This window comes from Glandiceps talaboti, chromosome 11, assembly GCF_964340395.1.
Source record: "Glandiceps talaboti chromosome 11, keGlaTala1.1, whole genome shotgun sequence".
Classification (NCBI taxonomy): domain Eukaryota; kingdom Metazoa; phylum Hemichordata; class Enteropneusta; family Spengelidae; genus Glandiceps; species Glandiceps talaboti.
This window is the reverse complement of record NC_135559.1, coordinates 2,389,757-2,461,845: the sequence shown is the minus strand read 5'-3', so window position 1 is coordinate 2,461,845 and position 72,089 is coordinate 2,389,757. Positions and strand designations below refer to the sequence as shown.

The window sequence follows — 72,089 nt, the reverse complement described above, 5'->3', positions numbered from 1 at the left end:
GGTGGTGATCTATCAATGTTGAAGCCATAAGGTACCTTGTTGTTACACACTAGGCCTGTGAGATCTGGTGATAAAGAGTAAAGTGTGGAGAACAGATTTTAACCATAACTCCCTCAAGAAATATACAAGAAGATTAGCCTTGCATTATTGGTTTACATGCTTTGTTTTGTGTCAGTACTGGTTGCTATGTGCTCAATTCATAATGTGTCTATGCTGGTTGCTATGCTACACAAATTTACAGTATTGTAAGTGTCAGTCAACTAATTGACACTGTTACAGATCTGCAATGATTCTTGTCCACTCACAGGCATGTATGCGTCAATCAACCAATCAAAGTCACTATACTGTTTTCCACTGTCTTTCAGCCAATGAGTATCATTGTGAGAGATTTGTAATAAAGGTTATTATTTGCTTTGCTTGTGTGCATATACATCATGTTGACAGATTTGTTGCCTTCCTGTTGTCATTTATCCAATCACAACGTTTATATTTTGAATACGTCAGTTTAAAACAAACCATTCTTGAATGTTTGTTACCCAATCAGTCATCGCTATATGTTTACCCAACCAATCACAGATGAGCAGGGGTGTAACCATTCAACCAATCATGTACATTTACACAAAACTAGCCTGATCAAGCAATATGGTTTAAGAAACCAGTGTTCATGAATACACATCGGACAGTCACTATCCCATTGTGTATTCCTTAACCCAAAAGTTACTGAAAATTGATGAAGCAAACCTTTTTGTAATCAGATAGTGTACAAATGTACTTGGAAAAGCATGGGATTCTGTTGTCAGCAAAAGATTAGATTATCTAGCGTTGACATTTTCACTCTGCTTCAAATCTGGGCCGGCCATGATGTCCAAAAAGGCCTCCCTCCTGCCCACCACCACTTCATTTGTGTATGTATACAAGTTTCATAGCGCCATCAATGTTATGAACAAGTTCATGCTATATGCCCACTAACATGCGGTGTCACATGACAGTTTTTGTTACCATGGAAACCATTTTGTGCAGCCATTTTGTTGCGAGTTTTCAAGAGACCAGGTAATTCCCGTACTTTCATGACTGCTTGAATCAGTTGTATGTTGGCCAGAATCAATATCATTTGAACATTATACATACTTATTAAGGTATTTGAATAATTTCAAAATGTGTAACTTTATTTGATATAAATTCTGGTATACAACTGTTTCAACAAATAACTTAAAAAATGAGCATATACATTGTTTGAGTGCACACATATATATTCACTTTTAAATAATGGATAAATTGTTTTAATATGCAACCATTTCATGAAAAGTGTGAACATGTTTATTATTTTAATTTACACATAAATGGACCAGGACTGAATAAAGACTTGTACCATCGCATAGAAAGATGGAATTTTGAATTTTACAACAAAATATATTTGAAAAGATGGACTAAAACAAAGACAAACTAGTTATTGTACAAATTTTGTCATAGACTGTAAGATTACAGATATGTCATGTCGTTCCAACCTCACTGGCCTCCTCGTGGGAGGGGTTGACCGATGTGTGAGGGCGCCCCATCACGGCGTATCTTAGAAACTAGACTAGTCTGTGTGTAAAATAACAAATTTTGACAAATATTAAAATAATGACTATGTTTGATTGACGCATGTAAATGAAATGGTTGTATAATTCTTCACACTTCTTGTTTTACATATTGTTTGTATACATTAATTTGTGCATGTACTCACCTGTCTTGCTTTATCATTGGATAATTTACTAATTTGCATACTGCATAATCTACATAATCACATTTGCATACATTATGTCATTTGCATATATCATGACATTGCAAAATTTATGCATGCTCACTTTATGCAAATTTGGCTGTCCTTAGAATGAAATGAAACTTTGCTCTAACTAACTTTGTAAGCATAGTGAATTTAGAAATGAAAAAAGTCTTTCCTAGAGAAAATATTGACAAATTACTGGTAGCTCGCTTTATTGTACATTTTGTAAATCTGGATGAATCTCAAGTCTGATGACATTTTTATAGGATTATTTGGTCCAAGCCTTCATGAATTTATTTTTAGTATTCTCCTTGAACAAAGAAATAGGAATACAGAATCTCAGAAATTGTGAACACCCTCTTGATAAAATGAAAAGAATAAATTCTAATCATTGTACTTCATGACATTTTGGTACTCTTACCTACCACTAGTCAAAGAGGCTGTTACTTTAACTCAAGGGTAGATATCCGAATCATACATATGTACCTTGGGGTCCCCAAAAACCAAGCCAGTAACTGGGGACGTTCAAACAAATTTATAATTCTGAGGAGCAATTTACATGATTTACAAAAGATTTTTCCTCGTAAGTGAACTTTGACATCGAGCCAAATTTGAGATGGGTAAGGTGATCATGATGCAACATTATATTTGTCAACAAACAAACAAACAAAAATACTTCACCCAGACATGTGTATCAGTGGACCACAGAACTTTCTTAATTATCAACTACTCAACACATCATTCTGGAAGTTCAACTTTGCCAAACTACCATTACTCCTTCTGTGAAATTCAAAGCCAGTGATACCATCCAGATTTACTGTGCATTTTCACTTTTTGAAAAATGTGCATGTTTTATTCAACATCTTAATACTAAAATGATGTTTGTTAGTTAATACTAACAGAATAGTCAAGTGTTCATCATTGAAGTAATGTAGAATGCAACAACCAGCTGTTGATGTAATTAATATTGTCAATAGAAGGTGTAATGCTGTGTTTCCTGTACTGCAAGTCACAGAAAAATTTAACTATGCCAATCCAGCGGCCAAAAATGCTCACCAAATTTCTATACATTTTAACAAAATCATCAGCTGAAAAAATAGCATTCATTGCAATAACAAATGCAGAAATTATTGACTGAAAGTACTTTGATTCATTTGTTCAAGTTTCTTCTAATTCTAGTGCCAGTTTTTGACCAAAGAGGGCGCTGTATCAAGACTTTCTTCTGTGATGAGCACTTGACCTTGTACAACTGTAAAACACCTTGGTGATTTCTATTACTATTCATGTAACTTGCACATTCAAGAAGGTGAATGGCTATTGGTCCGTTTGAAATAAAAGTAGCAGTTGATTGGGTAGACTGTAAAATGTCCTGGATTGTGTTCACTATCAGATAAACACTCTACATCACGTACTGATATTTTACAGTTTACTTATTGGTATTTAAAAAGAAAATCTTAAATTGTGACCAATAAGAATCCTCCTTCTAGAATGATGCAGGTTAACCCTGTGTTCTGTCTCCACATTAAGAGGAGCACTGTAGTAAAATTATCATCAGTGTTATTTTGTTTGTTTATATTGTAAACAAACAAACAAAGAAACACACAGACACACAAATGACAGCTATGTTTAAAATACAAGGGAGGTCAGTAGGTCTAGAAATCTTGTAAACTTAGATTTTAGAAAAACTATACTGTTTGAACCTGTCAATTACATCATGCTCTTCCAACATGAATGATATTTATAACATACAGAACAATACTTGCATGGTTTCAGATTTACTATCTGTTAAATTGAACACAATCGAGACTGATTTAATTATAGTCACATTCTTATGTTTAAGAACCACAGAAACGTTATATCTACTGACCCAGTATTGTTTGGCTTTTCTAAATCAAAGCTATGAAAATTGCCAAGTCTGCCTACAGAGAAACGTGCTGTACACTAGAGCTAGGTGTCATGGGATGTAAACAAAGTTAGGAGCTTCCTGAATCTTTGCCCAATCAATGCAGAGGTAGTTGTAATAACTATTATAGAGAGGATAGCGGGATTGGAGAAAGTGACTTTACTTGGTCATTTAAAGCAAACAAAATGCAATGAATATAAAACTCCTCTTTACCGTAGTAGTACCTGCTGTTAAAGTTGTATGATTCAGTCATAGACAGTGATATGATTCATTAAAGAAAATTTGTGATTGTAGATATTTAAGAAAATTAATTTAAAACGTACTTTGTAACTTTCAGGTAGGCATTCAGATATGAAATAGAAATGGAAAAGTGTACAGGATAAAATAATAAAAACAAACTAATCTTCCTAAATAAAATATGGTTTCAGTGTTTAATAATTTTCACCATAGACAAATTTTCAATTTTATCAAATATATAGATATATATATATATATTTCTGAATAATATTTTTTGGATCATGGTTTCCCTTGTAGATAACATAGCTGTTAACTAGCTATGATGTGTTTGCTACAAGAATACAGGGACACTATATCAGACTGATGGCTGCATGTTTGTTTCTATTTTGCAGAGGGAAATAACAGGAGATGTTCCAAGCGGAAAGGTAAAGAAATGTGATCCCAATTGTTTGTGTAGCATTTGCGTTTCTCCCAACAGGCGAAACAAACAAGGTCTGGAGAAGGGTTTACGTATACCCCACCAGGAGGAAATAGTTCTCCAGAGCTATCATTCAAGTACCGACAGCTCTGGGGGCCTAGGCGGAGTTCCCCTGTCTGAGACAAAGCTTACCAGTGCTGTTAATGGAAGTTGTCACAGTTTGGAGAAACAAGGGTTTGATTATGCTGATGGTAGCATGTCAAGTCTTGAGAAGCCAACAGAAACCAAACCCAGTGGAAACAATCCGGATGTGAAGTGTAAAAAGTTGGAGGCCGTTCAAGTGTAGAATTAGGGTCTTCCTATGGTAGTGTTCAAAAAGTCGGTGTTACTGTATAGTATGCAGAATAGTTTGTTTGAAGAACTCATATCAAAATCAGGTAACATTATATCAGGATGTAGATTTTGAAGTCGTGGTAACTATTTCAAGGACTGTAAGATTGAAAGTGTTGTAATTTTGTGCCTTCTGTGTGAAATGTTGGGTAACAGTGGGATATATGAGCAGTGCATGATATTTAAGACTTCCTACGGAGCTGCTTTGGATGCAAGCAAGTAAGGGCTATCTTGCTTAGGATGTCGTCTGTGTACCATAGCTGTTTTCTACACACAGGCTCTGTCAACAGTTATCACTAGTCATCTAAAAATGGCTTGATTTCATTCATTTCAGCTTTGACAGAAGTAGAAATCAAATTGTTGCAAGAAATAGAGAGAGTTGTAGTCATAGTTATCATTACAACTATTCTTAACATTACAAAAACTGAAATATTTGAGAATGGCTAAACACAGAAATTTTGATAATCACATGCAGGGTGAGAATGTCTCTAAAAGATTCAATTTGATCCAAAAAAGTTTGTAGACTGTGGTCAGTTCCTATCAGTATTGGTGTTTGTTAAATACACATAATCAGCAAAGTGGCAGCCATATTTCAAAAATCACATTTTTCCTGTTGTCTCCAAAAGTTTGATAGATATGGACACCATTTTACTGTCTACCCCACATTGTTAATGCTAAGCTTTCTAATGAGACTCTGACCTTCGACCTTACATTTTCATGTAGAAGTGACCCCAAAAAATTATCCTACATTGAGTACACCAGAATCTAAGTGTCTCCACCTATAGTTATAGAGATTATCTCTCAAGATCGATATTAAAGTTTTGACCTTGACCTTCATTGTCAATGTCAAATGGTATATCCCAAGATACACCATTCAAATGTATACCCCACTTTGTTAGAGTTATACAACAAACCAGTTGGTGAGCTATATCTTTTATGAAGGCTTGGTGTAACAAAATGTTGAACATTTCTTTCACTCCTGACAAATTTAAATGGATGAATCTTATAAATGTATAATTTCCACAACATTCCATGGACTTTACTGTAAGTCTGACCTTTCCCATCACCTTCAAAAAAGGAAACGAGAAACGAAAAAAGAAAAACTTCCCTAAAAAGAAAAGAACCTGATCTGAAAAAAGGGGAATTTTTATAAAGTAAGTTTATGAGAGCAATTACTTATTTTCCATATACCTCCTCCTATATATAACTACCTTCAGTGTGTTGATATGGTTCCAAAAAAATAAATCTGCCAAATGAGGTGGTGGGTATTTTATTTCAATATTTTATGCAAACAAGAAAAGAAGATAAACATGTGTGTGATGTCATTCATTTGTGTTTCTAAACTATCATCATTTAAAAATGGATGAATTGATGTATCCTAATAATCATATAATACAGATGGTAGTGAATTGAATTATCCATATACCTATTTTCGAGTTGTTTTGTGTTACGAAATATATCTTTTTTGATATGCATCTTGTAGGAGTGCTATACTCATGTATTATTTGGAATAGCCAATTTTGTCTATAATTCAGGATGGACAAATATATTTCTGTTCCATATAATCAAGATAAACTAATCTTTAATTATTCAACTGTACCAAAAAAGGCATTAGAAACCAAAGTTGCAACAGAATAAGAAAAATATATTCCAGATAAGATGTTTATATTCATATGATAAAAACAATCTATTTTGTAGAAAAGTATTTAAATGAATACCGGTACATTCCTATCAGTCAGCCTTTATCTTGAAAATTTTCCTAACAGATTTATTTTTTTTATAGACATTGTTAAAAATGATGTTTTCAATCTATTAAATCATTTCACAATCGATGTGTGTGTGGTGTTTTGATTTCAACAGTTTGAACAAATGTCGAGTTTAGTTTTTTTGGAAATAAAGGCAGTGTCCAGCTGATTTCAAATTTCAAAGAAATTTTTGTTATATATTTTTTGTTTGTAAAACAAACTAAGTTAATTTTGTCAGAAAAAAAGTTCTAGTCAGCATGCACATCACTTAAATACTGTCTTGTTGGTCTTTTTGTTTGTGTTTGTCCAGCCCAGGCAGTCTGTAGATCCAAGGGGAAACACAAAAATAAGCCTGTGAAGACAATTAGAGCCAAGAACAAGCAAATGACATCTGCCCCACATATACACTTGTCACACCATTTTAGACAAACCGTCCTGACCAGAAACAATTATTTTTTTTTTTGGCTTAATACCAAAAGTTATATATCATAGACATTTGTTTTCCTTTTATCAGTTCCCATTGTGAGTTACCCTTTGACTGAAAAGACAACTCCTAGTTGGTAAACAAGGGATATTTCAATGTCATTGACACTTGCAATTGGTCAGGATATTTATAAAACTCTTGTACACCCACCTACCCTAGTAATTACATAAAGTAATCAATGTCGACATGTACAGAATTGTCAGTCAAAGATAACATCAATATGACAACTTTCTGTATGTTTGTCTTTTTTTATCTGTGAGGAAGGATTTGTTATTTCCATAGCAACCAGCAAAGACACATTTTGAGATGAGGGATATGATGTGGATTAAATTTTCACTTGTCATCATCCGAACATTGTCAGTGATGTTTGTTGTATCTTCTCAGTACTGATATTTTTATATTTTTGTACTTGACATCATGAATGTAATAATTGACTGTGTGTTGCATTAATTCATCCACACACAAACTTGTTATCTGAAATTTTTTGGACTGTGTACACAAGTCTTTGGCAACAGTTTGACACATTATTCAGAACATGTGACCTTATGGACAGGCATACTTAAACATGTGAGCATATAATGCAACACATTGAATTACCAACACAGATTAATTTTCAGTTGAAGATAATAATTTACTTTTCACTTTTAATGTTATTTATACTGATAGTTCATATTACAGGTCAATGGTATACTAATAATGTTAACAACCTTTCAACAAAGCACATCCACTTGCTGTACATGAATGGACAAAGGGTGCTAATCAAGGAATGATAATGTACTCATGATCAGAATCAAAAAATTTGAAATGGATAACAAGTTTAAAACATTTGAAGATTATGAGATAAAAAGATCTCCCAAGGGACTAAGAACATGTCAAAATTGCAGTTTTTGTGTCAAATATTGAATTCTGTCCATGACAGATGTCTGACTCATTGAACTTCTTTCTGGTCCAATCCACCGAAGTAGAATCTGCCAGTAAGATGACTTCAAATGAATACATGGGTTATAACCTGTGTAAATCATATGATCTACCAAGCTGATGAATGGGGCTTTAGATATTTGACACACACACTACAAAAATGGAATGTTCTCATCTCTAGTTATAATTTTAAAAGACACTGTCACTCAAGTGAAGAGCATCTCATTTAAACAAATGATAAACTATACTACATGTTTATTGATTATAAACTTTTGTCTATTCATGGCCGGCATAGCACTTTAATATTACACAAGGTTGAATTGCAATTTATTGACATTTTGACTGAACACAATGCTTAAACTTGCATATGGTGATAATTAGGTGGTAATTACGTTTACTAGGCTATTGATCCTTCTACCTGGTCACCCCTACTACTGTTCCTCTACACATTGGTTCATTCCTTTATTTTGCTGTTTTTGAAAGGGCTTTAACAGGCTGCTGCGCCTATTAAAGTCACATGCAAGTTAATATACATGTAACATGTTCATTTGATGTGAGAAGATAAACTTATTTTTGTGTGGTGTTCATGGGACTCATAGCATCACCACAGACAGTGCATGTGACTCTGTTCCCAATGTGTTATCTCTCTCACATTGCCAGTCTTTTTTTCAAATGTGCTTTTCAACATGCATATTTTTGTTAAATGCACATAATTAGCATTTTATTCAATAACAGATTCTGTGAATATATATATATATACCATTATGAATGATACTATTATTATTATTATTATTATTATTATTATTATTATTATTATTATTATTATTATTATTATTTCATAATAATAATAATAATAATAATACTTTGGGTTTTTGTGTCTGTTACAAATAGTGAGAACGAATTAAGTCAATACCACAGGGGGAATTTTTATAAACTGTTATGGCACATAATTTATGATGTTACACCATTCTTGTTCTGGTTTAATAAATCCTTACATTGGACGTGTAACATCTTGGATTTCTTTCGTACATGCAAAAGTCACTGAAACAATAAAATGCAGATACTTTGCAATTTGGAACTCTGAATAAAACAATGATGACAGATAGCCCTCTTAGCTTTGACATTGCTTTGAACTATGGGAGAAATCCAATATGGCCGTGCTAAAATATCCTCTCAACTTTGACATTGCTTTGACTTATGGGAGATATCCAATATGGCCGTGCTAAAATACCCTCTCAATTTTGAGATTGCTTTGACTCATGGGAGAAATCCAATATGTCTGAACTTGTCAATGTCAAAATGTCAATGTCAAAATAATGTTGGTAGGTATAAACATCCTAAATGACATAATATTTAGAAAATAAATGCACAGCTTACTGCATTAATTTAATTTTCAACGCCTTCTATGTAATGCTGCTTGATATTTCTTTAAATCTTTTATAATTTATGTAATTTCTTTACTTTGTTTGTTAAATTAGTATGATTTATGTTTGCTATATTTCTTCGTTTTTTTTACCCCATTTTATTCAACTCATCTCATAGTACCAGGGACTGGTTCATGGTCCTAAGCAAGTTGATACTGAACTAGTGCCAGTACAACATGATACTGAGCTTATGCCAGTACACGAATTCAAGCCAGGTGAGAGGTCAAGGGTGAGAGGTCAAGGGTGAAAGGTTAAGCCTCTACAAATATAATCATACCAAATAGGGGGGAAAGTTGAAATCTTTTCCAAGCAACATGGGGAGTTTTAGAAATCTCACATATTGCTCTTTCTGGTGGAATTTCTTTTCTAGAGAAACAGTTTTGTACAACATGGATATGGTGACTTGGACGTATGACATGCAAAATTTAGGATGTAAAGGTGACTCTTCCTTCATACTAGTAATCATAGATCAATCCTTTTTTAAAAAGCAAAAGTTAGCATCTGTATTTATAGTAATGTTTCAAATATTTTGGTGCTGGAGGTGTAGATGGTCAAGATGTGTGTTGTGAGATTGTTTGCGAGCAATTGCCAGTGGCTGTAAACTGCATATCACCTTCTAAGGCCAAAAAAATATATATATCTGGTTCTGGTCAGCGCGCGCGTGCCCTAAATACCTTCGCGTCAATCCTTTTGTTTCCGATAATTTTTGCTTTCCCGTTCCTTATTTATTCCTGATATCAGGAGAACAAGCAGCTGAAATCTACCCTACATGCCAAGACTGCTTAAATACAATACCTAAACTGCTTCGAAAAAAGGAAGTTTTTCAAGAGATAAATATGATAGAACAGAGTATGTAAAGTGTCAAAAAAAATGTGTATTTACTAATTTGAAAAAAAAAAAAAATTAGGAAAAAAAAAATTCGCGTCGTCGCACCACTTTAGAAAGTTTACCCAGACCAGAACCAGATATATATATATTTTTTGGCCTAATACTTCATAATTATTTTGCCAACTAATTATTAAAGAAATGGGGATTATGAAGGTAGATATTTACAGTTGAGTGCATGTGCAATCAGCAACCAGAAGATCTGATAATCTACTTAATGCAACCTTATCGCAGAAGTATTTCGAAACATCAAATAGAGAGATATTTAATTATTTTGAAACTCTTCCTTTCTGCAAATTGATAATGCCAGATTATTCAATAATGTCTTTATAAATTAGCTTTAGAATGCAGCTTTTGTAAAGATTTTGCGTGTCATATAGTTACAGCATCATTTAATACAATATATTTGTGTTCATTTTTATGTGTTTCAAAAGCAGAAAGACATTCATTGTGAGATTGCTAACTTGCCATAGTTATACGGATAAAGTTTTCAACTTTTCCAAACAGTAAGTCATGGGATCGTCAAATGGAGATCACCATACAAATAATGCACACATTTTCATTTCACTTTCTATTCTTGATCTTTGCAGATCTGCAGTAGTCATGGGATAGTCATCTGGGGTTCATGTGACAATCATGTGATGATCATGTGGTTTGCATGTGATAAGCATGTGAATTTCAAATGTATAACATGTCCTAATCCATTCGTTTGCATCCTTTCACCTGTAGTACCAGAGAGTTACGCACAGCAACAGACATCCTAGTTCCGTCATTTTCTCTCTTTCTAAGAGATCGGGGCGATTTGACATATCACAATCACATACACAACTCATAGGTAAATGGGTGACTTTAGTCATTTGTAAGTTTGTCATTTCAAAGTGGATTTCAAATAGCATTGGTGTCAGTTTCCACACAAAAATTACCTCAAATTTCCATTGATACAAATTTATATTTATGTATGTTGTCCAAAGATATTTCCATTAGTTTGAAGTCCACTTGAAGTGAAAAGATTACCTGAATTCTCACTCAAGAGGTTATCGTTTTCAAAGCCATTGATTGCATTTCTTGCATGGATTGTGTGCATTTGCTTGTAACTTGTCAACTTTCTCTCTCTTTCTGCAATTCTTGGATTTCTTCTCCTGGTATTCCTAAGTCTCCAACTCTTTCCTATCTGTTAGTGTACTTTGGTTGCTAATGTTAATTTTAAGAATACAGTAAACTGTCAAGTACAGCGCTTTTGTAAGGATGGTCTCCTAATTTGAACACAACTTGATGCATTTATGCATACATTATAACATAATTTGCATAAATTGAGACTTTGAAAAGGGTCACACTCCATTGAACTGCAAGGAAATAATTTCAAATACATATATATGCTGAAAAACTATGTTGGCAAAATTACAAGAAAATGATACAGTAAAGAGACACTATAATTTGGTGGCCAAATAGAAATTATTTCAGATTTCAAAGTGCTGTACTTGTTTATACTGTGTATTAGTTTTAATGTTGTAATGTTGTAAAACTGTCATAACAATGTAACTGTATCCTTTATTCACTATATCTACAAACTTAAACTTTAGACAATAATGTTTTGGCTTTGATTTTCATCTAATCCATCAAACAAGGTAGAATTGCAAAGTCATGTATACATGACATTGATACTGTAAAAGTGCTATGAGAAGCTGCAACAAAAGTTGTAATAATTTTCCAAATTCACACTTTCAGTGTAATTTTTAATCCATTGCAATATGAATAGAAGGTACAGTTTTTGATAGAAATTGTCCCGGACCTACCTTGATACTTGAATTGTCAAGAACCATTTTACTTAATATGTAATTCAAGGCTTTGATTGGGAAGTTTGCAGTAATGGTAGATGTAGTATTTTGCATGTGATGTGAAATTTCTTAACAAAGCAAACATGTGTAAACTTAAAGGTATTTTTTTTATTGTTCCGCTTGCCTGCTGTAACAGATGCAAATCAGGTCAACCCATTGGGTGTGTAGCATGTCAATGTACGTATGAAACCAGCCACGCTTTGATTTTAATATTACTAGAACTTTCTGAATGATTTGTATCTAACATTATTTCACTGCTCTTTACTTCTACATGCAATTCTCAGGTTATCAAATGTAATAAAAAATACACACACACAAAAAAACTTTTATTCTGGACTTTATACCCAAATCTACATCAGAGCTCAAAATTAACAGTTGTCCAGAGCACATAGCATACTGAATATCTTGTCCAGACTACCAAATCTATAAGGTGTTAGACCAATTCAAATCATTTAAAATATAAAAGTTGCTGAGAAAAGTTCACTTCGCTATTAAAATCAACTACCAATTTTAGAAGTTAAATTCAAGGCCAATGAAAGCCCTGCACAAATTGTTATTCATATGTAACTGAGAATTGAAAACAGGCAGTCTTAATAAAGGAACGTTCAGCAAATATTTGATATTATTATATATGTACCAGAGATTTCTTGCACTGGTGGGTGCGCACACTAGTGGTATTTTCACTGCAGTGCAATACCAAAAACATTATTGCATACCTGCATGCAAATGATATGCAAATGAGGGTGTGATGGTTCGCTACACATAAAATCGTGTGATCGCACTGTATAATTTTTACGGTAATGTGCCATTTCAGATAAACATATGTAATAATAACAGAACCCCATGCCATGTGAGTTCCAGTGTGGGTACTCGGGGTATTTGCACTCGTGCTTGCAGTGTTTTATCTGCACTTTCACCAGCGTAGCAAGTAAAAGTATGGGCACAGAGAATACTAGAAACAGTTGTGCAAATATGCAGAGTATGCCACACTTGCACTCGCGTGTCACGGGGATCTGTCATATTATGTGTTTAATACATTCTCAATTCTCACATCTTAATCTTTACAGTAATACTACACCGTGACATTAATTTTTAAAAATTCAGAAGTTTCTTGTAAATAGTCATCAGTATAATAAATATAAATATGAATATAAAGAAACAAGGATTTAATTTTGTTTGTAGTAAATAAGTTTTATTTTAAAAAAAAGAACTTTCTTAAAAAGCATTAGGAAACTTTATAATTTGATTGTAATGTCACATGTAATCATGCATTGTATATTTGAAAGTTTGAAAACACCACATACTGTGAAGATTATACAATCTTATTCTATGCAGTATTTATAGTATGTGCCAAATTTACTGCTGTTGCTCAAAATGACTTGCTTGAAGAAAATGCGTTTGTGTTCTGTACACAAGCACTGCATCATTTGCATGCAAGAATTGTTACATTGTACCAAAACTTGAAGAAAAACAATAATGACCTGTTCAAACACCTTTAGGTTTACTTGAAGATGAGATGGTGCTGTATGAGACAGTGCTATAATGAATACTTTATTGTAAATATGTAAAAAAAGGAAGAAAGTAAGTAAGTTTATTTCATCAATGCTTTGTTTGAAAAAATGATACTATCTATGCTTGATGATTCCCAGTCCGTTGAAAAGCGCTTTCAACATCTTGACCTTGACTTTGTGTGATTATGGTATTCGACTCCACAAAGTAAATTATAATTAGATTTGTCTATTGAAAGCAAATGTAACATACAAATGATTGATATTCCATAGTTAATCGTGACGGCAAAAAATTTGGCACCGTGTTCTAATTACCGTTGGTAACCTGAGATAGATGTAGAAGCATAACTGCTGCGTTAATTTCAGAGTTCAATAACATATTTATCAAAACAGTATGTTTTTTGAACTCTCTCTGCTTGAAATTATGAATTTCTTCAAAAAAAAGTAATATCTTTGGATGTTAATGGCTGGCATGCTGTGTATATGACTGTACTTTAACTTACTAACAATCTTTGTAGATTTTAGTTTAGCATGTGATAATGTATTATCCTTGGTAATAGATACATTGTATATGACACACTTACCTGTAACTATGGTAACACTAACAAGCATTATATACATTGTATCAATTTATACAGCATGTGTACAATGTAACCTTGGTAATCTTAAGTTGTGTGTATGTTTGTATCACTATTGGATGTGCCACTCATACTTAACATTTTTGTAACACTTTCAGTAGATGTTATATTTTAACCCCCAAGCCTGACTTCTGACTTTGATTTCTGTCTTCTTTATACCTTCTCTTCTGCTTTTTGTGTTTTACTAACATTTAGTTTGCCTTGTATTCTGACAATTTTCCATATTCCTACTTTAATACTCAAACTTTGTAATTAAACTTTGGCTTTATTTTCTGCGAAATCAGATTTTACAATATTATTAGTTTAAATTATTAGTTCTGTCCCAAAGTAAATTATAAAAACTGATTTTTTTAAAAATTTGTTATTCTTGTGTATGAGGGTGTTTATGAGACCTAAAAAAAAAATAATTGTTTGGTTCCGGTTACCCAACCCCACCTAGTTTTCACTGTCGGCCCTAAACTTTTTTTTTATGTATTCGAGAAAAAAATAATAAAATCACAAAAAATGTTGAAGTCTCACGAGAAATAGTGAATGCAGAAACTGACATCCACTTAAAAAGACAAAATAAAACTGTTCTTCCAATCTGAAATGACTGTACATCTGATAGGAAGAAATGTATACTAGAGAGACCATTTGGAAAACAATGGGAAACTTGAACTAGACACTTCACAAATGAAAGAAGAATATGTTTGAATAAAGTAAAAAAATCTACCTACCCCACCTATTCTAAAATTGAGTGTAATCGGAACCACGCAACTTTTTTTTATTAGGCTTTAGCCTAGATTGCTCATGTCATTAGATTCATGAAAGTATACTACCTCTAAGGAGTATACATGTGATTAAAATTGATTATACTTGCGCTCAAAGAAACAAACACATGCAGTGTTTTTCACTGACCAAAATTATTGCAAATATGTGAAAATATTTAGAACTTTTAGAACTTTTAATATTAAAATATTGATGAATGAAAATTGTCTATTTCTGGCTGATGGATAGTCTAACTGTTTATTTATTAAGTGTTTTGAACATTAAAACCAAAGAAAATGTTTATTTTGAATGCAAATTTCAATTTTGGCTTTGATCAAGGTATTTGAGTATCTAAACCCATATATGATAAATGGCATGGACAATTCTGTGGCTTTTGGTTGTAAATGTCAAATCTGTCATCTTGGTTGTTTTGTTTTGCCATGCACATTGCATCCATATATTTCATCAGAATCTCTATCAGTTATTTCAAAACATCAAATGTCACTTTCAGTCTTAATCCAGTATGTGCCTTGGAAATAAAGTCTTAAATTTGTCCAAGAAAATTCAACCCCTTTTGCAGTGAAAAAAATTGAGTGTTTCTGCACAAATTTGAAGTTAAAATGATATCCAAGAATCCAATATGGCTGCCAACTACAGTGTTAAAACCCTATGGAAAGATAAAAAAAAATTGTTAATTTCATTGAAAACAAGATGATGAACATTAAATTTCTTTTGCTATATCAAAAGGACCAAGAACAAACTGTCTTAGGACAAAATCTGGAGAGATTTAAAAAAAAAATTGAGAAATTGGTCCCAAGGCGCCTTCCACCTCAATCATATATTATCATCTCATAGCATTGTGAAACTCTTATTGCTTCCGTCTGGTTGGTTTTCTTAAAAAATAATGTCAATGCATAATTTATTTTACTCAAGAGGAATTTGAATTCACTTTGCTCTACTACACGAAATGTAAACATGAAATCAAGGGTCAAACTTAAAAACAAATTAGCACTTTTGGTAAACAAAATTTGACAACCAAGAAGCCTGATTTAAAAACTGTGTACACATATAAACAGATCTGTGAAACATCTGCATAATCATAGACCCTCCATCAGGGTGGAGGGTCTGTGGTATAATACATATCTGTAGCACCTACAAAATACACCAGATCTAGTCTGTGAAGATGTTCAGTAAAGCACACATCTATATATTTCAAATCTATGTATGCTCTACAATCTTTATAACTTATGTATCATAGCCATTATTATTAGTTGTACATATTTACATGTCTGAACATTTGCATCTACATATGAAGAGAGCACATTTGTAAAGGTGTGTAATCAATCAATCAATCAATCAATCAATCAATCAATCAATCAATCAATCAATCAATCAAATCAGTCAATCAGTCATCAAATCATTTATAAAGCACCAGTATCCAATACTATAAAGTAAAGTAAAGTTCAGAGTTGCTGTAAAATTACGTATACAAGTTGAAAGCTCTATAGTGTATGTGTAAACACAATCCTGTATATATTCATAGATGGCAGATCTGTAGTATATGTGTAAACACAGTCCTGTATGTGTTCATAGATGGCAGATCTGTAATTTATGTATAGGCACACTCATGTATGTATTCATAGATGGCAGTGTAAACACAGCCCTGTATGTATTCATAGATGGCAGATCTGTAGTCTGTGTAAACACAGCCCTGTATGTATTCATAGATGGCAGATCTGTAGTCTGTGTAAACACATCCCTGTATGTATTCATAGATGGCAGCTCTGTAGTCTGTGTAAACACAGCCCTGTATGTAACCATAGATGGCAGATCTGTAATTTATGTGTAAACACAGCCCTGTATGTATTTATAGATGGCAGATCTGTAATTTATGTGTAAACACAGTCCTGTATGTATTCATAGATGGCAGCTCTGTAGTCTGTGTAAACACAGCCCTGTATGTATTCATAGATGGCAGATCTGTAGTCTGTGTAAACACAGCCCTGTATGTAACCATAGATGGCAGATCTGTAGTCTCTGTAAACACAGCCCTGTATGTATTCATAGATGGCAGATCTGTAATTTATGTGTAAACACAGCCCTGTATGTATTCATAGATGGCAGATCTGTAGTCTGTGTAGATACAGCCCTGTATGTATTCATAGAGGGCAGTTCTGTAGTTTGTGTGTAGGCACACTCTTGTATGTATTCATAGATGACAGATGTTTATATGTAGACACAGCCCTGTATGTATTCATAGATGTCAGATCTGTAGTCTATCTGTAGATTTAACTCTCAAATGGTAAGTTTTCAAAGCTATGCATTTGTTGCAACATGTCAAACTCTGCCAGTATACTGTACTAAAAGACTTATGTACACTTCATTAATTTTTCGACGTGTTAAACTTCTCCCAAAAAATTCACATTCACTGACAAACTAGTGATCAAATGTCCCCATTTATCATGGCATTGAACTGTGATGGCTTTTGATTTTAGTTTTGATTTTTGACAATCATAATCTTTGGTACAAAGAATAACCATTTTTAGAACCATCCTTTTTAGTATATACAGGTACCAAAAATCACACCTTTAGCGTAAAATACACAATTTGATGAACTACAGTGATGTTGCAATACAAATTATACCTATTTCCAGATCCAGGAATATTTGTTCATGCTACCATTTGAGTGATATTATTACTATCGTGATTATTATTATAGTCAAGTTACTGGCAGAGTTTTTTGAACTGTCAACTGTAACTATGTCGCAATGAAAACTTAACATTTCAAAGTTCTCTCTATTGTTATGTGTTTTAAACTCTTCCATTCAACAGCAGTCCAAGTCCAAATCAGTGCGACTCTCTGTGTTGTAAACAGTAGTAGTACACAGTGTATGCTATGTAGAAATTTGAAACTCGAAATCACTTCCCCTGGTCATCTCTGAAATGTCAAATTTGATATTTGTTCCAAACAAAGCCACAAAATATTTAATCTTGTATCATAATAATTTGAGAAAAGGAAAAAGTATCTGAAAAGGTATATGTTTATTTTACATGTAAAGAGTGAAAAAGATTGGTGAGCTAATGTTAACTTTAACTTGGAAGGCTATGCAGTGTGACAGTTTTTTTACCAAACGTTTTCATGCAAACAAAGAGGAAACAATTTCAAAACCTGTATAAAACGTCTGCAGTGTATTTACTTCTTAGCTGTGTCTCAAGAATGCACTGAAAAGATCAAAGTGTTATAAAGCAGTTGTTTCACATTTATAGATAAATTTAATTTTAAATATTGAAAAGTTTAACGACACAAGAAAATGACAACTCTAATCATACAGTGGCTTATGGTGGAATAAATTAGGAGACAACACTCGCAAGGAGAAAGAGATCTTTGTGTTTTGTGAAATGTCCCCAGTTTAAAGTACAAAGAAAACTTTTTAAGCATTGACCAAATCTACTGTGCAAGATCTAATGCTGAATCAAATATGACACTTTTTATTAAAATAAAACAGAATTTCTACTGTTCACAGTACTGATAGCCGTCATGGCTTTGATTCTTGCCTTATATTAGAATGTATTTGTGATTTGGAACCATTTCTTTGCTTCTACAGACCCAACAGCGTAGATATAACCCTGTCCAACAGTACAACTCACTTACCGAGAAGACCCCGCTGTCCAAGGCGTACCACTCAAGTCAGATCAATGGACGGGAAGAGATTGAGATGAATAGTTACCCTCTTAGACAGACATCATTTTCTAATCCAACATATCAACCAGAATTTGAAAAAGAATCTTTGAAGCAGAAAATATAAACCTATGTAAAGTAATGTATTTTTTTCATAATAATCATCAAACAATGTGAAATGTTTGTAACTCAGGCAACAAAAGGGTTAACAATGTCACATGAGTCTTTAATTTCATAAATATATGTATTACTATAGCGATTTAAGGAACAGATTAAGGAATTGAAATTTACAAAAAAATAGTATTGTACAGTAGTAGGCACAAAAAAGACACTCAACAATGTGAAACTTAAATTTCTCAATCACGATTTTTTCAACTTGAATGCAGGCATCATGCTAACACTGTGTATTAGATATAGGTGGATTACAGTCATGCATTGGAGTAGTGAACCTCTATATAACATTTAGTGCACTCACAACATGTAAAACCTACAGACACACTTGTGGCAATATGTGAAGCCCCATAAGTACATTTTGGTAACATGTAAGGCCATACACATGAATAAAATGTAAGCCGTACACATGCACTTGTGAGAACATGAAGTCCAGGAGGTATACTCTTTGAGATGCACATAGCCATGTGTGTTCAATACATGCAGTTGGTTCAATAGTTGGCCTCAGTAACTCAGGACTTTCATTTAGATGTTAGTGCATGATTACTTATTCACTCTGAGTCATTTCAAGTGTTTTATTCAGTGGAATTTCAACAACAACAACAACAACAACAACAACAACAACAACAACAACAACAGCAACAGTAGCTAGCTAGTATATCCATTTGAAGGTGTTAGTGTAAACTATTTCAAGACACTGAAAGTAGGTATTGTGCCTTGTGTGAATCTTGATCGTCATTCCATCTTGGTGATTTTGAAAGCAGGAATTAAACTTGCTATTTTTCAGATCTTGAAAATTACTTTTGGTGCCATAGGTACTTATAGAGTTTTCAGTTGCCAAATTACATCCAAGTTATTTACCAGAGAGAGAGAAGAGAGAGAGAGAGAGAGAGAGAGAGAGAGAGAGAGAGAGAGAGAGAGAGAGAGAGAGAGAGAGAGTGAGAGAGTGAGAGAGTGAGAGAGAGTGAGAGTGAGTGAGCGAACGAGTGAGAGTGAGAGTGAGTGAGCGAACGAGTGAGAGAGAGAGAGAACTTCACCTATACCTAAAACCAATACTAACCAGGTAGTATACAACTCACAAAACATACAAAAAACTTACAAAACTTGTAACAGAAATAGATAGAAATATCATTACATCCAAAAATAAACCATTTACTATGGAATAGTAAAATTATATAGGCTGTAGTAGTGAACCTTTCAGTATTGAATGAACAAACACAACAATATCTAAATAAGCAATCTAGAATAGTAACATCTTAACGTAGACAACTGACATTGGATAATTTGGGCATGTAGGGCTGGGACCAATCATTTCACCATTTTTATTGTGAAATTAGAAAGGTAATGATTCAAGTACATTCCAGGTTGTCTATCTGTATTTGTGTTTTCATTATTTTGTTTGACTTTAAAGATATGGTAAAAATCTCAAAACTTTTTTTAAATTTGATTAAATTTTTTTTTACATTTGGGTTAAGGCAGGACCCCAAATGACTGAAAAAGTTTGACTATCATAAAACCAATTGCTTTAGATAAATTACATCTAGTGGAACTCTAGTTTGTGTCCTTCCTTCTGTTGTACGGTTTTATAGATGGTCATAGATTTGAGACTGCCACACCAATCTAACAGTAGGCATTTCAAAGATTTGAGACTGACACACTAATCTAACAGTAGGCGTTTCATAGATTTGAGACTGCCAAGCTAATATAGCAGTTTGGATATCATAGATTGAAACAAAGATTATTTACATCACATAGGCCATGCATACCTCTGACTAGAGCCCAATAGTAGTTGTAATACATATATTCAAAAAGGACTAGAGTTGAGAGTTGAACTTGGGATGGGGGGGGGGGGGGTTATATTTAGTCACTTAGGGGACCAGTACTTAGGCTATCAAATCGGATACATTAGTACTAGTTTGATACAGAAGTAATAGTGTATATTGATTTTATATCTATTATTAATGAATCATTGTTGTCCTGTCTATCCCTAAAGATTTCTTGACAGAGCAAAAGTTTAGATGTATTTTCACATTGTAAAACTTGCTAGAAATCAAAGACAATCATAATGAAATCTGGGAACTCAAGAAATATGCATGTTTTGTTTGACATTGTAGTTAATTATGTTTTGTCTGAACAAATCAAATGAGCATATACGACAGCAGCAATTATGGTTTTCTGGCTTAAAAGGCTAACTTTCAATGCTGGGTTAGTGTCTCGACAATTCCAACTTGTATCAAGCCAACATTTTCTCAAATACAGTCCCCAAAACACACCTACTTTCAAATATACAGTGACAAATTTCTTTCCTGTATATTCATAATACTGCAGTCCAACAGTAGGAGATTAAAACAAATCTGTAATATTCTTTTTTAATAAAGGCAGTGTCGTGGCACTTTATGAGCTCTGGGAGCGTGTTACATGGTCGAAGTTATCTAGCATTATGAGTGTCATCGTATTTAGACCCCCTAGTTATATGCAGAGTAGGTCAGTCATCTCACATAATGAGTGTCATCTTATTTTGACCCCCTAGTTATATGCAGAGTAGGTCAAAGTCATCTCACATAATGAGTGTTTTGACCCCCTAGTTATATGCAGAATAGGTCAAAGTCAACTCGCATAATGAGTGTCATCTTATTTTATCCCATAGTTATATGCAAATTAGGCCTTTAATAAGATCGCCACAAACAGACTGTTTTAGTGACATGTTGATATAAGCTATTGAATGTGCTCTCAGTGGTAGAATAGAAATTGACACCTGACTCCATTTTATATAGTAGTACATGTAGTAGTAAAGTTGCCTTATTGGAATCTAGTTGTTGAAGTGACTACATAGCTTTTGTCTGAATCAATCAGACATCATCAGCGTAATGATGTTATGTCGTTTGGTCATGTGACCTCATAGAGGGATCACCTGACAGTAGTAAAGTTGCCTTATTGGAATCTAGTTTTTGAAGTGACTACATAGCTTTCATCTGAATCATTCGGACGTCATCAGTGTAATGATGTTATGTCATTGGTCAGGTGACCTCCTAGTGGAATCACCTGACAGTGGACTGTTGTAAATAGTCAGATGAAAGCTACATAATCACTTGAATAACTGGATTCCAATATTGAAGGTAACTTCTCTATTACTACACTCAGTAGGGTTGTGTTTCTAATAACTAGTTTTTCCCATGTGGTCACACACTGTCTTGATTTACATGATAATTATAATATCCACACAACAGAGGCATAGATATCCATACATCCATACATACATACATACATACATACATACATACATACATACATGCATACATACATACATACATACATACATACATACATACATACATGCATGCATGCATGCATGCATGCATGCATACATACATACATACATACATACATACATACATACATACATCCATGCATACATACATACATGCATGCATGCATACATACATACATACACACACACACACATACATACATACATACATACATACATACATACATACATACATACCTACATACATATATACATGCATACATACATACATACATACATACATACATACATACATACATACATACATACATACATACATACATACATGCATGCATACATACATTTGGAAATCTGAAATGAATTTGACATTTTCCATCTTCCACATTGAAGATCAAAACTTTTAGTTTGTGTCTATTTTAGTAAGTGAAAACCTCAGTTGTTGCTGTAGTACTTGCAAAAATAAATAAAAATGTACAATTTACACAGTTTGTTCCTTAAAGTTTACTTTGGTATTATTACAGTATATTTCTCATTATTTTCAGATGCTTGATTGTTTAATTAAATTTTTAGCAAAAACATTGCCCAGATGTGAATTCTCTGTCAATAATACTGAAATTCAAATTTAACAAGTATTATAAGTTAGATATGGTATACAAGTGACAACTATAAAAGGATTGATGGGAAGGGGAGGGGGGTTCAATCATGTGCAAATTCAGGGGTGGGGGTTGCAGCCAGGTTTGAATGGGATGAAGGGCAAAGAGAATGAATTGTATCAAAGTATATATTTAGTGTTTGATTTAGTATAAATATGAAAAAGAACCAAATACGTCTTTTACTCCTTTCACAAAAGAGAACACACTTTTATAAAATACACAAACCTTACAATGAGAAATATAAGTGATCAACTTGAACTTTAAAGGGTTTCAATTTCTAGTAGAAGACATGCCAAATTATAATGTGAAATAGTATACAAAACTAATTTATTTTGTACCATTGAATGTAAGTGATGTAAAATATATTTTAACTTAAATCATTGTAATTAATAATCTGTAAAATAAAAACAAAACAATTTGAAGCCATGCCAGGGTTACTGCAAATAGATTATTATAATATAAACAAAGCAGTACTTAGTGAACCTTTTATAAATAAAAAGTGCCTCATATATATCGTTTTGTATGGAGTAATCTGGATCTGTAATCTTAAATGGTGACTATATCATTTGAGGCATTATTTGCTTTTGCCAACAAGGATAGACTTTAAGGAAGCATGCCATCAAGAGACAAAGACAGGCACTTTATAGTGGGAATAGGGAACTTGCAAACCCGCCATGTTGAATGTTGCATCATGGGAAATGTGATATAAATACTAATCAAATAATATTGTAAACAATAATGTTACATTGTTTTTAACCACAAATAATCAATTCATAGTCACCTTGATCATTGTGGAAGGTTTATTTTATCAGTAGCTCCAGATTAGGTATTACGATAACCACAGATAATCCCATAGTCCATTGCATCTGAGCATGCTCAGTCTGGATTGTAAATTCCCTATTATAATCACATTTAGGTTCAGTGGTCAAACATGTTTGATAAGAGCCACATTGAACTATGTACCATCAACAAGTTAGATAAATAAGATCTTTTCAATTAGTGTGTGAATAATAAACCACAGTGGGTGAATACTTTCTGATCTACACCATACAGGGATATAAAAGGCCCCCTAACCTCATGGGGTTTATTGTCTTGCGAACAGCACTCCTAGTGACCAAACCATGAAATGTTTTATCTCTCTGATATAGACTTAAATATGGTGTATTGGTAGGCTGAGGTCAGAAAATAAAAGCAGGCATTGTTTAACGTACCTGGGGGTACTTACTCCCTTAGATACTTGAAGAAGGACTCTCCATTTGAATGTCCATTTAGACTTGATAAATAGACTAATTAAAACACAGAATAAAAATAAAACCTTGTAAAGTTAGCCATTTTGGCCAAAACACTGAGTACTTATGATACTATATATATCACTTTTATGATTAAATTCAAGATTCCCAAAATACACAATGTTTGGGATGGTGTGAAATATTCATATGCTGCTATATCAATCAATGTATTGATTCTTTTGTGTTTGTTCTTTATTCCACATGTTTGTAAGAGTTGGCAGGGTATACGTTTCATGACAAGTGGACAACTTCATGATTTATATATAGACACACAATGTTTTGAGGGACAGAATGTATCATTTTTTCACAGAAAACAATTAAAATAAACTGATCAAATACAAGTTATACACTTTGTGCTGTGTTGATATTGGTTATCCATAGACCCTGGTGGCGGGCCCAGGTCTATGGTTTAGCTTGCTCTGGTGATTGGTGCTAATTTTTGACAGATCATGTTAAGACTAGTCTCGTTCCTGACAGGAACCATATTCTGTACTACAATGTATTACATCACTATCCCAGTCTAGTGAAGGCTCTGATGATCCGCACAGATTTCTGTGCTCCCTCCTACAGCATTCATATAAACATGATTATGTTGTTGTGTCCCCACGTGATTAATAAACGACTGGAGGTGGAGTCCTTGTTGGACATTGGACATCGTCAAAACAGCTGTACCAAATGAATATTAATGAACCTTGACGACAGCCCGTCAATTTGTGATGGATTGCTACTGACATGCACCGTTCACGCTTTGCTCACCATGGGGTTGAACCATAAAGCCTTTTGTCAGGGCCTTGACTAGACTGGGATAGTGATGATGTACACTGTAGTGCGGAATATGGTCACTGTTAGGAACTAGACTAGGTCAAGACCAACTAACTACATATGTATTACATATGCAAGATATATTTAGATGTTATTCCCCAATATATTTCTTCATTGAACCAAAGAAAATATGAGTGACCTAAGGGGCCTTTGTCATTACAAACTGCTAGACGAGTAGTGACAACAATAAATTAGTCCCCGCCGGACGAAGTCCGGGACGGGGACTTATGGATTGGGTTCCGTCTGTCCGTGTGTCCGTCCGTTTTTCCGTCCATCCGCAGCCGTTTCTTGGAGATGCCTGGACCGATTTTTTTTCAAACTTGGTACAGGGGCAACATACAATGGCATACATATGCACGTCAATTTGTTTCATGATACGATCCAATATGGCCGCCTAGCAGCCATTTTGTTTGCGAATTTTCCATGTCCAAAGCCATAACTCAGACATGCTTGAACAGATCTCATTCAAAGTTGGTATTAGGACAGTGTTCTATGACATACATGTGCATATTCATTGTTGTTGTGATACGATCGAATGTGGCCGCCTGGCAGCTATTTTGTTTGCGATTTTTCTATGTCCAAAGCCATAACTCAGACATGCTTGAACAGATCTCATTCAAAGTTGGCATTAGGACAGTGTTCTATGACATACATGTGCATATCCATTTTCGTCGTGATATGATCCCCCATACCCGACCTATCCTTTATTGTTGTAGGCATGTTCCATGTCCAACAAGCAGACACAACATATCTAAGTCTGCTTGATTTAGGTTCACAAGTGTTGTTGCGTGATCAGAGTAGTGATAATTCCTTAAAACCCAATCATAGTGGGGACTATGTCATGCTCAATGACTTGTACACGAGTATTTTCCATCTGAATGAAGAAAAATATTGGAGAATAACATAAATATACCAGTGTCATTAATATCAAAGAAAATTTAGGGAAAGTAATGGCAGTTTTGTACATTTGACTCATAATAATAATAATGTTGGTTTTTAGCACAATTGAACTGATTAGGTTTAGTAGTGCTATAGGCATGGTGCGATGTGTGTGTGTGTGTGTGTGTGTGTGTGTGTGTGTGTGAGTTTGGATGACACACTCAAAAACTATTAATTTAAAACCAATTAACTTGGTATTTGGCAGGGACTTAAAGGCCATTATTATTATTATTATTATTGCTAGAAAGAAAATTAATCCTGATGACAAGCTTTCATCATAATTATACCGGAATGTAAATGTCAAGATATTTATAACCATCCACTCATAAACACATCAAATACATACATACTCGATTGCATTGTCTATTCAAGCAATTGTAATACAAATTATCCTGGTTTCATTAGCACCAGCAGACAACAGGAGATGGGTCTATGAGAATAATACATGTCTTCCCACCTGGCAGTGTGTGTATGCTGGTATTAATCTGTCCTTATGCACACCTTTCATTGACACCATAAACTCTAATTCAACCAACACTCACAAATTTCAAACACTGTAGGGTACAATATGCCTGTCACTTTATTTTGTGACCATGATCAGTAGGACAGAAATGTAATATTTATCATCAATGTTAAATGTTTTTAGTCCCCGCCGGACGAAGTGCCTGGTCTGATTTTTTTCAAACTTGGTACAGGGGCAACATACTATGGCATACATATGCACGTCAATATGTTTTATGATACGATCCAATATGGCCGTCTAGCAGCCATTTTGTTTGGGAATTTTCCATGTCCAAAGCCATAACTCAGCCATTTTTTTTTGCGAATTTTCCATGTCCAAAGCCATAACTCAGACATGCTTGAACAGATCTCATGTAAAGTTGGCATTAGCACAGTGTTCTGTGACATACATGTGCATATCCATTTTCGTCGTGATACAATCCGCCTGGCAGCCATTTTGTTGGCGCAGTTTTCATGTCCAAAGCCATAACTCAGACATGCTTGAACAGAGTAGTGATATCAAAAACAACCATATGAGGCCAAACAACATTAACCAGGTTTGAAAATGACAACATAAACTGCCAGTTCCTTAAAACCCAATCATAGCGGGGACTATGTCATTTTCAATGACTTGTTGATTTTGACTTTGAAAAAAAAAATTGAATACATTCTAGTAAATCAATCGAAAAGCCATAGCAGTCATATATGAGTTAAAGCCTCTTGCTAAAACCTTTATCGTTTACCTCGATCATCATCCTTAAGGTCAAATTAGAATTTTTAACACAATAAGTGGAAGTATTTTACACAGAGACACTATTCTAGTGTCTACACTGATCGTTGTAGAAGTAACTTTCAAGTGTTACTTTGATCTTGACCTTCATCTCCAAGGGCTAATGTTAATTTGCTCAATGAATTTGGAATTTTTGGAAATATAGCAATGTCACACTATGTATCTTCACCCTTTAATATCACTAAAGGTTAGGTTTCAAGTCAGACGCTGACTTACGACCTTCAATATTATCTTATATGGTTAACCTGGATCATTTAGAAGTAGCCACGGAGCAGATGGAAGCTCCGTGTCTAGGCCGTCAATTCTAAAGAAAAAATGAATCCAAACTTTATTATTCCATTACATTCTTATAAACACAAAATATACAATACTGGGTGATTGGGTGATAAAATAATCAGCACCATAAATGAATAAAACGGAAGTGTTGTTGTTGCCTTAATTCAGTGCAAATGATATTGACAAATATGAAAACTAGCCAAACAATGTGATCACGTCATTTTTCTTCCAACTGTCTGTAATCAGTCATTATTTGACACTGTTGATCTTATAATAACTTAATGTTGTCATCTTAGAAGAATACTATTCGCGAAATGCAAACATTTGTTCTAAGTATTAATTCAGAGTTCACGGTGCCGGTGACCTCGCAAAACATCAAAACTTAGCGAATATTAAAAAGTTGTATTCTGTCATCCGTAACAACATATATTCACTGAGTTGATTGCGTTTGTTTGCCTTCTTTACATTGTTTGCAATTTATTATCAAATGAGTAGAAGAGTAATAAGCTGTCATGTATACAGGCACCATATAATGCCTGGCTGCACAATCGTCATCATTAGTTCACCATCTGAAGAGAACGCAACGAATGCTTCAAGACCCGACTCTCCTGATTCAGAAAAACCTGAAATATGAAGGAGCTTTATAACGTGAAGACTATCATTCTCTTCATTGTATGTGTGTACCTACTTTCGGACGGAGCTACAACTATGGGTAAAGTCAAACTTGTATATTCTTTTCAAGGTTGTGTGTACATACTTTCGGACGGAGCTGCAACTATGGGGTAAACAAGATTGTATATTCCCTTAAAGCCTGAGGGTTGTACCGGGCTGTAAGGGCATCTGAATATCGCATATCCTCCCCATTTGATTTTTCTTTCTTTCAAATACTTTGTTTTGTCACTTACGAATGTGTATATCCATAAATGACACATAAGAATTGGGATCCTTATTGCACATATTTAAGACGAGAATTAACCTTGTAAATATATTCATAAGGGTATTGATCATGACATGATTGTAAGGTAAAACTGATATGTCCAATAATGAGTAAAAGCTATACACTTAGCAGATGAATAACAAGAATCGAAACTTTGGGGTTTCTTTGTGTTGTGAACACTTTGATGTGTGGTTTTTCAAACTTAACCTTGCCATATTACATTTTAATCTTACTAGCTAAGTGTTCTGAAAACAGGTTTTCACCTAATGGTTAACTTTTAGTGTTGGTCCGTCACTCGTATATAGGTAACAGTTGTATGTATAGTCACTGTGATGAGTTAGCTCAGTACTACTGAGTCATAAAGATTGTTACTATGATCTCTTATTTTGTAAGTGAAAAGCTAGTCTAAGAAATTATCACTTTTATCTTGTCCAGTAAGCTTCCGTCATAGATATTATACCAAAACAAATAAAAGGCAAATATTCGCAGAATCTGTTATCGCCTTTTGACATCATTGTTAGACCTAATTGAACTAGCATTTAGTTGTGGTAGAGACATAAAGTGTCTCTCAAGACTATTTGTCTGAAACTCCACAAAACCACCTGTTCATAAGAAGTACTCAATGAACGGTCTGGGCGTTGACATACTTTTGATAACTACCTTTACCGTCCAGAGCGCGGGTAGGTTTTTTGGGTAAACTTAGACATTTTGTTTGGTCGAAATATCCGTAGAAGGCCGTATTCAATGGCTTCTGTAACGAAATGTTAGATATTTCATTTTACAAATAGATTTCAAAACCAAGGTCCACGGCGTACACGTCAGATATCAAATACTGCACAGATCTCTGCAGAATACCTACGTGTATCTATTTTCAAATACTGTACAGATCTCTGCAGAATACCTACGTATATCTATTTTTAAAAAGTTGCTTCAGATGGTCAAGTTCAGATTTTGGAATTGATAAGGGTTTTAAACAGTAAATTTGTTCAATGGTATGGAAATACGTCTTATGTGGTTGAAAAGTTTTTGGCGTTTTAATGTTACTGGAACTGTCTAAATGTAACACTATTCAAGGTGAACGTATCTACAACTTGTTTCTATAAGTGAGACCAAGGAGATCAAACTAATTGACATTATCCAATGTTGAAAATAAGAGGAAGGTTTACAGTTGAATAAAATCTGTCATCGAGGAAAATATAGGCCGTGAGATGATATAGGAGATATGTTAGAACTGAATTGTTTAGTATTAATTAGTGGCCCAAAGGCTGGGGAGAGTGTTACACGGGCGTTGGTGAAGCTTCCTGCCTCCATGATGTAAGGCAGAAAAATTCAATGAAAAAAAAGAGAAAAAAACAATAGCACATAACAGAGGATAGTCATTTACCTTGGAAGTAGAAGATACCTCCATACACTTAGGTCTATTGCATGGTTTGTATAATGGTAACCATACGAACAAGGCCAAACTCTTTTATATTCAAAAGTATTAGGCTAAAAAAAAGAAGTTTTGTTTCCCGTCCTAAGGTAATTTCAAAAATGATGCGGTGATGCGGTTTTTTTTATGGGGGGGGGGGGGGGAAGAAAACACACAACTGGTGGATCGATCAACCATAAACATTCCCCAAGAACGCTGGCAAACTGTTCTCCCAAGGATTATTACTGCTTTTGCCATCCCAAGTTACGATCTTGCAACCACCTGATAATGGCATTGTGGAGTTCAAAACATCTGTTTGGGCGATCCAAATTATGAAATTTTGGCCACACTTTTGATTGTCTTTGAGTCATCAGAACATGGAAGGCATCTTGAGACGTAATCGAAAAACACTATAAAAAAAAGAAATCCTCGCTTTAGTTTCTTCATGAGTAAAATGCGTGATTAAACAAAGACTTATCTATGCATATAAAATTGTAGCGTTGCGTTGTCGGGTTTTCTCTTTTTAATGTTTGAAGGATATTGTTAGTCACTTCCGCATTTCAAGCTTTCCTACCTTGTCTATTTCTACACATACGTCGCAAAAGTAGTCATGAAGTATTGTACGATTCATAGAAATATTTGCCACAGTTGTGTTATATGAACTCAGAAATGGGGAAATTTAAGAAATAATTTCTAAAAAACGTTGTCCTTATCGTGAAAATTTTGGTCGCTTCGCATAGCGTTGCGTTGTATACTATAAACTGTCTGTGTGTCCGCTAGACGTCCTGTCTCACGAGCTTCTACAACACATGTATTAGTACAGAGTACGCGTTCATCCTTATAACATGTATGTACGCGTCTACATGATACGTATTCAGACGAAATGTAAAGAGGTACCATCATATCAAATTACCAGTACTTTAATTACCCTTTAAATATACTAATACAATCACTGAATTTTTTACAGTTGAAACATTTAGGTGGCGTATTTCACAAATCGCCAGTGACGGTCTGAAACAATAATGGGGAAACAGAATAAAAACGTACGATGCGCATGGTTTGGAATGACGCGCGCGAGGACGGGAAACAAAACTTTTTTTTTGGCCTTATATAAATTGCACGCTGATCATGATACGGCACAAGATACCTCCTTACAGAGTGTATGTAGTCACAACACTCGACCAACGCATCATCATCGCATGTGATATTCAAAATGAAACTGGACGTCGAGTGATGTAATGAATAGTCAATCATTACGAACTACAAAATAAGCCCCGCCCACACTTCATAAGACTCTAGATAGAAAGTACATGTAACAAATCAATATATTGCTGTATAACTCAAAACTGTCAAGACAATAGTGTCCAATAAAGTATCGAACGCCATACAATCACATGCAAGTTTTCTTGTGAGAAAGTGACATTTGACCTCGATCTTGACCTTCTGTGTCAATGATCAAAATCAAGCGATTTCTTGTATATTGCAGAACATTTGTAGCATTTATGTATGGACAATTTATTTCAAAACAATGTCTAAAGGTAATGCAGAACAAGAGATGAGAAATAGGTCACAAATGCATTACTTTTGGTGCTCAAATAACGTTTAACTGAATGGTGGCCATATTTGCAGTGAAAAATCATGACTTTATACCGCATAACTCAACAACTTCAATACATGGAAACTCCCCATTCAAGTGTCCATCCCTATATTAGCTGATGTAAACTTATTTTAAGACTGACCTTGACCTTCAGGGTCATTTCTCAAAATCCAGGTATTTCCTGTATATCACAGACACTAAAATAGTATTTATTTATTGCCACCACCAAGAGAGAGAGAGAGAGAGAGAGAGAGAGAGAGAGACAGAGAGACAGAGACAGAGACAGAGTGAGACAGAGACAGAGAGAGAGAGGGGGGGATGGATGTGTTAATTATTGACATATGAAATGTGGTCCTACAATCTTATCAGAAATGAAAAATCAAGGTCATATCTGTATGTGGTCATAATTTGGAGATGGAAGGCAAAATGTATTTGTATTACAAATGTGACCGCCATTTTGTCATAAAGGTCAAAGTCGCGAGTGACGTGCATATGCAGTCTATAGTTTCTGACATTTGAGCCAGGGTTGACTGAAATTGAGTCATAGGTATCAGAGATATGGTTGGCCACGGAAGGATGGACGGACACACGCGCACGGACCGGACATGCGTCATTCCTATAACCCCCTCCAGACTGCGGCCATGGGGTGGTAGTACTAGCGATTTAGTGTAGGAATAGACGCTTATTGTATCATCGTACCTTATCGGGGAATCCTATCAGCAATGTTAAGGACTGAAAAATTAATTGTTTGGTTCCGGTTACCCGGCCCCATCTAGTTTTTCACTGCCGACCCTAAACAAAAAATAATGAAATCGCAAAAAAGTAAGAAGTCTCACGTGAAATAGTGGATGCGGAAACTGCCATCAACTTAAAAAGACAATATAAAACTGTTCTTCCAATCTGTAATGGCTGTACATCTGATAGGAACAGAGACCATATGGAAAACAACAGAAAACATAACTACCTATACTGAGACCATTTGGAAAACAATGGAAAACCTGAACTAGACACTCACACGTGAAAAAATATATAATTAAAAAAAATAATCTACCTACCACACCTATTCTAAAATTGAGCCTAATCGATATCGGAACCACACAATTTTTTTATTAGGCTTACGTAAAGAAGGTACGTTTGAGAGAGAACTCGACTAATATTTCGCTTGTCAGCCGGCGGCGATGTAGGTTGCCATTGGTAACGGGTTTAACTCTTCATACATAATTGATTAGATGTCTGATTAATTGGTCAATGAAACGTGTCCATGTCTACACACTTATAAAATTACCTTATTGTTGAACACACGGCACACGGCATGACTATCAGGATAATTAATTAAATAGACGAGAAATGACAGGTCCCGTGAGTTGTTAATTGTCTTTGCGTATGCCAATCGGCCGGGAAATTGTTGCTAACTTAAATTGGCGAGTTTGAATTAAAGTTACCTTATATGAAATCAGAATGTTATCAGAGTATTGAGAAAGTTAACCTGGTAAATGTATGAATAAGTCAATTGACTAAAATGTATCAATTGCAATTCAATTCTTGTCGTGCCAGACAGTAACATGCGGAAATATTTATTAGATTTTTGTCGAACCAGTTAAGAAGATTTGCAACATCCAAGAGATATTTTGCCTAGCCAGACTAAAAAATGTAGCAATGCTCGTGAGATTTATATCGAGCCAGACGACATTTTCTTTCAGGGTTTATGATTTTCGTTGTAACACAATTGACAACTTTTTCATACTTCATTCTCTTTTGGATGATCTCTTCGAAGAAGACGTGTTATTCGTTGTTTGGGGGTTGTACTTTGTGTTGTATAGTAAAGTACCACAAGTTAGTATAATTGGTAATGTTTAAACAATAATTTACGCCCTCCCAACCCATAATGGACTCAAGCAAACTTTGAACGACATAATGGGCGAGGCGACAGCCGAGCCCATTATGGAGTGCAAAGTTTGCTTGAGTCCATTATGGATGCGGAGGGCGTACATTATTGTTATTATTTTATATTTTTGCCAATTCCAGTGAATTTGTAGACCGAGAAACGCAAAACAACGTATAATATACACAGCGCTGAACATCGTCTGCCATGTTCGGCCCAGAAGCTGAATACTAATCATAGCGACACACGTTATTGTTATTACGGACATAAGCTTGCATTGTTATGCTCGTTCCGGGGCCGCGATGCCATTAACGGAGTACATTATCAGTAATAATGTACAGCGATGACGTCACAAAATTCACTGGAATTGGTAATGCTATAATATAATGTGTAATAATATGAAACGCGATGTTTGTCCTTTATTTTACAGATAACATCGCACTGAATAAACCTGTCACAGGATATAACATCCCTGACTATCCGAATTACCAGTTCATTGTGGACAGTGATCCATTAACTTGTGTCCTTTCGAATGTTTCTCATCGTGAACCCGGTTTTATTATCGATCTACAAACACTCTATGTCGTAGAAGGTGTATTGTTAGATTTCGGCAATGATGTTACACAAGGACGTAAGTTTATTTTCTTGATGGGAGGGAGGGGAAGGTGGGGGTGTTTGAACGATTGTTAAGTTGATACTTACTGATATTGCACATGTCAAACAACCAGTCTGACTTGAGTAAAGGCCTTCGGCAACACCATACCTTAATAGTTTAGGCCTATAGACAAACAATAAGAAAAACAATAATCTAAGAAATTAAATACTACATGTCCCTATGCAAATCTACGGTATATGACTAACCTGGCATCAAGATATCTCAATACCGGATTATGAAGACCAACTAAAAGATATCTCTCGAAGGAAAAAAACTAAAGGCAGAAATGTATAGACTTATATATAGAATTAATTCATTGAAGCTTAAAAGTTATGATTCTTTCCTGTAATTAAAATTAATAACGTTAACAATATTATGTAGTTATGCAATGTTCTATTGAACATTCGCTCATCTGTTCTTCGTTGTACGTCTGGTCGTCATTGGCAACAGTCGCCTCTTTACATTGTACATTTGTTGTTTGTGTATTTGGAATTGATTTTATGTAACTGACACGTGTGCATGAGGGGGGAGGAGGGGGGTCTTTAGCATTAGTGAAAGTGCTATACACTTCGAAAGAAGGTTGAAATTAATTTCATGTAGCGAGATTGCCTTGAAAAGTCAGTTTTTGTTACGAAGTTTTCGAAACATCATATTCGACGTTTGACGACATAATTATAATGCTTGTGTTGACATTTTTCATTTGCCCTTTACATTCACATGTTTCCTTCGTTCTTCCCAAGGTGATTATCTGGAAAGCTATGTAGTTGTGGGTAACACAACCGATTAGATCCTCATAGTAGCACAGTCTGTTTCAATATCAACGATAAGGTGCTAAAGGGAAAATTATCCGCAAACTGTACAAATGGCGCCATCTTCGGAAGATATGTCATAGTGTATAAGAGCTCCTCGGTGGGACACAACAGGATTCTTTACCTATGTCAATTGCAAGTGTTTCTGAAAGGTCAGTGGACGTATATACTAAGGGACCGGTCACTTTCTCCAGCCGGGGGAGGTGGATTTTGCCATCGGCCAACAAAAAGTCAGAAACAGACTGACCTCTCTATCACTGAATTCTAAAGCATGATGACCCCCCCCCCTCCATATATCATATTCACATGACAAGTATCTTTTGATCATGACTAAGTGTGGACTGCTTGACTGTCTTGCAAATACTTTATAAGATCCCGGGATAGTACTACCATATAATTATTGACTACACAGGGTAAATATATTCAAAAAGGAGTTTTATAGCATAAAGTAGATGCAAGACAGTCAAGCAATCCACACTGAATCGCGATCAAAAAATACCTATCATGTGAATATTATATATGGGGGGGGGGTGGGTCATCATGTTTTAGAATTGTTATAGGGGAGTCAGCCTGTTTTTGGTTTTACAGATAGGGGGGTCAGTGACTTTTTGTCGGCCCGATTTAAGAATCCAAATAGTACGTTAGTGGCTGTACGAAAGGTGATAGATGTTTCCAAAAGAGGTGTATTTGTTGATTGTTTACACTGATGATAATGGTCAATGTTCGACAATCCATGAATAGAAAGGAAATCATATTTTCAAACAACAACAACAACAACAACAACAACAACAACAACAACAACAACAACAACAACAACAACAACATCGTAACTGTACCGGTTGATGATGTTTACAAATAATTCAAAGTAGTTCCGATCATATTAATATACTGTGACGTCAAAGTATAGTAATATGACATGTATGGATTTCATATTACTATACTTTGACGCCACACCCTGGGAATATGAGGGTCTATGTATAAAATAAGGGAGGGCTGTCCCCTCCCACAGTTGTTCAGGAGTCATTTCACGACACCAAAATGACAAACACACTTCGTGTTTTACAAAGTGACCCCACTTCAAGTTATGTTCTCCAAATTGCCCCTTCACTTCAAGTAGTGTTTTTCAAAATGACCACGTACCAAAATAACCAGCCCCTGCCAGTCAGTTAAAAATGACAACCCCCTTAGACTAATTTAATTTCCAACGATTCTGTAATCTCCACTAACAGTCTTCATAATTGTTCAGTCATTGCATAAGATATTTGTTTACATACATATATTTCAAAGTTGGTAAACAAAACATATGGTAAGAATTACCTGTAAGCATAATTTAGTATTTATGTTTGGTGTATCATGATTGACTTGGGTAATTTTTTGTTTTATTTTCCATTCGACACTAGCACTGGATACTGGAGAAGTGATTTCTCAAATACTGTCGTTCGAATCGATTAATTCTACTGGAGCTGTTTCAAAACAACAGGTATGGAAGCCTTTTACACTGTATATCCATCTGATGGGGTCTCCGTACTTACATGTGATGTTACAGTAATTAAATATGATACATATTTTCACTTTCAGATAAGACTAGACTCTACTTAAATGGAGCATTTTAACTTATATGCCAAGATAATTAGGATAACATTTTGATGAACAAGTGACCTATTGGTCAGAATAGCTTCGCTGTTGTTTTTAGGTTTTTTTTGTTTTTTTTAGGTTTTCTTTGGTTTTTTTTTAGGGTTTTGGTTTTTTTGTAACATGTGTAGAAGTGGTTCTGCTGTTCAGCTCTTCCACTATGCAGTTTTGTTTTAGTAAAGTAATGAAAGTAATGAAATCCCTACACTCTGAACAGTTACAACTCAACCTACCAAATTTAGTTCGAGATCTCTTTGAAAAATCAAATATTTTGAGGGTATTTACCCAGAGTGTTTACTAGATTATCTTCACATTTTGAGGGTATTCACCCAGGGTATTTACTAGATTATCTTAACATTTTGAGGGTATTTACCCAGGGTATTTACTAGATTATCTTCACATTTTGAGGGTATTTACCCAGGGTATTTACTAGATTATCTTAACATTTTGAGGGTATTTACCCAGGGTATTTACAAGATTATCTTCACATTTTGAGGGTATTTATCCAGGGTATTTACTAGATTATCTTCACATTTTGAGGGTATTTACCCAGAGTGTTTACTCGATTATCTTCACATTTTGAGGGTATTTACGGCCCAGGGTATTTACTAGATTATCTTAACATTTTGAGGGTATTTACCCAGGGTATTTACAAGATTATCTTCACATTTTGAGGGTATTTATCCAGGGTATTTACTAGATTATCTTCACATTTTGAGGGTATTTACCCAGAGTGTTTACTAGATTATCTTCACATTTTGAGGGTATTTACCCAGAGTGTTTACTCGATTATCTTCACATTTTGAGGGTATTCACCCAGGGTATTTACATGATTATCTTCACATTTTGAGGGTATTTATCCAGGGTATTTACAATATTATCTTAACATTTTGAGGGTATTTACCCAGAGTGTTTACAAGATTATCTTCACATTTTGAGGGTATTTACTAGATTATCTTCACATTTCAAAGGGCACACTATTTGGGCAGGTGTTCAGATTTGTGCTGAAGTCTGCTACCCTATTTCCAACAGACACTTTGTAGTTGATCAATAAAACAAGTCCTAAAAAGTTGTCAAAGTCTAATAAAATACAAAGTCAAATAATTAAAATTAACATATCATTTACGAGGAACAAAATAAAAGGCAGGTACACAAAAAATAATAAAAAATAAACAAAAATACCTAAATAAAAATAAACAAACAAACAAACCCGTCAACACACTAAACTGCAACTTACTCAACCAACCTAATGCTATACACTACAGGACTGTCTTCTCTTCGCTTTGTCCTACACTCAATGTACACTTGAAAGTGACTTTTCCATTTTAACGTGTAGAATACTTGTGATGATTCGGGGATGGAACTAGATGGTGAAGTCTGTCATTGTCCTTTACTATAGACGATGTATTTGGCAACGACTGCTAAATGAAGAATGATTCAAATATAATGTAGCAAAATACGGTAGGAATTTTTTGTCAAACGATGACATGTGGCGATGTTATTAACCTTAGGTTTTACTTAATAAACAATAGCAATGAACATAAATTCGCGTATTTTTCCAAAAGCCAAAATTACCAAATATAAGAAAAGATGAATTGTACTACGTCACATCAGTTATTTTGTAATGACACCTTTTTATAAACTATGCTTTTTGAAGAAAAAAAGATATCCAGAAGACGTTATCATGCTATTTCTTTTTTAGGTCGGAGAACAAATAGATGGTTTATACAATATCACTGAGAATCTACAAGGATTAAGTGTAACTTTAAAGGAAAGTAAACAAGTCGCTGAAGGTAAGCATCTCAAAGCAATACATTTCAAAATATCAGATTTTATGTTTTTTTGCAAAGAAAGCAACATATCATGTCATCTGTGCTAATGACTCCTTCCAAAAGTAAATAGATACCCTGTCACAAATTGTAAATTTTAAATACATGTCATGTGTACTCTTTGTCCAGCCCTGGTGTCAGTTGTTGGTAACCTGATGGATACCAGCTCAACCACAATGGCATCATCACCTGACAACGAAACTATGAGTCCTGAGGCCGTTAGAGATTTGACTGAGAAAACCATGAACATCTTGGAGAAGACAGCTTCATTTGTTCTGAATAATATGGAATTTGAAAATACCACTGTAGTCATCAACACTACACGCGTGATGCTGTACATGGAGTCTGGGACTATTGAAGCTACGGGTAACAAAAATATTGACCTAGGCCATGACAGTGGATTCGAATTGCCATCTGCTGAGACAACATTCCCAAAGCTTGGAAACGACAATGCTGTTTATATAAAGGTAATCATCAAAACTCAAACCAAGAGACAAATTAATTTTGAACGTAGGTGAAACCTGGACAAAATCATGACATATCTGTGTTCTACGTTGGTAACCGATATGATAGTCTAGTTACTGACGACCCCATTCCGATTTTAGTCAAGTTACTGACGACCGTATTCCGATTTTAGTCAAGTTACTGACGACCGTATTCCGATTGTACACTACGTTATCTTCATTCATTACTAGATTACAAGACTATATAGATATAACGAAAGGATTTCTTGTGTTGATGAACAAAATACATTTGAAATGCACGTTTGCTGTTTGTTATACATTCAAATAGTTTATTTCTTCATGACATTCTGATGTGCGTCACTGCAACGGGTAAACACCTAAAATGCATTCTAGTCATGTATTGTCAAGGGGAACGTCGCTACAAGCAAGTAATTTCAGGTTATGTAAAATCATGAAATGACTCTCCAAAACCCATAGTTTATGAAATGTCTCTATCTCCTTTAATGTTGTAACGACATCACTGTACTGTGATTGGTAAAATATGTTTTTGTAGGTATGTATGAGTCAGTCAAAAGAACGAGTTGGTGATCATCTTGTGTAATCAAAAGTCATAGTCAGGAATATAATTGCCGTCTAGTAGTGAACAAAAAAAATGACAAATATGGTGAGAGTTTAACCCATTTCTGTTTTACAAAGCAAGACAAATGACGACAAAATTCAACTAACTGAAGTATCTTATGTTGTTTACACCACAGGCTTACCGAATTACTGGCAACCCCTTCAGTAGAAGTCAGCAGGAGTTTATCTATGATGTACTTGGTTTAACGTTCACCTTCCCCAATGGAACTAAGATAAATGGTATGACGATATATGTGAATAATTACAGAGTTAATTGCACGTGTCACGTAACTTCAAAATATGTATTGTAGACGTGTATATCTCCAAAACTAATTAAAATTCTAAAATCACCAAAAAATACTAATCAGTCACGGTATCTAAACTCATCACTAAACACACCAGTGTTGTCACAGCACTGTTATAGAACGACGTAAAACAATGGTTTCATCATTGTTTGGGCAAAACTCCTGGAGACAATTATTAAATGTATTTTAGAAAGGTCACGTGATGCAAGATAGGTCAAAATGACTTTTTTAAGACCCATAAATCAGTCTCCTTTAAGAGTGCCGCAGACATGTATTGATGTTTACAAACATGTTTATGTGCATATAATACAATAATAAATGGAAGTTCACATTAACATCATCAAAAAGGCAAGGCATGCTGAACCTGCAATCCGCAGATTCAAAGCCGTCCACTGTAAGCTGTCCATTCGAAGATTTGTACTTTAACCATTCGACCATCCTGACTCGACAACCTTATTAACCTGCGCATGCTCTTTAAAATCCAAAATCCAAACAGGATTGATAATACATTGCCTTGCTATTACAGTAACTGACACAAAGGAGGATATTGGAGTATGGTTAGGAAGACAAACTCCTGGAATATTTCATGGTGAAAGTGTGATGGCAACCCACTCTGACGACTGGAAAAATTACACCTGGAGTGGAGAGGTAACTGCGACGTGTTGACAATTGCCAAATTGATTGGTTTGATAGACATCATATTAGTTTGTTATTCAATTATTGGAAAATGTCTTTCTAATTATATACGTTTTTTCAGGTCTCCCAACCATTCGCCGCTTTGAAACTGACTCTTGCTGGTTCAACGAACATTGTGGAAAACACAACGGTTACGGTGTATTATGAGAACACACTTAGAAACACCAGTGAAAGGATATACTCGACTGCCGTCAAGATAAATGGTACAACGTTCGACGTATTCGTCCCAGAACATGAAATCTGGTATAATGGAAATTATACATTTAACTTTGACTTACCAGCAAGTAAGTGATATAAGAAAACATTAAATGTTGCACTTCAAATTTGCAATTTAATTCAACTTGGGTAGAATTAATTCTTGAATTATATTTCACAGTAAACAACCTCGACATAATTAAGTCCATCCTCTGTTTGTTTGTTCTTGTATAAAGTCATCGATTTCACTATTACAGGCATCCAGACCAACTTTACTGTGGGTATGACTCAGCATAGATGTGACTATTGGAGTGATGATGAAGGACGATGGCGATATGATGTGTGCAAGGTAAGAGATAACACATTTATAAACAATAATGTATTCGTAAAATTAAAATATTCATTATTCAATAATCGACATAGCATGCAGACAAATATATCTCAAGTTTATTCATGATATTACATTAAAAAATAATGACATTAAATAAAACATGCCTATTATGTTTTTGCTTTTTATCTATACAAATCATGACGTCATTACAGGCTCACAAATCTTAATATTTAAAAAAAAATCATTTGACAACATTCAACAGATAAATATTTATGTTTACTGTGTAGGTGTCTCCGAGATCCAATACCAAAGCCACACTGTGTCTGTGTAATCGTCTGACCTAATTTGGAATGTCTCACAACTATCAGTCAAATGACATCCAGAAGAAAAGACAATGATTGCTGCAATCCTTGTCTCGTGGGATGACCCTTTGAGGGGATGCTAATATTGTAGGATGTGGTTCAAGGACTATTTGAAACACAAGCACTCACAACCCCACACGATTATATATATCATATACATGCACAGTCTCAACCACACACCATTATATATATCATATACATGCACAGTCTCACAGTCACAACCACACACCATTATATATATAAATAATATACATGCACAGTTTCACACAGATGCATATGCATATAAATTCATTCAACTTAGACGTGAATACCAGTTATTAAATTCAAAATTATGAATTTTTTCTTCAAAACTTTTAAAGCGTACATGTACATTTATTGGAATGTGTAGGTAGAACGAAGTGGAAAAGTTTGCAACATCGTCGCAACCACGGCCTCTTTTTCGGCACCGTCGAAAACATGCTGCCCAGATGGAAGTGTAGCGGAAGAAATAACAGCTCTTATTTGCGAGAATGGTTTGCAAATACATGTATAGTATATTATGTGAAACATATTCTTAACAATGTTATGTGTTTATTAGAGACATGCTGTGTATTGAGATAACTTAAATTGTAATGTGTAGTGAGCAAAAATGTCGCAAAGGAAAGAAATACACTGTAGGAACATCTGAACACTTTTAGCGACAGTGCCCTCATGGCACAAGGCAAATAAGACGTTTGTTCATAATGAGTTCGTGACAGCTGTTGGTGTAAACATTTGTGTGTTAATGATTCATGGAATTGATAATTGCCGAAAATAGATTTAATACTGTTATTGTTTAACTATATCATTGTATTGAAATTTCAAGTTGAAACTTCAGTTGTATTTCATGTTTGTTTAAAGTCCAATAAAACACTTGTAAAATACTTAACGGTAATCTTTCTGGAAAATGTCAAATTCATTTCAGATTTCCCAATGTGTGTGTGTGTGTGTGTGTGTGTGTGTGTGTGTGTGTGTGTGTATGTATGTATGTATGTATGTATGTATGTATGCATGTATGTATTTAACATCAGTGTTTCATTTGGTATATTTTTTTGCCAATGTCACTTCTTGTGTACACGGCTTAATAAATATGTATGTATGTATGTATGTATGTATGTATGTATGTATGTATGTATGTATGTATGTATGTAATCCAACGTAAAGACAATATTATTGGAGCAAACCTTGTTTTAATGTCGGATAGGTAGTGTAGAATTTCGAAGTTAGAAATCCCCATAATGAGACAAAAACTTACACATTTGATATATAATTTTTATAGTTTGTAATTTGATTTCCATGGGTTATTAGACAAAGAATTTGCCCCCATGTTTTGTTGAGAGCAATGTCACGAGATTGTGCTTTTCAATAAATACACCCCTAAGTACCAGTGACCTTTTGATCAATGGGGATGACAGGTGTCGGTCAGGAAGTTTTTGCCATGACAGGTTGCTAATTTACATTTCATCGACGGATAAACATCTGCTTGTGTTTGTGTACACCCAATCGGCGTTAAGCAGACACCAATAAATACTCTCTAAACCAGTTGACATGTGTTTCTTATAACATCAAGCCCTGAGGGGTGAACTTGGTTGATGCCACAAGCTGGCTACCATGTGCTGTGTGAACAGGTATTGCATTCGACACAAGGAACTCTCAACCTACGTCAACGGGATACTACAACTTACGATTTGCCAATGCGTGGTTTATTGGATTCCTGACTTACTTGGTACCGTGTAAAAAGGTGAGTTTTCATATTGTGGACAATTGATGTACAATACCATAAGGACTGTTTGAAAACCACTTGTCTGATCTCCACATTTTGAGTCTACGACTATTTGATGCCACGTGGACTGTAATTCGTTAGAAACTTAGTAGTAGGGACTGTCACCATAATTACGTATCGAAGATTTGATTTTATTTTGCACAAATCTGACGAGTGTATCGGTGAATTGATTCAAGTTTGGTAAAATACAGTACTCTCAATTGAGATATGCTGTTCTCTGTTGTCTCATGTCTACACTACTCTGTTCTATTCCATAGTTGTGTGTGTCACTGTGACTGCAATAATTGTTTTTGTTTGCAATACTCCGTACAAGTGATTTATATAAATTAATGATACAAGAACTGTCATGCAAATACTTGGAGGTACGCTTTATCAAACCAACTAGCTTGTAAGACTTTTTGACGATGTCCTGAATGTGTAACTCCCAGCTTAAATTAGTTGAGAGGACAACGCCAAGATCTTTGACTTGGTTGACACGGTCGATTTTGATGCTGTTAATTGTATATGCAGAAAGGAGATTTCATAGCGTTCCAAACATATCAACTTGGTCGTAGTTAGATAGTTTTAAAATACAATGTACAATGTACCTAAAAAGTAACAAAATAGATATTTAGTGGGGGGTTATATTTAGGAAGGTTTTTGTCGAATATAATGTTCAATCTTTAGTTAGGCTAGCGAGAAGTTTCCGTTCCCCAACAAAACCAAGTCTCGCATGTTGAACGTATATATTATCAAACGCTATGATATCTCCTTTCTGCAGCTGAAACCCAACTGCTACACTCCATGTAACATTCCGGACGTGCTGCAAAGTTTCTTCCTCGACTTCACTACCATCTCCGTAGTAACAGTGAGCAGGAAATTTGTTGTCAGGGATATCGAGATTTGCCCATGATGGATGATCTTTGTAGTACGATGCATGGTGTGCTACGATGTGATTAAACCAGACTTCCTCTCCTGCAAAATATATTCAACCAAATGTAAGCTGAATACCTTCATATAAGGGCAGAGCCTTTAGATTTTTGTTCCTATTCATGTACAGTAATTAATGGAATGCAAAATTCTGAGCTGACACTATCATACATCATATACCCCTTAATTGCAAGGTAATGATACCAAATATAAGCGTGTACACTTAGATATTGTTATATAGCCAAGAATGTTCAATTATGCAAATACCTCATTAAAATACCCACATCAACAAGCTATAGAACACATGAACTTTGTTATAATCAATGTATGTACCAATTGCAAATTATATGTAATTTTATGTAAATAACTTAATGCAATTGAAAACTATATCAACCATTTCTTTCATGAAATTAACCAATACAAATGTCACTTTTTACCATGCAAATGTGTAAATTAAAACATGAATTTTAAGAATACGAAAGTGATTGTATGCACAAAAATGTATTTTTTATTAAATATTGCAACACATGGCGTGCCATAGTGGCAATTTTCTATTGTTCAACTCTGAAAGGGTGTTGGTAATTTCTCTCGGTCACTAAACACATACTACTTTCCTTGGCCGGCGAGGCCACCATTCCAGGGGGTATACACCTATAGATGCTAATTATGATCTCTCATAAACATTTGTAATTCACAATTAACACCACAATCAGTTTCCCGCCTAACACAAAGATGGCAAGAATATTTTATTTCAATAATCGCAACCCAAAGCATAGTTTTTCTGTTAACGCCACATGATTTTACGACGATGATTTTCTACGATACGACGGTCATATCTATATGTATACGTTGTCCTGCCCTTCGAATTCCACAAACCCACTTTTCATTGTTGATGACAAACCACACATCCTGTACTCATGCGACAGTCTAAAATACTCCTTATGTATATCAAGTTTGGGAGCTATTTATTTATAAATTGTACATTAAGTCATGATAATACACGTTCAGCTGGTATGTTGAAATAATCACCTGTCTTTGGATGAGTGATAAATGCTTTCCGCATGTTGTACCAATATGATAGTGCGCCCTCTTCGTCCCATTTATAATGCATCCCGCGTTCGTTTAATAGTTTTTCGACTTGTGATTTGTCTTCTGTGAAGAATGCCTATTAAAAGATTATATTAGAACTTATTCTTTGTAACATGCCTATCAAAACGGACAAAGCATGTGAAATTTTCATAATTATTCTTATATTTAGGTGTTCTTGGCGCACTTGTATACATGCATGTTGCAACCATATCAATATATGTTATTTTACTTGCTGATTAAAATGAGTAGTATGCTGGAGTTTCACTCGCTGGATGATGTTCAAGGTTTCAGAAGATTGTGTGTAGTAGATAGTAATTTTGACGTTGATGGCGTGTGATTATCACGTGATTTGCCATGGCACATACCATATCGTGTTATATGTCACCTCAAATGATATTGTGTCGTAATTCACATTACATAAATTAAACATATTACATTACATTACATTGCATTGCATTGCATTGCATTGCATTGCATTGCATTACATTACATTACATTACATTCATTACATTACATTACATTACATTACATTACATTACATTACATTACATTACATTACATTACATTACATTACATTACATCACATCACATCACATCACATCACATCACAACATATTACTTCGGAAAGACAGCTCAGCTAGCTTTGATGAGCACAGACTAAAAGTCAATGTGGTCAATTTCAGATTTATAATAATGGCCTTACCTCCTGCCAACTGGTATACCCTTCGGGATGTCGTTGTGGTAGATGCCGTGTATATCTAAGCCCAACCTTTCGTAATTTCTCAATAAGATCTGTGTTGATGTTTGGCAAGATACTTCTGTTGTCAACCATTACAGTTTCCCCTCCATGACCAGGCTGAGCAGGTATCTCACAGTAGAAGAAGACCTGCAATATAGAAAATATGTGTCCAAATAAATAAATTATTGAAATAGATATTACATATAATATCAGATGAATATCCGAGTGCATTGTAATTCAGTTGTCTTGTACATTACGCTGTTATTTATTAACTTAAACAAAACAGACTATGCGGTTGGCAGAAGTATCAGTCATGGTGGGTTAGGTTGGCAAGCTTTGAATCCCGACCCCGCGGCTTGGAATCTGCAGGTTGCAGGTTCGAGCCCTGTCGCTACCGTTTGTTTCTGAATGGTTAAAATTCTTAGGCAAGATTTAAACCATGATTGTGCCTCAGTCAGCCCACCTGTATAATTGGGGACCTGGTAGGATAGAGGTTACAATGTGAATGCTTTAAACCTATGCGCTTATAGAGACTGCAATTGGAGTTAGAAAAAAGGGATGATTTACACAGGCAAGACCTATTTAATGAAGCTGATATATCTATATTGATAATTTTAGAAACTTACCAGAAGGACAAAAATTTAAAGAAACAATGAGCAACACAAATCTAATTATTGCACTTATGTAGACCACCACCTACATATAATTGTAATACATAATCAAATATACATCTCCATAAATCTGTCTAATTACCATACAATATTTTTTTCTTTCTTATCATTCAATAGCTTTTGTAGTTCATTAGTTTTATTACCTCCCAGGGCCAGCATTCGACTGCCTTAAATTTTACAAATCTCTTTACAGGAAAACTTGGAATGTCTTTTGTCTAAAAATGACTATATGTAAATTACGTGAATGACTACATCCGTGAATTTGAAACAAAGGGACGCCTTGAGGACAATTGTTTTCCAGACTCGCTATCTTATTAAATACTAAACATGTAGAGTCAAGACATTCTTCCGTCTTATCTAAAATGTGATGCCCTCATTACCAAACTCTCTTATTCTCGGGGAAAATGATAGCAATGCCTATTGAAACGAGATGGCGTAAATTTATGAAAGCACGTCTAAATTATTGTCTTGACACCCATGTCAGCTATTGCAATGATAAGATTCTCTCCAACTGGGTGTTTGGTGACATGTCTAAAGTACAAATTCATGACAGTTTTGTACACAACTCCCCAGGGTTTTGTTAGGTGTACTCAAGTTAACCTCAGACCACTGCAGCTGAAAAACGAAACAATACACTATTATAGGATAGGACAATTGGGCCTTGCCCCTAAGAATAGACAGTACGTGCTGGGAAACACAAGAGGGATCTTACCTTTGATGGGTAAAGTGGCGCATACGACAATTCATTATGTGGTTCGACGCAATAACTTGGTGGATCATCGCTCGCTGTTAAAACATGCTTATATAGCACACGTCGTACGCCTGTACCCCCTTCGTATCCCATCATAGTATATCCAAGACCGTTGACAAATTTGGAGAAAGTCGCTCCATTTGACAGAGGTAGTTTACGAAATAGAATCGCCCCGTGTACGTGCAGCTCATCATCTAATATCTCGCGTACTTCGCTCGTCAAATCTTGTAGAGTATTTTGCGACGAGTCAGAGTAGGTGCATTCGTATACAGCTGGTAGGTTTTCTCTAGGACTAGGCAGGAATTTTGGATATTCACACAAGTTGCTTCTCGCTCCAGGTAGCCATTCTCGACCAGCGAGTAATGCAGTAGTTTGCGGTGGAGCGTGAACGTATTTGCTGTACACATATCTCGTTCTTGAACCAACACCGCCATATGCTCTGTAACAGTTGTTAGTCTTCATAAGAGGCTGTTTGATCTTTTGGAGGATGGTAAATGCTGATTTCATAATTTCAGAAGCTATTCGTATTCATAAATCATGAATTGACCCAACTCTGGAGTACTTCGTGCTGTAGTCGTAGATCAGTCCACGTCCGTAGGGAACGAGCAAAATTTATCATGGGGGGGGGGGGGGGCTTGATGAGAAAATACTTCAGTCAATATTTTTTTGTAACCCCTGGTGCCGTCAGCGCTCTAAAAATGTTCAAACCTCCCCCGAAATGAAATTTAAAATGTTAGTGCTCCCCTCCCATCACACACAAAATGTTACATTGTGATTTCAGTGTACATTCGTTTTAATATTTACAGCGCATTCCTCTCCACCACATTGGTATTGTACAACCGGCCTAGGTATATAGGTACAATACATGAACTGTATAGTAATAATCGACTTCTGCAGAGTCCAGTATTAATTTAATCACAAAGAAATGTGGGCTTTGCAACAAAAAATTACTGAGCTTTAACCTATACTTGGATATATTTAGCCAACAAGGCTTTTTCCTTTCAACCCTGGTGTGATGTGAGAGAGGGGGGCAGCATCACACCAATAGCTGCTGTATGGGCAGGGTGTGTCCACCTCCAATCATGAACACTTTTTTGAAAATGGAAACATATAGGGGTAATTTAGAGGCATAGAATATCAAACCATACACATTATTTAAAGCAAATGATACACAAATAATTGTCTTCAACACCATAGTTAAATCAATTTACTCTCAATATCAGTGAATTATTCATATATTATATATTCATATATAGAGAAAAAGATATCAAAGCATGTTTATTATCTGCCTCATATTCGTATATAGGTAGATGTTGGTTAAAAATAAAGTTTACACCATTGAAGTGAAATCGTGACAAATTTTGTTTTGCTCTCAAGGTATGATAAAATTATTTGATTTGGAGAGCCATAATTCCGACCAATGTCAAAAATAAGACAACCCCTCCCTCTGAAATTGACGACCCCTTCCTTGGCCACTATGACCCCTTCAGGATGTGCTGGTCCTGAATGCTCCATTAGTTATCAAGGTCTAGACTGTCGACAGTCGCTCGCGCCATTTTTTCCCCCCACGGTTTATCTAAACTTAAGTTGTCGCCGTGCTCCGATCCGGCATAACACTACACTAACTATAATCCCATACTGATATCGAGGGGCGAAGGCCCGAGCGACTCACTCGGGCCTTCGGCCCTCGATATCAGTATGCGATTATAGTAGTATTGCGCCGGATCGGAGGGCCGCAACGACTTAAGTTTAGATAAAACGTATGGTAAAAATGGCGCGAGCGACTGTCGACAGTCTAATCATACAGACCATATTTTGTACACACTAAAAGGAAATGACACTTATCTTCAATAACCCCACAGGTGCTGCATACCCTATCCGCAGGTGAGGTTCGCGACCTTGTCCAACGGGCAGCCTCGATATACAAATTGGTGAAAACGATTCCTCTGTTGTGCAGATATAATGACCAGATAATCAAGATAGTGTGAACACTCTAAGTCACAGGGGCGTGTAATATTTCTTAGATAGTTGTTCTCCTGGTCTACAGACTAAATACAACAACCTTTTGACTATATATTCCTACCTGTAAGGAAAAACTAATATTTTTACTAGTATAGAGATTGATGCATTTGTAGCAGCAGGATTCGTACGATATTTTCCTTAGAAAACGGCAATCTAAGCAATAATACGTGCCCCTGTATTCTACGTCCCATAAAATGTACACTGCATGATCATGAATAGAAACACCACCCTACTGTGAGTACTTATGTTCATTAAATAGCTTGTATCAACATAACAGTTTTAGTTTGTGTGAAAGTTCGGTCTCCACTGTCGTATGTTATTAGTAATCGTAGTTTACATAAAGAGCCCCACTAGACAGTCAGACTGTATATACGAGGATAGAAAGATTTCAAGGCAGGTATTATATCTATCGCAATATCGAACATTGTGTATGTTAATTATGCTAATATTCTTGCATAAATCTCGCCCAAAAACTAATCAGTTGTAGCCATTTAACCCCAAAGGATGTATGTACCAGATTTAGAATCAAGCGAAGCGTTTTAGCCTCGCTGAAAATGAACACACTGTGGTGTTTCCATTGCGGACGCTTTCCCTCCAGACATATCAACTTGGTCGTAGTTAGATAGTTTTAAAATACAATGTACAATATACCATGTACCTACAAAGTAAAGCATCTAGTCTTTTTGTCGAATATAGTGGTCAGTCTTTAGTTAGGCTAGCGAGAAGTTTCCGTTCCCCAACAAAACCAAGTCTCGCATGTTGAACGTATATATTATCAAACGCTATGATATCTCCTTTCTGCAGCTGAAACCCAACTGCTGCATTCCATGTAACATTTCGGACATGCTGCAAAGTTTCTTCCTCGACTTCACTACCATCTCCGTAGTAACAGTGAGCAGGAAATTTGTTGTCAGGGATGTCGAGATGTGCCCATGATGGATGATCTTTGTAGTACGATGCATGGTGTCCTGTGATGTGATTAAACCAGACTTCCTCTCCTGCAAAATATATTAAACCAGCTGAATGCCGTCCGTAAGGGCAGAACCTTTAGATTTTTGTTCCTATACACAGTAATTGTTGGAATGCAAAATTCTTAGCTGAAGCTACCATACATCATATACCCTTAATTTGAAGCGTGTATACTCAAGATATTGTTCTGTAGCCGAAAGTTTTCAATTATGCAAATACCTCATTAAAATACCCACATCAACAAGCTATATAGAACACATGAACTTTGTTATTATCAATGTATGTACCAATTGCAAATTATATGGAATTGTATGTAAGCAACGAATTACAATTGAAAACTATATCAACCATTTCTTCCACCTCAACGTTCACGAAATTAACCAATACAATTTATGAGTACTTCATGAAATGTACGAATACAAATGCAATGCAGAGAACGATTTTAAGAATACAAATATGTAAATTAACCAATGAATGAAAACATGAATTTTAAGAATACGAAAGTGATTGTATGTATAAATTATTGAATATTGCAACACATGGCCAGCCAAAGTGGTAATTTGCTCTTGTTCAACTCTGAAAGGGTGTGGGTAATTTCTCTGGTCACTAAACACATACTACTTTCCTTGGCGAGGCCATCATTCCAGGGGGTATACACCTATAGATGCTCTCAGTCCTAAACAGTTGTAACGCATAATGTACAACCATTTTCCTGACTAAACACAAAAAACGGCAAGAAGAATTTATTTCAATAATCGCAACCAAGCCTATAATTTTTCTATAATAATATAATGACGCCACGAAAAATAATAGCGATACCTGTAGTACAGTTGCCGCAAAAAGGTCTATATGATTTTACGATGATGAATTTACGACGATGATTTTACGTTTCTACGATACGACCGTCATATAATTATGTATACGTTGTCCTGCCCTTCGAATTCAACAAACCCACTTTTCATTGTTGACAAACCACACATCCTGTACTCATGCGACAGTCTAAAATACTCCTTATGTATATCAAGTTTGGGGAGCTATTTATTTATAAATTGTACATTAAGTCATGATAATACACGTTCAGCTTGTATGTTGAAATAATCACCTGTCTTTGGGTGAGTGATAAATGCTTTCAAGTTGTACCAATATGATAGTGCGCCATCTCCGTCCCATTTATAATGCATCCCACGTTCGTTTAACAGTTTTTCGACTTGTGATTTGTCTTCTGTAAAGAATGCCTATTAAAAGATAATATTAGAACTTACTTATTGTAACATGTCTATCAAAACTGACAAAGTGTGTGAAATTTTCATAATTATTCTTATATTTAGGTGTTCCTTGCGCACTTGAAATGTATGCACGCATGTTGCAGCCAGTCTGTATATTTTGCAATTGATCAATATATGGTATTTTACTTGCTGATTAAAATGAGTAGTATTCTGGAGTTTCACACACTGGATGATGTTCAAGGTTTCAGAAGATTGTGTGTAGTAGATAGTAATTTTTGACGTTGATAGCGTGTGATTATCGCGTGATTTGCCATGGCACATACCATATCGTGTTGTATGTCACCTCAAATGATATTGTGTCATAATTCACATTACATTACATTACATTACATTACATTACATTGCATTGCATTACATTACATTACATTACATTACATTACATTACATTACATTACACCATATTACTTCGGAAAGACAGCTCACCGAGCTTTGATGAGCACAGACTAAAAGTCAATGTGGTCAATTTCAGATTTATCATAATAGTCTTACATCCTGCCAACTGGTATACCCTTCGGGATGTCGTTGTGGTAGATGCCGTGTGTATCTAAGCCCAACCTTTCGTAATTTCTCAATAAGATCTGTGTTGATTTTTGGTAAGACATTTCTGTTGTCAACCATTACACTTTCTCCTCCATGACCAGGCTGAGCAGGTATCTCACAGTAGAAGAAGACCTGCAATATAGAAAAATATGTGTCCAAATAAATAAATTATTGAAAGAGATATTACATATAATAGCAGATGAATATCCGAGTGCATTGTAATTCAGTTGTGCATCACACTGTTATTTATCAAATTAAATAAACAGACTACACGGTTGGCAGAAGTATCAGTCATGGTGGATTAGCATGGTCAGCTTGGAATAACGATCCCGCGGCTTGGAATCTGCAGGTTGCAGGTTCGAGGCCTGTCGCAACCGTTTGTCTCTGAATGGCTGGAGTTCTTGGGTAAGATCTGAACTATGATTGTGCCCCAGTCAACCAAGCAATATAATTGGGGACCTGGTAGGATAGAGGTTACAATGTAATTGGCATTGGAGTTAAGGAAGTATAAAGGGCTGTTGTGCCGCCATTCATTTATTCGTGCCAATAATTGTGAGCGCCTTGAGTTCTCAGGAGAAAAGACTCATTATAAATTCGCATTATTATTATTATTATTGAATAATAAGACATTGATTTTACATGTAAGAATATCCAGGATGTAATAATTGTATTCTGGAACTTTGACCCACATTTCTATGTTTCTCATCGCGGAAAATGATGGATTGGATGGTCAGTCAAAAAAGTCAAATATTAAAAAAGTTTAATAAATAAAAAAAGTAATTGCTGAATGCCTAATATGAAATGACAAGAAAAGTCAGAAGGATACTATGTACCGTTTAATCACCCCGACTACCACAATTAGAAATCATGAACCACCTTATAGAGGTAGACATGAGAAGAGATTTGAAGTCACGGGTAGCGTCTAGACTACAGACCAATCACTAATCACAGGATAATGTCTTTCTCCCAAATCAAGATGGAAGGTGGCTGGCTAAGTACCTCCATGTATAGGTTAGAGCTCATTATGAGACAAAATACCAGCAAAAAGTAGATTATGTAAAATATCTCCTTATGCATGTGAAATTCAGATCCTTTGTAAAGTAATCTCGTTCGGGCTATTCTTGTTTAGTTGGTTATCACTGTTATTTTAATGCAACACTGTACCATATAATTTTATATATCCTTCGTAGCGTAGGTGACAGAAGGAGTTATTATTATTATTTATTTATTGGTCCTCAAGGATATGTAGTATACAACTCACCAAAGTCCAAGTGACACAACTACACAAATAAAAATACAAAAATACACTTAGTACACAAATACAACTTAGCATTGATTTAACAATCTGACGGCTGACGGGACAAAACTCTTGCTGTAACGAACTTTGGAACATTTCAGACAGTGGTATCTTCGGCCAGATGGGAAAATATCAAAATATGCATAAAGTGGATGTTTATCGTCAACAGCAATCACACGTGCATTGCGCGGTATTGCACGATCAGTAAGATCGGAGAGAGCAGGAGTAGGCAGGCTCACAATTTTAGCAGCAGTGAAAGAAATTTTCAGAAGTTTATTTAGATTGACAACAGAGAGCAGAGGGAAATAACATATGTTACAATAAGTTAAAAGAGGTTCAATAATGCTACGATAGAGTAGCAGACTCAGTTTACCATCTATGTTGAAAGAGCCCAACCGGCAAAGCACGTGTAAACGCTGTTGGCATTTCTCTTGGACAGCTGCTAGCTGTAGTATGATGTGTAAATGAGAGTTTATTGTCAAGGTTCAAACCAAGAAATTTGCAAGACACTACCTGTAGCTGGCTAAAATAATTCTGGAGTTTCATTTTTGAAAGGAGGGGTGGAGGGGGGAGCTACAAAATTTGTTTAACCGTAAATTGTGTACATTTCCTAACCGTAGGGCTGATGGAAATATATTGCCATATAGACAAATATATTGCAGGAGATAAAAGAAATTACTGAATAAGTACTATATAAACTCAATTTTTTGAAATGTTTTGCCATCGTTATATATGGTTTGTTGTTACACCCTTGTCCAACATTGTAAAATAAATCGACCTACCTACCCAATATGATGGGCTAGACTGCACTGCCCGTTCAACAGCCTGTTTTTATTTTTCTGGCCTGATCCAACGTTTGGGTCAGAATTTACAGCGGGGGGGGGGGATGTGTAGACATTGGGAGGCATGAAAAAAACTGAGGGTTGAAAGGGGCCATGAAAATCCTGATTGTCTGAAAGGGGGGTCCAAAAATATTTTGCTTATGATTTGAACCAAATTAAACCTCAGGAACGGTCGTTTACCGAGTAAATCAAATACAAAAATTTCATCTAATGAATACAAAAAGCAACATATTACGAGAAAATTTCGATATCAACAAAGAAAACAAGACAAACTGGTAAAAATGCACAACTTCTTATCTGCCTAATAACGATGTAAGGTCAATTACAAGTTCACGAATTTAATAAAAGAATAAAAACACCACAAGTGATCAACATTGAATATCAGTTACAAACACGCTTCATCTCACAGTGGGAAAACAGTTTGAATAACAGTGAGGGGAAAATGGAAATAATAACAGTAAAATTAGAACATACAAACTCATTAAATCAGATTTTAAGCACGCACCTTATCTAATAAAATTAAATAATCCTCAACCAAGAGTAATAATCAGTAAATTTAGACTAAGCGACCACAAGCTTGAAATTGAAAAAGACCGTAGCAACAAAATACCAGCAAAAAGTAGATTATGTAAAATATACACAAATAGAAGACGAAAAACAATTTGTTCTACAATGTCGCATTTATGATTTACACGGGCAAGACCTATTTAATGAAGCTAATATATATATATATATATATATATATATATATATATATATATATTGATAATTTTAGAAACTTACCAGAAGAATAAAAGTTTAAAGAAACAATGAGCAACACAAATCTAATTATTGCACTTGGCAAATATCAAATTAAGTAATATACAAAGAGACCACCATCTACAAAATAATTGTAATACATAATAAAATATACATCTCCATTAATCTGTCTAATTACCATACATTATTTTTCTTTCTTTTCATTGAATAGCTTTTGTAGTTCATTAGTTTTATAATGATATGTAATGCTTCTTTTAGATAGTTTATTAGTTTTATTATTATTTTCCTTTTACGTTTTGTACCATTAACAACTCCCCAGCAGGGTTTGTTAGGTGTACCCAAACAAACGAAACGAAACAATACACTATTATAGGATATGACCTTGGGCCTTGCCCAAAGAGTAGACAGTACGTGCTGGGAAACACTAGTGGGATCTTACCTTTGATGGGTAAAGTGGCGCATACGACAATTCATTATGTGGTTCGATGCAATAGCTTGGTGGGTCATCGCTCGCTGTTAAAACATGGTTATACAGTACATGTCGTACGGCTGTTCCCCCTTCGTATCCCATCATAGTATATCCAAGACCGTTGACAAATTTGGAGAAAGTCGCTCCATTTGACAGAGGTAGTTTACGAATTAGAATCGCCCCGTGTACGTGCAGCCCATCATCTAATATCTCGCGTGCTTCGCTCGCCAAATCTTGTAGAGTATTTTGTGGCGATTCAGAGTATGTGCATTCGTATACAGCTGGTAGGTTTTCTCTAGGACTGGACAGGAATTTTGGATATTCACACAAGTCGCTTCTCGCTCCAGGTAACCATTCTCGACCAGCGAGTACTGCTGTAGTTTGCGCTGGACCTTGAACGTATTTGCTGTACACATATCTTGAACCACCACCGCTATATGCTCTGTTGTTAGTCTTTATAAGAGGCTGTTTTATCTTTTGGAGGATGGTAAATGCTGATTTCATGATTTCAGAAGCCCGTTCTTATTCCTGAATGGATTGACCCAACACTCTAGTTCTTCGTGCTGTAGATCAGTCACGTCAGTAGGGAACGAGCAGAATTTATCATGGTGGAGGGGCTTGAGGAGAAAATACTTTTTTAACCCTTGTGACGTCAGCGCTCTAAAAATGTACAAGCCTCCCACGAAATGAAATTTAAAATGTTTGCCCCCCCCCCCCCATGATACATTATGATGTCGGTGTACAACTGTTTTTCAAATTTAAAGCTCATCCCCCACCACACTTACATTCAATGTACAATTGTTACAATACATGAATACGGTACAATGCATGAACAGTACTAGTAATAATCGACATCTGCACAGAGTCCACGGCCAGTATAAATTTCATCACAAAGAAATGTGGGTTTTGCAACAAAAATATCATTAAGCTCTAACCTATACTTGGGTATATTTAGCCAACAAGGCTTTTCCTATCAACCCTGAATTGATATGATGGGGGGGGGGCAGCATCACACCAATAGCTGCTGCATGGGTAGGGTGTGTCCCCCTCCAACCATAAACACTTTTTTTGAAAATGGAAACATGTAGGAGGTAATTTAGAGGCATAGAATATCAAACCATACACATTATTTAAAGCAAATGATACATAAATAATTGTCTTGAACACCATAATTAAATTGATTTTACTCTCGTTATCAGTAAATTATCTCATATTATATATTCATATAAACAGAAAGGTATTAAAGTATGGTTACTATCCGCCTCATATAATCGTATATAGGTAGATGTGAAGTTGACATCATTGCAGTGAAGCCGTGACAAATTTCGTGTTGCTCCCAAGGTTTACTTTGATTTGGAGAGTCAGAACTCCGACCAACGTCAAAAATAAGACAACCCCTCCCCCTGAAAGTGATGAGCCCTTTTTCTTCACAGTGACCCCGTTTTGATTTGTTGGCTCCATGGCCTTAAACAGTGAATGCTCCATTTGTTATTACGGTCACATGTCTTGACACGTTTTACCATAGACAGTGGAGGGGAGAGTCTCCCCTCCACTGTCTATGGTTTTACATACAAGGCGAAGTCTTACTGCATTGATTATTACTCCACTCGCCTCCATTATATACCTTGCTGTATAAATGCAAGATTTACCATTTTTAGGCGATCTGATTCTACTCTGAGATTTTCGAATAAGAGATTCCAAATAAATTATTCTGCGCCCGGGAGAAATGTTGGGTCATCTAAGGCCATTTTCATGAAATGTTCTCGTGATATCAATGTTATTCAGTCTCTGTAACCTTGGAGTAATTATACTGACAGCATAATTACTCCAAGCTGTAACATAAACACGTCATATGATTATCTACCATTTATTTGTGTCAATGCCTAGTACTATTACCGATAACATATTCATGATTTTAGTGAATTCCATAGTATGCCCTACTTTGATTGAAAGGTCAGTAAACTTTACTCAAGCTCATGGAATTCAGGCCACTGGCACAAGAGTATATTAAGTCAGCTAAAAAACAGAATACATTTCGTTCATCTTACTTTTCTCTTTTTCAACTTTTGTCCATAATACGTTTCTTTTTTCTCTTTCGTCCGACATACTTTTTTCTCTCACTTTTGTCCACCATACTTTTAACTTTTTCTCTAGCAAGGTCCGCCATACTTTTCTTCATTTTTTCTACTTCGGTCCGAGTTCTCCACACTGATTTGTTATGAGTTTAAGTTACAGCATGGAATTCAAAACATGATGCACTCTAAGCACGATATTGAAATTACCATTAAACACCTTTTACTGGGCTTAGATTATATTGACTGTAATATTAGTGATGTGTGTCATACATTATATAGAACACTTGCAACTAGGGCTTTGGACAGTTGCATGGTTGCAAGCGAGATGCATACAAAATGGACTTACATAGAACTGCCCTATATAAAGAGGATTATGGCTAATCTATGCAAATGCGGGAAATTCAAACTGCTGTACAGAGCACTAGCTTCTGGGTCTTGTTTTCAGAATTTTTTATGTGCTCCGAGAAACACACATGTCATGTATCGTGTACAAATTGTTTGTGAATGTCGTAGGATGGTAACTTGATCCACAAATTAGTTGAAAAGCAATGTTTGTTTCATAGAATGAAAAAAAACTTTCAAAATGAGACAAATTCCCCTGCAAACAGCTGTTTTGATTGTGTGTCACTCAGGATTATTCAAATATGCGGCATTTGCATGTGAACAACCCAGATAGGGAATGTTTATATTTTGGTGATTACTTGCCAGTGAGTCATCACAAGTTCTCCACCTCAAAACATACAGTCAGTCAGTCAGTCAGTCAGTCAGTCAGTCATATGCAAAATAGGGTCCCAGGCACAGGCAGTCGTGCCTTATTGTATTTGGCATATAGATTCTTACGATAAATTGAAGATTGTGATAAATGGCCATTCATTAAAAATTCATAATGCGAAAATCATTTTGACCCATGGGAACCAAATTGTATTTGGCATGTGGATTCTTACGATAAATTGAAGATTGTGATAAAAGGGGCTTTGAATGAATACACCAGACATGCTATGTGGATGGAATGCATTCGCACCTACAATGACCAAGCAGTTGTAGTATAATCACAGTTATCTGTGGTATAATGTATGGCAATAGTCTGTCGTACTAATGATTACTGTTTTTACCTTCCGTAAGGAAGGTGATGATATACCGATGAAGTCTGTGTGTCTGTGCGTGCGTGCGTGCGTGCGCGCGCGCGCGCGCGCGCGTGTGTGTGTATCACGATTTCCGAAAAAACGGCTGCATCTATTCAAACGAAATTTCATAGACATGTTCCGTAGGGTAATATCTCACAACGTGAATGGCACCTTGTTGTGAACACCCTTCCATGAATACAAATATGGCTGACCAACTGGACAAGCTAAAAGAAAAGTGTTGCTGAAGAAAGAATGTTAAAATGATGGAAAAATGAAATGTATGGCAGAGGAAATTAGGAAAAAAGACAAGTATGATGGACGACAAAAAAGATAATGCTAGCATGGCCTAATAAAGCTCCAGAGATAACAGGTTCTTACTGACACTGACTTTTGCTTGACATAATACTACAAAACAATTATTTTAATTTGATTTATTTACTCAATTACACATGATACATGATGTGTAGGACTATACCAACACATTTTTAGTTCAATACTACAGCTATCTTACAAAATCCCCCTGTCCAATCAGTGGTCCTTTTTCTACCCCGACTGCCATTAAAATCTGGTTTTCTATTTGAACACAGACAAGTAGGAATTTCCTACTTGTCTGTGATTTTGACCACGAATTTGACTACGACTGAATGATTATTTACACTCTTAAGAGTTTTAGTTCTGAACTAATTCAAGACATGTTCAATTTATTCACTTCATGTCTTTCGTAAGAAATGCACTCTTTTATTCTAACAAGATCCTGTTTCATAAATTGAAATGTTTCTTCAGAGGTTGGGGTGGCTATGTTTGCAATCTCACTGTGCAAAATACAATGAAAAGTTATGTCCACATATGATAACATTTGCAATTCACTCAAGTTTAGATCTTAACCCCTTCAATACTGAAAACATTCCCGCCAAAATTGTTTGGACAAAATTCTTGTTTTATGTAAGTTTTTGGCATATATCAACTTCATTTTAGACTGGAATTAAAGAAATGTTACTTCCTAATAAAGTAATATTATTGTGATTATGAAAATATTCATATAAATTGGGTCCCCATATTATTTAAAACTCGTCTCTAGTCATGAAAGGGTTAAAGAAGCAAACAACCTTTAAGTTTTCATTATTCTTGTTATTCTCTCTAGCACTTCTGCTTTCAGCAACATTTCCAGAATTTCTGCCACAGCAGGACCTTCCTGGAATGATTAAAAGACATATATATTCAGTATACTAAGGCTTTCTATTTCTGAATAAATTCTATAGCTTATTTTGTTTAGTATGGAATTAGACAAGGAAAAATGGCATGGCTTGGAACAATCAATCATTGTAAGTGTATGATCACATGATGCTTTCAACTCTCAAGTGGCATCATATCTAAACAGCTAAGCAATTATGCAATTTTCTTGTTATCTATTTATTTACTGTAGGTCACACTTGCTGATTTTCATTCTCATTTACACACATACATACACACATACATACATACATACATACATACATACATACATACATACATACATGCATAAATAAGTACACACATAGACAGACAGACAGACAGACAGACGGACGGACGGACGGACGGACGGACAGACAGACAGACGCATTCCTTCAGGGGATAAAAACTGCTTGGCTGATTACTGTGGTGTTTCCATTGCGGACGCTTTCCCTCCAGACATATCAACTTGGTCGTAGTTAGATAGTTTTAAAATACAATGTACAATATACCATGTACCTACAAAGTAAAGCATCTAGTCTTTTTGTCGAATATAGTGTTCAGTCTTTAGTTAGGCTAGCGAGAAGTTTTCGTTCCCCAACAAAACCAAGTCTCGCATGTTGAACGTATATATTATCAAACGCTATGACATCTCCTTTCTGCAGCTGAAACCCAACTGCTGCACTCCATGTAACATTCCGGACGTGCTGCAAAGTTTCTTTCTCGACTTCACTACCATCTCCGTAGTAACAGTGAGCAGGAAATTTGTTGTCAGGGATGTCGAGATGTGCCCATGATGGATGAGCTTTGTAGTACGATGCATGGTGTCCTGTGATGTGATTAAACCAGACTTCCTCTCCTGCAAAATATATTAAACCAGCTGAATGCCGTCCGTAAGGGCAGAACCTTTAGATTTTTGTTCCTATACACAGTAATTGTTGGAATGCAAAATTCTTAGCTGAAGCTATCATACATCATATACCCTTAATTTGAAGCGTGTATACTCAAGATATTGTTCTGTAGCCGAAAGTTTTCAATTATGCAAATACCTCATTAAAATACCCACATCAACAAGCTATATAGAGCACATGAACTTTGTTATTATCAATGTATGTACCAATTGCAAATTATATGGAATTGTACGTAAACAACTAATTACAATTGAAAACTATATCAACCATTTCTTCCACCTCAACGTTCACGAAATTAACCAATACAATTTATGAGTACTTCATGAAATTTACGAATACAAATGCAATGCAGAGAACGATTTTAAGAATACAAATATGTAAATTAACAAATGGATGAAAACATGAATTTTAAGAATACGAAAGTGATTGTATGCATAAATTATTGAATATTGCAACACATGGCCTGCCAAAGTGGTAATTTGCTCTTGTTCAACTCTGAAAGGGTGTGGGTAATTTCTCTGGGTCACTAAACACTTACTACTTCCCTTGGCGAGGCCACCATTCCAGGGGGTATACACCTATAGATGCTCTCAGTCCTAAAAAGTTGTAACGCATAATGTACAACCAGTTTCCTGACTAAACACAAAAAACGGCAAGAAGAATTTATTTCAATAATCGCAACCAAGCCCATAATTTTTCTACAATAATATGACGCCACGAAAAATAATAGCGATACCTGTAGTACAGTTGCCGCAAAAAGGTCTATATGATTTTACGATGATGAATTTACGACGATGATTTTACGTTTCTACGATACGACGGTCATATTGAACACATATTGCCTGGCCACGAGGGCTATAGCACCCGTTCATTACACCCGAGGGACTGTGAGTTACCAGAATCACATGCTATTTCCCGAGGCCAAAGGCCGAGGGAAATAGCATGTGATTCTGGTAACTCACAGTCACGACGGGGTAATGAACGGGTGCTATAGCCCGAATATAGGCCAGGCAATATGTGTTTTATAATATACCTCATGCTGTGAACTCGCGGTGGCAGACGACATCGTCAGAAGCTGTCTGAACGCGCGGTGGTCCATAGGAAATAGTCAGTCTCTCCAATGCTTCACAGCCCAAAAAAACACACCATTTATTGGTAGGTCGCCAAGCGGTCACATGAGTGCATGCCGGCCGTGTAATTTATTAACAGATGTAACAAAGTGCAAGATACAATTGCAAAACACTCTTTCAAAAAATTAAAACGAAAAGGAAACATTTCAACAAACAAACAGACTGAGCCTTATCGCCCCTTCTACCGTACAAAAGACCGCCCAGGAAAAACCAGACTAAAACCCATTGGGAAAAAGTCTGGAAACCTGTACCCGACACACTGTCTAATGCACATCTGGGGAGGTTTCGGGTGTCTTCCTTACTGGCTCTGGTTCCTAGAACTGAACTCCTTTGCTAAAGGAGCAATACTAACTAAGTTGACATTAGTTCAAAACTCAAACAAACTGGCTGCACTGTGACGGGTGCTGGCCTAGAATGGTTCAAAATCCCCACTTCCCTCACTTAAATACTGTCACCCACGTGACTTTTTCCACGTCTCCCATTGGCTGTTCTCACAACGTCCAGACAATAATTTTCCTCTATACTAGCGAAACGCGGAAAATTTAATGTCTCTCCAATGCTTCACAGCCCAAAAAAACACACCATTTATTGGTAGGTCGCCAAGCGGTCACATAGAATCTAAAGAACGGGAAGTCGTTTTTTTTTTTTTTTTTTTTTAAAGACCTAACTTCTGAGTGACTTCTAATCTATGTTCTAAGGAATCCTCAATGTACCCATCCTTAGCCGTATCAGACTTCCACCTACCGTGGCGTTTCCAACACCTATCCCCGACGGCAGCATTTGCTGCGGCAGTGGCACCCCCTGCCCTCAGTGAGTGCAACCCCAGCACCCTGCTAGCGCCACACACTTCCCTTAAGCGACTAACGATGGTCTCCCGTGCCCGAGTATAACTCAACTTCTTGTTTTTTCCCACTAACTTGCAGACAGATTTTGAACGAACCACTGGTTTAAAGAGAAAATCGGAAATACAAAAATTAATTGAAGCTGCGGTTGAATACCGCTGTAACAAAGCAAATGGACATGCAAAAGATCCTACTTTGGCAATTACAACGCTGTTTCCTTGACGATACTGGTCAGTTTTACTATGGGTAATATTTAGGCGAAAATAATTTTCATACAGTGTAACGTCACAACACCTTAAATTGCTGACTTCATTAAATCTGAGAAAACCTGTAAAACACAGCAAAATCATACATAAATCCCGAATAATAAGCAAGTCTGTGGAGTCTTTGTATTTTTCACAGAGTGCACGAACTTCTTCTACTGAAACTGGGTCTTTCCTTGACTTTGGAGCCTGATGTGTCCGTTTGGAAGTTTCTACAAGGCTTATAATGAAAGGATGTGTTGTAGGATCCTCAAGTCCTGAGACGGTGTGTGCCCATTTAATTCCGTAGACATGACTAGAAATAACTGAAGCCGATACATTACATTCTAATAAGTGTGTAATAAACAAGGCAACGTGAATTGGATTGGCTGGAAGTGCACTTTGCCCTTTCGGTGAAATAAAAGTTTCCCATTTCTTGAAATAAGAAAAATACTTCTTAACGGTGTTGTCACTACGAGAATCTAAGAGGTAGTATGGTAATTGTCCGGCTAAACGATGCAGTTCGGGATTTACTTCCCTGGTGACCTTGCTCCCACATGCTGCGCTCTCCACTCTGTCTGCTAACTTTAGACCTGCAATTGGAAAAAGGGGAGACAGAAAATGAACGTAATTACATTCTCCCTTACTAGCCAGAGGCCTAGCAAAAACTAACATGGGCGGCATACAAAACGAAGTTCAGTTTTTGCCCATTAAAGATGCCGTTATTACCATTGCCCGGGCTTATAACACCTATGGTTGGAAGTACCAAAATGGCTTTAACAAAGCCTGCAAAACTGTTTCCTTGCGGACACAGGAAAGGCCAAAACGGAGCAGATTTCCAGCAGGGAAAAATTAACGTCCCCTTGGCCCGATCGCATTCTAGTTTTTTCAGTGCCCTTAGGATTAACCTGGGTGGCGGGACTAGCCAATTATTGTCTCCCATGTGACCCCAGTCTTGGGAGAAGGTGTCTACTGCTTCAGTGCCTGGGCACCACCACCGAGAATTAAATCTGGTACACTTAGTATTGTAGTTGGCTGCAAACCTGTCTATTGTATAAGTACCCCACATCCCATTAAGCATGTTAAACACTGACGTGTTGATACTCCAGTCATCACTGTCTGTGCACCTGCTGAGCCAATCAGCTTGCGAATTTTCTTTTCGTGGCACCCATTTTGGGACTATTGCCGTTTCTATTGTTTCACATACAGCCGATATATTCAAAACTGTTGACTGTAATTCTGGTACTCTACTGCCTGCCTGCAGTATTCTAACCACGTTCTGGTTGTCTGTGCACCATTGCACGTTTTGCCCAGCCAGGCACTTTACATTGTTCTGTATTACCCGATGCACAGCCTCAAGCTCTCTCCATGTCGAGCTTTTCTGGCTTTCTAACTGTGACCATCTACCAATCGTGTCACCGTCTTCCTGACTTACAATGTACCCACCGTAACCACCTGTTGATGCATCGCTGTATGCATAGGTTTCACACACTCTGTTACATAACAGTTTTGACCCGTTGTTAGCCCTGACATTTTTGGCCCAAAACACCATTTCACTTAATGCAAGACTGTCAATTTCTACAATAGAATTCCAACTTGCCCTTTTCTCAAGACAAGAATACATTGACCTCGTACGGAGGCGAACGAGAGGTCCGATGCCACCTTGCATCGATATAATCTGACCAATGAGAGCTGCAAGTTTTCTTGCTTCCAACAGTGTCTGACCTGACGCAATTTGTTTTATCGTGAAAGTTAAGCTTTCCTCGAGATTGACGATTCTCTCTTCCGACACAAACACTAAACCTTGTTCCATGTCAAGCTGGTGGCCTAGCCAATCTACTTTAAGTTGAGGAAACCAATGACACTTTTCCCCCGCTAACAAAAAACCAAAACTTTCGATATCGGCTCTAACCTGTGTGCTTAATTCCGCGGCCCTTTTTTCTCCCTCTGTGCCGCCAATACCGTCGTCTATATACATGAGTACGTCTTTACCTTGACCCCTCCACCAGTTTACCATTGTACGTGTAACCTTCGTGAAAATGTAAGGTGCCGTTGACACACCGAAGGGCAGTACTTTGAATACAAAATATTTTTGAATTTCACCAAATTTCCACGAAAAACCTAGATATCCCTGATGCTCTCCAAAAATTTCGATATGGTGATAGGCTGATTTAATATCGAAGGTAAACATAAATGTACCTGGCACAAACATTTGCCTTGCAGTTTCCACTCCTTCTAAACGAAATTTAAACTTGTACAAGGACAAGTTAATATGTCTACAATCGAGAACAAGCCTCTCCTTGCCTACCTTGTTCACTGCTACAGTCAATGGATTTACAACATGAGGTGGTTCCGCCACTTCGGCTATACAACCTTTTAAAAGTAACCGACCTAATTCTTCCTGGACAAAGTCAGCATGTACTTTCGCCGACTTATTATTCTCAAGAATTACCTTGCTTGGAATTTCCTTGAATGGCAGTTTATACCCGTTCTGAACAATGTCTAAAACGTACGCATTTGCCCCTGCAGTTTTCCAAAATTCAATTGCTCCGCGAAGCCTGCCAACCGGCCTTTTAAAGACCATTGTGTTCACGTTGACCGGTAACATAGAAGGAACGGCTGCAAGCCCTGAACTTTCTTGAAAAACACCCGGTTTAGAAATGCTCGCATTGCCGGCATCTCTCAAAGTGTGGTGACTGCCACAGTCTACATACTTAGTTTGGTGGCCCGAGTTGGTGCCCCCTCCCCCAACGGGACCGCCCTGAACTTTAGCACCCATGTTAGCATGTGACTTTTTAAAGACACCTGTGGATTCAGAGCAAAAGTGGACGAACTCTGAGCCTAAATTTACAGAAGTATGAGTACTTGCATGTCCCAGGGATTTTTGCCCAAATACATGCCCATTACTGCTGACATTTTCACGAGTGACACAGTTATTGGTGGCCACGCCCAAATTACCCGTACCTAGATTATAGTATGTACTTATCTTATTTGCTGCCCGTGTCTCTGGGCATTCCGCCCGCCAATGACCTGTTTTTCCACAGGCAAAACATGAACCAGGTCTTCTCCCTAGATAGTCGGGTTTTGAAGACGTGCTTCTACACCCTGCCCCTCTCTGTGGTGAATGTTCTTGGTATGGGGTCCATCTGTTACTATTTTGATAGCCTCTCTTGTTTCTGCGTTTCTTCGAATCTTCTCTTTGCTTTGCCTTGGCTCTGGAAACTGCCTTGTAGATTCTTTTTTCGTCGTCGGAGTCTGACGCAAGTTCATGCGTTTCGTATTCTTGAACGACTCGCCAACCTAAGTCCTCGTTGTCCGCTAAGCGTATCATCTTTTGGCGATGACAAATTAGTTGCATACCTTCAACTATGTTTGATTTGGCTGAGCTAATGTTGGGGTGGTTCCCTTGGATTTCATCCAATTGTCGCGTGGCCTCTATCAACTTCTCCGTAACTTTTTCGTTATATTTGTATTGCTCCTCGCAGTACTTCTTTCGAAAAACTGGCATGTCCTTCGATTTGAGTTCTTTCACCGCTGCAAGTTGATTATCGGACAGTCGTTTCTGACTAATGGTGAGGTCGTTCTTTAACGAGTCAAGCCGGGCTGACATTAATTTTTCCAAATCTGTTAGGAGTAGCTTGCTTGTATGTGAAACTGCTTCGGTAACTTGTGTTTGGATAAGTTCCTGGAGTTCTGTTTTATCCGAGGAAGCCATGTTTGGCAAAACGACCTGTAAGCTCAAACAAACTGGCTGCACTGTGACGGGTGCTGGCCTAGAATGGTTCAAAATCCCCACTTCCCTCACTTAAATACTGTCACCCACGTGACTTTTTCCACGTCTCCCATTGGCTGTTCTCACAACGTCCAGACAATAATTTTCCTCTATACTAGCGAAACGCGGAAAATTTAATTTCTATTTTCCTATCACGTGACTGATTCTAGCGAATCATGGCACAGCATTATCACTAGGTATATTATAACTATAATTATGTATACGTTGTCCTGCCCTTCGAATTCAACAAACCCACTTTTCATTGTTGATAAACCACACACCCTGTACTCATGCGACAGTCTAAAATACTCCTTATGTATATCAAATTTGGGAGCTATTTATTTATAAATTGTACATTAAGTCATGATAATACACGTTCAGCTAGTATGTTGAAATAATCACCTGTCTTCGGATGAGTGTTAAATGCTTTCATGTTGTACCAATATGATAGTGCGCCCTCTTCGTCCCATTTATAATGCATCCCGCGATCGTTTAACAGTTTTTCGACTTGTGATTTGTCTTCTGTAAAGAATGCCTATTAAAAGATTATATTAGAACTTACTTATTGTAACATGTCTATCAAAACGGACGAAGCATGTGAAATTTTCATAATTACTCTTATATTTAGATGCTCTCATGCGCACTTGTATACATGCATGTTGCAACCATATCAATATATGGTATTTTACTTGCTGATTAAAATGAGTAGTATTCTGGAGTTTCACACACTGGATGATGTTCAAGGTTTCAGAAGATTGTGTGTAGTAGATAGTAATTTTTGACGTTGATGGCGTGTGATTATCACGTGATTTGCCATGGCACATACCATATCGTGTTATATGTCACCTCAAATGATATTGTGTCGTACTTCACATTACATAAATTAAACATAACATAACATTACATTACGTTACATTACATTACATTACATTACATTACATTACTTCGGAAAGACAGCTCAGCTAGCTTTGATGAGCACAGACTAAAACAATGTGGTCAATTTCAGATTTATAATAATAGTCTTACATCCTGCCAACTGGTATACCCTTCGGGATGTCGTTGTGGTAGATGCCGTGTGTATCTAAGCCCAACCTTTCGCAATTTCTCAATAAGATCTGTGTTGATGTTTGGCAAGACATTTCTGTTGTCAACCATTACAGTTTCCCCTCCATGACCAGGCTGAGCAGGTATCTCACAGTAGAAAAAGACCTGCAATATAGAAAAATATGTGTCCAAATAAACAAGTCATTGAGAATGACATGGTCCTCCCTATGATTGGGTTTTAAGGAATTATCACTACTCTGATCACACAACAACACTTGACTTGTGAACCTAAATCAAACAGACTTAGATATGTTGTATCTGCTTGTTGGACATGAAACATGCCTACAACAATAAAGGATTGGTCGGGTATGGGGATTGTATCGTGACGAAAACTGGTACAAATCCACAACTTCTTATAGTGCCTAATAACGATGTAAATCAATTACAAGTTAATGAAATTAATAATCAAAGAATAAAAACACAGCAAATGATCCACAGCATTGAACATCAGTTACAAACAAGCTTTATCTCACAGTTGGAAACAGTTTAAATACCAGTGGGACCTTGGACCTTGCCCAAAGAACAGACAGTACGTGCTGGGAAACACAAATAGCCATGGGATCTTACCTTTGATGGGTAAAGTGGCGCATACGACAATTCATTATGTGGTTCGACGCAATAACTTGGTGGATCATCGCTCGCTGTTAAAACATACTTATATAGCACATGTCGTACGCCTGTACCCCCTTCTTCGTATCCCATCATAGTATATCCAAGACCGTTGACAAATTTGGAGAAAGTCGCTCCATTTGACAGAGGTAGTTTACGAAATAGAATCGCCCCGTGTACGTGCAGCTCATCATCTAATATCTCGCGTACTTCGCTCGCCAAATCTTGTAGAGTATTTTGCGACGAATCAGAGTATGTGCATTCGTACTCAGCTGGTAGGTTTTCTCTAGGACTAGGCAGGAATTTCGGATATTCACACAAGTCGCTTCTCGCTCCAGGTAGCCATTCTCGACCAGCGAGTAATGCAGTAGTTTGCGATGGAGCGTGAGCGTATTTGCTGTACACATATCTTGAACCACCACCGCTATATGCTCTGTTGTTTGTTCTTAAAAGACGAGGATTGTTTATCTTTTTGAGGATGGTAAATGCTGATTTCATGATTTCAGAAGCCCGTTCTTATTCCTGAATGGATTGACCCAACTCTTTAGTTCTTCGTGCTGTAGATCAGTCACGTCAGTAGGGAACGAGCAGAATTTATCATGGTGGAGGGGCTTGAGGAGAAAATACTTGTCAATATATATTTTTAACACTTGTGACGCCAGCGCTCTAAAAATGCACAAGCCCCCCCCCCAATGAAATTTAAACTGTTTGCCCCCCCCCCATGATACATTGTGATGTCAGTGTACAACTTTTTTTTTAAATTTACAGCTCACCCCCACCACCACCACCACCACCACACTTGTATTCAATGTTACAATACACGAATACGGTACAATACATGAACAGTACTAGTAATAATCGACACCTGCAGAGTCCATGGCCAACAAAAATATCATTAAGCTCTAACCTATACTTGGATATATTTAGCCAACAAGGCTTTTCCTATCAACCCTGAATTGATATGATGGGGGGGGAACAGCATCACACCAATAGCTGCTGCATGGGCAGGGTGTGTCCCCCTCCAACCATGAACACTTTTTTTGAAAATGGAAACATGTAGGAGGTAATTTAGAGGCCTAAAATATCAAACCATTCACATTATTTAAAGCAAATAATACATAAATAATTGTCTTGAACACCATGATTAAATTAATTTTACTCTCGTTATCAGTAAATTATTCATATATTACATATTCATATATAGAGAAAGGTATTAAAGCATGGTTACTTTCCGCCTCATATAATCATATATTTATTTATTTATTTATTTATTTGAGATGTCTACAGGATTACCCCATTTACAGACACTTTGAAATTGGAAAGACTAAAATACATACAATATTTACAAAAATAGTAAAAATAGAAATAAAATAAATTAAAAGAAGATAACAATTACTGAAATTGCGTTAAGTTCACACACCAACTATTTCATTTAGGACATCTTTTCTAAAAGTACTGAGACTTGAAAATATGTCAGTGTTTTGCAAGGTGTTGATAAAATTGAAGGTCCTAGGTAAAAATGAGTTTTTCCTTTGAGTAGAATTTAAACTTGGCATTTTAAATGTGTAGTGGGTCGTATATAGGTAGATGTGAAGTTGACATCATTGCAGTGAAGCCATGACAAATTTTGTGTTGCTCCCAAGGTTTACTTTGATTTGGAGAGTCAGAACTCCGACCAACGTCAAAAATAAGACAACCCCTCCCCTTGAAAGATATGGGCCCTTTTTCTTCACCGTGATTGCTGGCGCCATTAGTTATTAAGGTCACATGTCTTGACACGTTTTACATACAAGGTGAAGTCTTAATGTATTGATTATTACTTGCCTCCATTATATACCTTGCTGTATAAATGCAAGATTTACCATTTTTAGGCGATCTGATTTTACTTTGAGATTTTCGAATAAGAGATTCCATTAGTAAATTATTCTTCGCCCGGGAGAAATGTTGGGTCATCTAAGGCCATTTTCATGAAATGTTCTCGTGATATCAATGTTATTCATTCGCTGTAACCTTGAAGTAATTGTACTGACAGTATAATTACTCCAAGCTGTAATATAAACACCTCATATATATATATATATATATATATATATATATATATATATATATATATATATATATATATATATATATATATATATATATATATATATATATAGTTTTGGTAGTACTGGAACTCTTTCTTGGGTGTAACTCGGAGTTTCACGCATAGTGTCTGATGATCGCAATATGCGTGAAACTCCGAGTTACACCCAAGAAAGAGTTCCAGTACTACCAAAACTATTACGCTCTGCCACTGCGGTATAGAGCACTGTCTTATAGCAGATTGATACTCACCGAGTTATATATATATATATATATATATATGATTATCTACCATTTATTTGTGTCAATGCGTAGTACTATTACCAATAACATATTCATATTTGACCATAGTATGCCCTACTTTGATTGAAAGGTCAGTAAACTTTACTCAAGGTCATTGTATTTGGCATATAGATTATTACGATAAATTGAAGATTGTGATAAATGGCCATTTTTTGGCCCATATGGACCAAAAAATTTATAATGCAATAAGTTGAAGATTTATGTCATTGTGATAAATGGGGCTGTTAATGGACACTCCAGATATGATATGTGGATGGAATGCATTCGCACCTACAATGACCAATCAGTTGTTGTATAATGTATGGCAATAGTCTGTCGTACTAATGATTACTGTTTTAGTTGTTATCATGCTCTGTCACGTCACTGCTGTTTACATTCTCTACAATAACAGAAAAAAAGTATGGTGGTCGAAAGTGGAAAAAATGGAAAAATCTCGCAGACGAAAGTAGGAATAAAGAAAAGTATGGCGAAGTAGACATAAATTAAAGATAATGGTAGAATGGCCCTAATAAAGCTCTGTAGGCCATAGCATTGTAACTGTTCCTGTATAAATCCAGCCATACAATATACATCACGGTGATACTTCCTTCGATTTCAACACTGTCCAAAAGGCATTTCAGATGATTAATGGTAATTTCAATATCGTGTCTAGAATACATAATTTCTCCATTAATAAAGCAAAGTGAGCGACAACTGTTAATACTGAAATAATTTACACTTTTTGTCATAAAACCTTAGCATTTGGGTGTTTGAGACACACACAATCCTTGTTTGAGACACACACAATCCTTGTTTGAGACACACTGAATCCTGGTCATAAGAGCTTAGCATTTGATGTTTTATGCTACAATTTACTCTAACACAGAACACTATGCACAAAATGCTAAGGTCTTATGACCAGGATTGTGTGTGTTTCGAACAAGGTTTGTGTGTGTTTCAAACAAGAATTGTGTGTGTCTCAAACACCCAAATCCTAAGGTTTTATGACAAAAAGTGTAAAGCGCTTTCTGCTACATCTCACAACTTAAATGGCACCTTGTTGTGAACACCCTTCCGTGAATACAAATATGGCTGAATAACTGGACAAACTAAAAGAAAAGTGTCACTGAACAAAGAATGTTAAAATGGTGGAAAAATGAAAAGTATGGCAGAGGAAATTAGTATGATGGACGACAAAAAAGATAATGCTAGCATGACCTAATAAAGCTCCAGAGATAACAGGTTCTTACTGACACTGAATTTCGCTTGACATAATACTACAAAACAATTATTTTAATTTGATTTATTTACTCAATTACACATGATACATGATGTGTAGGCCTATACCAACACATTTTTAGTTGAATACTACAGCTATCTTACAAAATCCCCCTGTCCAATCAGTGGTCCTTTTTCTACCCCGACTGCCATTAAAATCTGGTTTTCTATTTGATCACAGACAAGTAGGAATTTCCTACTTGTCTGTGATTTTGACCACGAATTTGACCACGACTGAGTGATTTATTTACACTCTTAAGAGTTTTAGTTCTGA

At 36.0% G+C, this 72,089-nt stretch overlaps 4 protein-coding genes across 9 annotated transcripts in view; 1 reads left to right on the top strand and 3 right to left on the bottom strand.

The window, feature by feature from the left end:
* The window catches only part of LOC144441905 (phospholipid-transporting ATPase IF-like), a 67,146-nt gene extending 47,784 nt beyond the window's left edge, over positions 1-19,362 (top strand). Inside the window, exons 28-30 of one of the 6 annotated variants that reach the window (XM_078131161.1) lie at positions 10,899-11,004; positions 12,141-12,181; positions 18,503-18,637. In XM_078131161.1, coding sequence (XP_077987287.1) covers positions 10,899-11,004; positions 12,141-12,172 — 138 coding nt within the window. In that variant the 3' untranslated portion in view covers positions 12,173-12,181; positions 18,503-18,637. Of the gene's footprint in view, positions 1-4,297; positions 6,494-9,402; positions 9,500-10,898; positions 11,005-12,140; positions 12,182-18,502 lie in introns of those variants that run through there. The other 5 variants (XM_078131162.1, XM_078131164.1, XM_078131160.1 and 2 more) reach the window with 5 other exon arrangements.
* A 24,031-nt stretch (positions 19,363-43,393) lies between these two features.
* Positions 43,394-47,511, bottom strand: LOC144442827 (dapdiamide synthesis protein DdaC-like). The gene is made up of 4 exons (XM_078132199.1): positions 46,930-47,511; positions 45,511-45,693; positions 44,748-44,883; positions 43,394-43,763 (listed from the first exon to the last, which is right to left on the bottom strand). Exons 1-4 carry the CDS (start codon positions 47,473-47,475, stop codon positions 43,465-43,467), a joined length of 1,164 nt encoding a protein of 387 aa, XP_077988325.1. The 5' UTR covers positions 47,476-47,511; the 3' UTR covers positions 43,394-43,464.
* Positions 47,512-49,689: 2,178 nt separating this feature from the next.
* On the bottom strand, positions 49,690-55,656 carry LOC144442657 (dapdiamide synthesis protein DdaC-like). The gene is made up of 4 exons (XM_078132035.1): positions 55,123-55,656; positions 51,735-51,917; positions 51,062-51,194; positions 49,690-49,988 (listed from the first exon to the last, which is right to left on the bottom strand). The coding sequence occupies exons 1-4, from the start codon at positions 55,654-55,656 to the stop codon at positions 49,690-49,692; spliced, it is 1,149 nt and encodes a 382-aa protein (XP_077988161.1).
* Positions 55,657-66,818: 11,162 nt separating this feature from the next.
* On the bottom strand, positions 66,819-68,668 carry LOC144442656 (uncharacterized). Its single transcript, XM_078132033.1, has 3 exons — positions 68,129-68,668; positions 67,484-67,666; positions 66,819-66,992 (listed from the first exon to the last, which is right to left on the bottom strand). Exons 1-3 carry the CDS (start codon positions 68,666-68,668, stop codon positions 66,819-66,821), a joined length of 897 nt encoding a protein of 298 aa, XP_077988159.1.
* Positions 68,669-72,089: the final 3,421 nt, after the last annotated feature.

What these genes read in the sequence shown, in the direction of transcription:
- LOC144442827 (XM_078132199.1), bottom strand. Translation starts at nt 47,475, where the DNA reads ATGAAATCAGCATTTACCATCCTCCAAAAGATCAAACAGCCTCTTATG. An exon ending in GGTATACCAGTTGGCAGGAG is followed by an intron (nt 44,884 to 45,510) that starts GTAAGGCCATTA and finishes ATCTTTTAATAG; the next exon opens with GCATTCTTCACAGAAGACAA. An exon ending in TATCACTCATCCAAAGACAG is followed by an intron (nt 43,764 to 44,747) that starts GTGATTATTTCA and finishes TATATTTTGCAG; the next exon opens with GAGAGGAAGTCTGGTTTAAT.
- LOC144442657 (XM_078132035.1), bottom strand. Translation starts at nt 55,656, where the DNA reads ATGAAATCAGCATTTACCATCCTCCAAAAGATAAAACAGCCTCTTATA. An exon ending in GGTATACCAGTTGGCAGGAT is followed by an intron (nt 51,195 to 51,734) that starts GTAAGACTATTA and finishes ATCTTTTAATAG; the next exon opens with GCATTCTTTACAGAAGACAA. An exon ending in TATCACTCACCCAAAGACAG is followed by an intron (nt 49,989 to 51,061) that starts GTGATTATTTCA and finishes TATATTTTGCAG; the next exon opens with GAGAGGAAGTCTGGTTTAAT.
- LOC144442656 (XM_078132033.1), bottom strand. Translation starts at nt 68,668, where the DNA reads ATGAAATCAGCATTTACCATCCTCAAAAAGATAAACAATCCTCGTCTT. An exon ending in CGCCACTTTACCCATCAAAG is followed by an intron (nt 67,667 to 68,128) that starts GTAAGATCCCAT and finishes TCTATATTGCAG; the next exon opens with GTCTTTTTCTACTGTGAGAT. An exon ending in GGTATACCAGTTGGCAGGAT is followed by an intron (nt 66,993 to 67,483) that starts GTAAGACTATTA and finishes ATCTTTTAATAG; the next exon opens with GCATTCTTTACAGAAGACAA.